The 59,278-nt window shown below is 30.7% G+C and overlaps 3 protein-coding genes, 1 long non-coding RNA gene and 1 other non-coding gene across 7 annotated transcripts; 2 read left to right on the top strand and 3 right to left on the bottom strand.

The window, feature by feature from the left end:
• Window positions 1–380: 380 nt before the first annotated feature.
• LOC130800970 (uncharacterized) lies at window positions 381–20,336 on the bottom strand. The gene is made up of 16 exons (XM_057664714.1): window positions 19,963–20,336; window positions 18,808–18,879; window positions 13,592–13,720; window positions 12,968–13,098; window positions 11,485–11,695; window positions 10,915–11,152; window positions 10,662–10,815; window positions 9,678–9,975; window positions 6,238–6,546; window positions 5,343–5,405; window positions 4,773–4,901; window positions 3,939–4,138; window positions 3,161–3,371; window positions 2,813–3,050; window positions 2,562–2,715; window positions 381–695 (listed from the first exon to the last, which is right to left on the bottom strand). The coding sequence occupies exons 1-16, from the start codon at window positions 20,270–20,272 to the stop codon at window positions 381–383; spliced, it is 3,162 nt and encodes a 1,053-aa protein (XP_057520697.1). The 5' UTR covers window positions 20,273–20,336.
• Window positions 20,337–23,047: 2,711 nt separating this feature from the next.
• LOC130801227 (uncharacterized) lies at window positions 23,048–46,295 on the top strand. Of its 3 annotated transcripts, XR_009039538.1 has the most exons (4): window positions 23,101–23,721; window positions 25,356–25,424; window positions 26,057–26,245; window positions 26,694–28,241. It is a non-coding gene; the product is annotated as an uncharacterized LOC130801227 (long non-coding RNA). The 3 variants fall into 3 exon arrangements; XR_009039537.1 differs by lacking the exons at window positions 25,356–25,424; window positions 26,057–26,245 and adding an exon at window positions 45,731–46,295 and having other exon boundaries at window positions 23,106–23,721; window positions 26,694–27,199; XR_009039536.1 differs by lacking the exons at window positions 25,356–25,424; window positions 26,057–26,245 and having other exon boundaries at window positions 23,048–23,721.
• On the bottom strand, window positions 28,326–30,482 carry LOC130801225 (organic cation/carnitine transporter 3-like). The gene has a single exon (XM_057665020.1). The coding sequence runs from the start codon at window positions 30,156–30,158 to the stop codon at window positions 28,575–28,577; it is 1,584 nt and encodes a 527-aa protein (XP_057521003.1). The 5' UTR covers window positions 30,159–30,482; the 3' UTR covers window positions 28,326–28,574.
• LOC130801977 (U5 spliceosomal RNA) lies at window positions 35,422–35,535 on the top strand. Its single transcript, XR_009039698.1, has one exon. It is a non-coding gene; the product is annotated as a U5 spliceosomal RNA (small nuclear RNA).
• Window positions 46,296–51,033: 4,738 nt separating the features above from the next.
• Window positions 51,034–52,012, bottom strand: LOC130801226 (21 kDa protein-like). The gene has a single exon (XM_057665021.1). It carries the CDS (start codon window positions 51,916–51,918, stop codon window positions 51,295–51,297), a length of 624 nt encoding a protein of 207 aa, XP_057521004.1. The 5' UTR covers window positions 51,919–52,012; the 3' UTR covers window positions 51,034–51,294.
• Window positions 52,013–59,278: the final 7,266 nt, after the last annotated feature.

Below are 59,278 nucleotides of genomic sequence, written 5' to 3'. Positions count from 1 at the left end.
AACAAAATTTTAAAAATCATGAAATATATGTTGTTGAATAATCAGTGATTTAAAAGAGTATAAACTTCTTGTTTATGTATTTTATTAATAAAATTTAGCCAATTAAACTTTACATAAATTTTTTTAAAAAATTATTTATTAATTATATATTTTTTTTCCAATAATTTATCTAAACACCACTTTGATTATCAATATTTTTAGTCAAATATAAGTAAAAATTACAATGAGTTGATATTATATAAATATATATTAAGATAAATTAAATAAAATCTCACATTCTCAGTTGTTTGTTTAAATTTTCCTTTAATTCATTGGGAAGTAAATAAACATTAAATATTACTTTAAGTAAATAAGATCGGAGAAAGTATATTAATATATAATTAGTTCCGAGACCATGGCAATGACTGCGAGTAGCTTTGTGTTGTTGTGGTGGTGGTGGTTGTGGTGGATTGATCAGAAGTGGTGGTGTTTATGAATGATGGGGGTTGAAGCCTTGAAAGAGGAATTGAAGTAGAAAAGCTATAGTTGAGTAATTGTACTAAGGTCGCCATTGTGGGCCTCTTATTAACATCCTCTTGAACACATGATAAGCCCATTTTTACGCATTTGATTACCTCTTGATCATTCCAACTTGAATCTTTCAATGTTGGATCTATTAGATCCAACGTTCTTCCTTCTTGCCAACATTTCCATGCCTAATTAAATGAAGTATATGGTGATGCATACATCAACTTAATGAAAGATCATAGGAATAATTTACAACTTGATAACTATATTTACTTCCTCCACTTTGAAAATACTTGCAACATTATGATTATTGACACTATTTATCGTTCAAGCTAATTTTATATATTGCGTCTAATGTGTAAGAAAAAATTTAGTTGAGTAAGATCTTTTTTAAATCGTCTAATCGCATACTTTCATATTATCGTTCAAGTTAAATGTAGCAAGTATAATGAAACAGAGGAAGTACTAATTAAGCTTAAACTAACTTTACTCCCTAGTCTCTACATCCCCTTAATTAGCATTATGTGTTTTTGGCTGAAAATTATTAGAAAGTTATATTGAGTTGGAGAATAAGACAAAAAAAAATTTATCGGTGAGTCAATATCAAAACAAGATATCCATATGCTAATAATTTGTATTATTGGATGTTTAACCCATGTTTGATGCACGTTTCACGGTTAGACTGTCTTAGACAAGAATTCGTGAAAAACCAACAATAGAAAATAGAAATGAATAGTTAAGATTTAGAAAGAAGTTTGTAGATAGAATTAAAAGATGAGTGAGACTATGACCAAAAAAAAGAGTGTGTAAAATCAACGGACAAACTAAAATAGTGTTATGCTAATGGAGAAGGATATAGAAACTATTTGATAAGCATTTTAATATGGAAAAATTATGGTGATGCAACCTATTTTTCATTACATGTTAATAATCTCACCTTTTGAAAATTTTTTAATAATTCGATATTTGCTTTTAGTTTGTTGCTAATAGACCCCTTAAAAATGACCTGCTATATCATGTTACTTCTCATTTTCTTCCTTCTTTATAATAATCTAATCTATTTCTCATTACCTACCAAGAATCCCACCTTTAAATTTTTTTTAATAATCCAACCTTTTTTTTCAATTTGTTGCCAATGGACCCCTCAAAAAGCTAAATGAAATTGCTATTACTTCACAAGCATATGAACATGATCATTGCATAAATAGTAATTGTCTTTACATACATATCCCAATGGACCCGCTTGACTCGACTCGCCAACCCGCTAACCCGCATCTTAAATGGCGGGTCAATTTTTTTTTAAAGTATACTACCCCGTTGGGTCATGGGCCACACAATACATATAAGTCGGGTACCTGCTTACCCGTTATGTATTATCTTTATTAAGTTGAAATTTACACGTTAAAATTTTATAATCAGTATAGTTATTAAAAATTAATAATAGTCATATGTTTTTCACTTCCCTTTAAAGTATACTATCCCTTTAATCAGTGGCAAAGAGAAATTGAGTATTTCAACAATTGTGGATTTTTTTGATGATAATTGAAGAGAAAATGTGTTAAAAAATTTAAAAGAAATTTAATATGTATGGATGAGATATATTGGATTATTATAAACTAGTGACAAAGAGAAATTGAGTATTTAGTTTCTTGAAGGATCCATTGGAAACACAATGAAAACAAAGGTTGGATTGTTAAAAAAAAATTAAAATGTGAAATTATTAGCAGGTAATGAAAAATAGGTTGGATTATTATAAAACAAGAGAAGATGAGAAGTAACCTGATATAGCAGGTCATTTTCTAAAGAATCTATTAACAACAAACTAAAAGTAAATGTTAAATTATTAAGAAATTTTCAAAATTTGGGATTATTAGCATGTAATAGAAAATAAATTAAATTATTCACAATAATTTCACTTTTGATAATGTGTTTGCATAAAGATATTATTCCAAATTTGATTCAAATAATTATATAGAAGTAGTAAAAGATATCATATTTCTAGTGTGTTTAGAAAACTGGAGAACAAAAAAGAAAGGAATATATATGATACTCACATTACTCAAAAGGTTTACGCTTGCACCTTCTTGATATACGAAGCCACCAACTTTTTGCCCACTTACAATCTCCAATACTAGCACACCAAAGCTATACACATCTGATTTTATTGAAAATTGTCCTTGTAATAAATATTCAGGAGCCATATAACCACTGCATTTTATAAATAAGCAAAATTGTATTTAAATTATAAATTTCAATCATCTGTATATATTGCTTTTGTTTTTCTAATAAGTTCAATTTTACTTACTAAGTACCAACAACTCGGCTTGTATCAACATGTGTTTGTTCAAGAGCACTTATTCTAGCCATGCCAAAATCCGCAATTTTTGCATTCATTTGTGCATCCAACAAGACATTAGCAGCTTTAAGATCACGGTGAATAATTCGAACATGCGAGTCTTCATGAAGATAAAGCATTCCTCGAGCAACACCTTTGATGATATTGTAACGCTTTGGCCAATCTAATTGTCCTTGTTTTTTGGAATCTGTATTATAAAAAATAAAAAAACTAAAAAAATAAGATATATCACTAATTAACCTAATTAAATTAATACAATAACTTTGTAATATGATTCAAATTAATTTGGTGGAATACCAAATAGGAAGTAGTCAAGGCTCTTGTTAGGCACAAATTCATAAACAAGTAACTCTTCATCATCAGCTAAGCAGAATCCTAATAGCCTAACCAGATTTCTATGTTGGAGCTTGGCTAAGAGTAACACTTCATTCTTGAATTCTTTAGCACCTTGTGAAGAACTATTGGATAGCCTTTTCACTGCAATTTCTCTGCCATCTTCTAGAATACCCTGATCCAATTTCGAAAAGATAAATAGCTAAAAATAACATTATTTAATTTTCAATTATGTCATCATAAGAAAAGCTGCAAATGAAATAAGCCTTTAGATTAGTGTTCCAATACGTGCATAGTTAGAAATAACTCAAAATTCATTAGGTACAAAGATATGGGCATATATGGTATATCATATATCTTAAAATTAGACCCAAGAAAAATTTATTGTCCTGAAAATTAATTGGGAACCCGACGAAAAATTGGGTTGAAATCCGAAAATTTTGACTCAAACCCGAAAAATGACCAAACATGAGAACCCGTTAAAAAGAGAACAGTACGGTCAGGGTCGGGTTAGACCCATCAAGTTGTGTAATCGTTAAAAAAAAGGTAAAACTAATTAATAAGATCGAAATGACCATGCATGGATAGTGAGCCTAAGAACTTTCCTTTTATTTTTAGTTACTAAATAGGATGAGGGAATAAAACGGTAGTTATTAGGTGAGAATCAAATTCAAATTTTATCTGGAAAAATTTCTATCTAATGCATATAATTATATAGATATTCATATGCATAGTTAATTACCTTGTAAACAATGCCAAATCCTCCTCTACCAATTTTATGGTCATTGGAGAAGTTGTTAGTAGCGTCTTTAAGTGTACTTAATTCATATTGTAAAGATTCAGCTGTCGCAAATTCATTCTTGACTGAGGCCGCAGGCGAGGTAGGAATAGCATGAATTGAGTTAGCAGCCTCAACATCACCTGGTACCGCATTCTCTGAAACTATTTTAAAATTGGTATTATAAGTTTTAAATAATTTTAAATAATTTTCTCATACTTGGCAATATTAATTTTGTTTTTTTTGTATAATCTCACACAATTTCTCTTGTACTCATTTACAAATTTATTAAGTGCTCTTGTCAAATGAGATTTTTTATTAGCTTTTAACTTTTAACTTTTAACTTGGTTAGTTAAATACTATAAATTGTAAGTACTTGGTAAATAAAATATACTCTATCTGTCCCACTCATTTTGCATTAATTATCATTTTAGTCCGACACACTTATTTTGCATTTTCGCTATTTTTGGATGATCATCTACTACTTTTGTTTATTCCTATCCATACATCTTAACTTTCTTTTAATTTCAACTACACAATTCGATTTCACTTTTCATTTATAACCAATTGTAATATATCCACTTTTTTCTTAAAAATCTCCTCATTTCTCTTTTATGCAAATCTATCCGGACAGAGGAGTACAAGGCAGCTAGTTAAAACATTGGCTTATAAACCAAAATAAAAAAGCTACGGTGATAACTTTTTTAATTATTTTTATCAACTTATGTTAACTAATAAGTTTACTACAAATTGGTCAAACATGTTAGCTCAATAGCCAAGTTAGTTGTACGTATATACCATTTGTATGGATCACTAGTGGCTTCTTTCCGTTTATTCTTCTGTATAGAAGAATGCCTATAACAATCAGCACCACAAGGACGATCATTGGAACAATAACCGCAACAGCACCAACACTTGTGTTTTTTCCTAAAGAACAAAGATCGAAACTTAATTTTCTCAGCGCAATACAAAGTTGATGATTATGATTGTATTCAATAAAAATATAATTAAACTTAATTTTACATATGTAGTTTAATGGATTATTTTTTTCCTACACAACAAAGATATAAGCTTTACGAAATTCAATACTTAATTCATCTTAAATTTACTGAATTTAACACTTATTTTTGTTATTTTGTATTTTTAATTAGTTTAATTAACTCCCTAAAAATTTAAGGTTTGGAAATTAGTTTGTAATCATCAACGTTGTATTCAGCTAAAAAAAATGGTAATAATTTCAGAATTTGAAGATTTAGTTAAGTATGTAGTTAATTAGTTAGTTTAACTAACTCTATAAGTAGTTTAATTAGTTTAATTAGTTTAAGCAACATAATAAAAAGTGTGGAAAAAAATAGTCAAGTTTCTTACGTGGGGATTTAGTGGGTGCTAAATCTGAACCCGGAGGTGCTGAATTTGTTGGAGTCAAGGAAACTGTTACAAAAAAAACTCAATTATATTGTTATATTAGTGTAATAAACCAATAGTATTAGCTCTGATATCAAGATAAATCATTATAGGCTTATATGTACTGATCCCATATATATTGATGGATACACGTGTGAGGGGGCGTTGAGAAATGTTCACACTTCACATGAAGTGAGTATTGACTAGTATTTAAGTTTGGTCGGGACTCTTTCTATGACAAAAAAAAACTTCATTAAATTTGTGTAGTGAACCCTCTTTTTACTTAGGCGTGTACACACGAGCGACAAGCCATGATAATTTGGCAAACAAGACAAGACATTTAACATCTATTCAAAATGATATATAATAAGTTTATTATTAATATAACGTTCATGCAGTGTGTATTACGGGTATGGGTATAGGTATGAGTATTGATATCAATGTGCGTGCACAATATTTATTAGTAGCATGTATGAGAATGAATTATAATAATGCGGTAAATCAGAGCCGATTTTTAGGTTATTTGGGATAGTCGATCACTCAAGGTTTTAGACTTAAGGGGCCTCAAATATTAAATAGTGTAATTCAAGTCAAAATTCTGAACAATACTTTTTAAGTGATTTTTGTAAACCTTTTTTATATTTAAAGTAATATAATATTACAACACATTTTATCTTGAATTGTTTTTTTTTGAATTGGAAAAACATTTATTTGTTAATATAATAAAGAATTTCATTTTAAAAGATATCACAAAAATAAATAGGACATTCAAAATCTCTGTTCAACCTTATAGTAAATAATACTTGTACATGATATTGTAATTGTAATTAAAAAGAAAAGACATTAATTATAGAAATACCTTGGCCGGCACACATAGTAAGAGGATTAACATTTATGTCGCAGTAAACAAAAAACTGAGACATAGAATTGAGAGAAGAAGCATAATAGTCACAAATACACTGCTTATGATTCTCAATTTCGTCTGACCAATCGTAGCAGCAATGCGTAGTTTGACTACTACCCATACTTTTTAAGTTGGTGATCTCAGAACATGTTCCTAATCTTGTTACACAACCTGGTACTTGTGCTGATGTTTTTGACACCATATTTATTATTGTTGTCACCGCCACCATCGCCACCACCGTCGACCGCCATTTTTCGATCGAGACTTTCATATTCATGCACATGAGAAGGATGGATAATAATGTGGAGCTTCTTCATAAGCTTTTTTTCTCTTGCCTTTTGTACTTTTTTGGAAGAGTTATTAATTATGATTGTTGTTTTCAATGATCATGTATTGATAATGATGGATTAAAGATAGGGCTAATCATAATATATCAAAGGTTCGAGTGGGAAATTCTACGTAATGATTCTGAGGTTTTGGGTTTTTTACGTGGTAACTAAATCTTTAAAAAATCCTGCGGTAACCTTGTGGTTTACATAATTGTTCTACCGTGACTTTTTTTGCATATAAAAACGTTAGCAAATGTTAATTTCGAAGCTTTAAGGTTGTTGTACGCTTATTTATGCGACTCACCTTTTAAATGCCATCAGTTTTAACCTTTTTCCCCCAAATACAAACCCCAACTCTACCATCTTTCATACAAATCATTTATTTTCTCCAAGTCTAAAGATGGTAGAGTTAGGGTTTATATTTTAGGGGAAAAGATTGAAATTGATGGCATTGAAATGGTGAGTCGCATACATAGGCGTACAATAGTCTTAAAGCTTCGAAATTAACGTTTGCTAACGTTTTGTTAACGTTTTAGGTGCAAAAAGGTCACGGTGGAACAATTTGGTAAACCTCAGGGTTACCGCGTGGATCTTTTAAAAGTTTTGGTTACCACATGTAAACTCCAAAACCTTAAGGTTAGTTAGTGGAATTTCCTAAAAATAAATTATGAGTAGTTAACTTTCATTTACTTAAAACATAGATTTATGTAATGTCAAAATGTTTGCATCAATACAAATATACAACATGATATAAACATAAATAAAATTTCTGTTTCGATGTAAAATATAAATTATATTGTATTTCAATAGAAGATTAATAGATATTTGTTCAATTAAGAATGAAGGGGGTGACTTGTTCAATTGTTATTCATGGAGTGTACTAAGATATTCTATCGCTGTTGTGTTTTTGTTTCTCAAATAAGATATATATACAAGTTAAACTTTAAAAAAGTTTATAGGCTATGTACCCATTTTTTGTGAGTCAGCCCTGTGCACGCATAGGCCTAATTGGATACCCTTCAAAAGCCGAACCTGACTAAGGAAGTCGATTATGGGTTGTTTGGTTTGACTTAATTTTATTTTTTTGAAATAGTTTTTCAAAAATATTTTTAACTAAAAATATAAATGATAATTAATTTTCGGAAAATTTGCAAAGAAACACCTTATAAAACCAGTTTTTTGTAAAAAAAAACCTTTTAAATTTTTTTTTGTAAAAAAATACATTTTAAGAGACTTTTTATTAAAAAAAACACCATAAATCAGTTTCCGGTGACTTTTGTCAACTTTCAGGCGTTGACTATGCCATTTGAGCTCAAAAGTCAACGCCTGAAAGTTGACAAATGGCATAGTCAACGCCTGAAAGTTGACAAGTCACCGGAAACTGATTTAAGGTGTTTTTTTTAATAAAAAGTCTCTTAAAAGGTGTTTTTTTACAAAAATAAATTTTAAAAGGTGTTTTTTTACAAAAAACTGGTTTTATAAGGTGTTTCTTTGCAATTTGCCCTTAATTTTCTTATGTTAGATTTGATAGAGTTTTCGAATGAAACATGTGTGGGATAGAAAAAGTGGAAGAAAATTAGTTTCCTTTTAATTTTGGAGGAAAATATTTGCTAAGTAATGATTTTTTACCTAATTTCTTATTGTCAACTTACATAACAAACCAAACGTCAAAAATCAAAAAAAAATAAAAAAATTATCACCAAACCAAACACCCCTAAATAGATAAACAATGTATATTGAATTACTTTCATATATGTATTCGCTAATTAAGTTAATACATACTCCATCTCATTGGCAAAGTTGCATATTGTTATAATGAAGTTGGATTAAGTCCTCAATTATTGAAAGGGATATGTAGTTATGTTTACCAAATATTTGAGGATTGAAAATTATTTACACCAACAATATGGCAAGTTGTTTACATAATTATTACAAGTAAACAAAGTGTATGTTTCAATAAAAACAATGAAACATGATCTTTCACCTACTTCTAAAAATTATAATTTGGGTGAAAGACGTTTTTAAATAATGACTTGCTCTTCATTTGAGATTTGACCTTTTTTCTATTGGTCTCCAAAACAACTACTAATTGTAGTCAATTCTGTGATTAACTCATCACTCAATCAATTAATTACTTAATTTATTTATAATATAAATTATTGTATCATGAAAAAGTCACATAGTATGGTGCACCTTAGCATGTTTTTCCTTAAATAGTTCAACTAATATATATTATAATAATAATAATAATAGAAATATAAACTCTATATTTTAATGTCGTCTCATTAAGAAATGATTTTTCATCAAATAGCTAATTTTATTATACCCACTAGTATCAAAACGTTGACTTACATTAAACATTATTAAATTATGGCTGAATTTTTTTTCCTTTGCGTGCTATCTTTTTTTTCTTACTATTGATCATTTTTAGTTCGAAATCAAATTTTAGATTTGAGCATTAATATTATAAAAGTATACAGTTATTTGCATTTTTGTATTAACATATCAATTTGAATTGATTAAAATTACTTGGAGAATAGTTATTTGCATTTTTATATTAACATATCAATTTTTATATTAACACTTTTTGCGTAATAGTTGTATTAATTAGAAATGATTAACAATTACTTAGAGACATAATTATAATTTATATTAGCATATCAACTTTTTTGAAAAAGCTTATGCAACTTTTAGTATTTTATATGCATTTTTAACCATGTCTTATTTAGTGTAATGAAGTAATGACTAAATTCTCTTAATACAAAAATGGATTTTTAGGATTGAATAATTATATAATAAGTAAAATACAATAAAATTTTAGATTTTTATATATACTCTAATCACACCATAGTTCCTTTGCATATTTAACTTATTAAATTTTGACATAATTACTGTTTCTTCTATATACTACAACATTTCATTATAAATATTCTTTCATCCCAATCCTATTAAGTAGCTTCCGACTAAGGTGAAGAGGGTATTAGAGATCGAATGTGCGTAGTATTTATAATTGACCTATAATAGCAAATATCATCCGCAACTTTACATAAATTTAACAATATAATTAGTCTCGAGGCCATAGCATTGATTGCGTAAGGCTTGTTGTTGCGGTTGTTGTTGATTGATCTGAAGTGCTGGTGTACAAAAATGCGGGAGGTTGAAGCCTTGAAAGAGAAGTGGAAGTGGTAAAGGTAGAGTTGAGTAATTGCACTATTGTCGCCATTGTTGGTCTCTTACTAACATCTTCTTGAACACATGATAGTCCCATTTTTACGCATTTTATTACTTCCTCATTTGAACATGTATCTCTCATTGTTGGATCCATTAGTTCCAATGTATCTCCTTCTAACCAACATTTCCATGCCTAAAAATTTATGGCGCATTCATTCATCAACTTATAATTAGAATTGTGCAACTGGCCAAAGCCCATTAGGGTTTCAACACTTAAATGTGTAAGCTTTAAGTGGTACGTTTGGTTCTTAAATGGGTCGGACTTTTACCATGACCTTTATTTACAAAAAAATGAAACGGGCTAAAACAGGTTTTATATGGACCTTAAATGGACTTTTATTATCATTTTTTGCTTGAATTATGATACATTATTTATAGATTTATAAAAGTCTATAGTCTAACTATAATTGAAAAAACAAGTAATCAAGTTATGGGACATTTTACTCAATCTAACATGCTTATTTTAATGAAAATATAGAAAACCAAATTCATAAAGTGAGTCGGATTGGGTCGGAACGACCAAGAGGGCCTCAACCCATTTGAGCCTAGCCCAAACCATTTTCATTTGGACCTAGCATGGTCTGACCTTTTTTCAGCCCATTACAAAAGTCTACATAGAAATCATGGGGTGTTATGAATGAATTAGGTAAAACCGTAAAAGTATTACTCCTTTTGTATCATCAAATTTGTCCCAAGTAAATATTAGGTGTAAATAAAAAAAAGTAGAAGTGGTAAAAAAATATATATATATTATACATGAAAAGAAATATATAATGACTATTAGTAAGGAGTGTATGATGAGCAAGAGATTATACTTACATAGCTCAAAAGGGTTTCAGTAACACCTGTTTGATATATGAAACCACTAACTTTTTTCCCACTTATAATCTCCAATACTAGCGCACCAAAGCTATAAACATCTGATTTTACAGAGAATTGTCCATGAAGTAAATACTCAGGAGCCATATAACCACTGCAATTTAAGAACAACAACATAAAAATAAATACTCATCCTAAAACATAAAATCTTCAAGTAATTCTATATCAACTTCATCTAGTACATTTAACTTACAAAGTACCAACAACTCGACTTGCATCAATATGTGACTGTTCACGAGCACTTATCCTGGCCATGCCAAAATCAGCAATCTTAGGGTTCATCTCTTTATCTAACAATACATTAGCAGCTTTAAGATCACGATGAATAATTCGAACAGGCGAGTCTTCATGAAGATAAAGCATCCCTCGAGCAACACCTTTAATGATATTGTAACGCTTTGGCCAATCCAATTGTCCTTGTTTTGTAGCATCTGTTGTAAAACATGATGAAATAACAGTAATAAAACTTGGACCAAATTAAAGTAACATAATTAAGCAATATTTCCTCCATCCTGAAATACCTGCTATATTACGGTTATTCATCGTTCATATTTATTAACTTTTCATAATGTGTAAAAAAAATATATTCAAGTGAGATTTTGTTTAAATCGTCTAATCTCATACTTTCATAATATTAACTTTTCATAATTTTTAGATGTGTATAATTCTATATGCAAATGATTAAAATATCACATGAGATTGCATAAAAAGTCAAATATAGCAATGAAACGGAAGAAGTACAATATAAGTTTGATTAGGATACCAAATAGGAAGTAGTCGAGGCTTTTGTTAGGGACAAATTCATAAACAAGCAATTGCTCGTCATCAGCTAAGCAAAATCCATGTAGTCTAACAAGATTACGATGCTGAAGTTTTGCTAAGAGTACTACTTCATTCTTGAATTCTTTATCGCCTTGACAAGAGCTGTTTGATAGCCTTTTGATTGCTATTTCTCTTTGATCTGTTAGAACACCCTGAGCCAAATTAAATAAGAATTTAACGGTATTTAATGGAAAAGTAAAAATAATGTGTGAATGAAAATTAAAGGAGTGTAGGCCATAATTAAAGTACAAATGAGGCAAATTTAATAAGATGGATTAAAAAGAAAGATTGAAACTCCAATCTCAATGTTGAGCAATGGCAGATCTTAAATTGGGCCTGTTGGGCTGGGGCCCTCTGAACAATTTTGGGTTATTTTGTAAAAGCAAATTATTATCCAAGCTATGCAATAAAAATAAAGAAATTCCATATGATAGCATCTAGTTTTCATGAAATGCTAGTAATAGCAATTTTGTAAGATTTTTCAACATGGTAGCATCCAGTTTATGCGCTATCTGACTGTCGTAGCATTTTTCGTTAAATTCTTGTTAATTTTTGTTTAATTCATCTTTTTGTAAGATTTTTCCACATGGTGGCATCCAATTTTTGCTCTCAAATGTTTAACTCATCATTTACACGTTTTATTCATCGATTAATTTATCAACGCCCTTAAATGTTGTAACAATTTTTTTTTCATTCAAATTATTGGTATTATAAAGTTCAAAGGTGCATTACAAACACTAATAAATAATTCAAAAGGTGCATTTTATAAGCTCAAAAAGTGCATTTCATAAGTTCAAAAGGTGCATTCGAAGCATTAATACATATCTACTTAATTGTTACAACATTTAAGGGCGTTGATAAATTAATCGGTAAATTAAACGTTAAAATGGTAAATTAAACATTTGAGAGTAAACATTGGATGCTACCATGTGGAAAAATCCTACAAAATGATAAAGTAAATGGAAATTAACAAGAATTTAACGGAAAATGTTACGGCAGTTAGATAGTGCATAAACTGGATGCTACCATGTGGAAAAATGTTACAAAAATGCTACCACTGGCGTTTCATAAAAACGAGATGCTACAATGTGAAATTTCCCATAAAAATATGTAGATTAGCTTTTTAAGAGTATAGTTTTCTTTGGAAATTTCACGTGGTAACAATAATTTTTTTGACTTTTCTATGCAGTAGAATTTTTTTTTTAATCTGCACAATGATCTAAGGTTTTAAATTTTCCATATGATAGACAAAATATTAAAGTTCTTTGATAAAATTACTCATTTTAACCAAAATTTTGAAAAAGTGCTCTTTAAAAGTGATCGGGCGTTTATTCTTTTTCTTATGAAAAAATATTGATATGATGGATAATAACAATTTGACTACAAAATAGATCTTAGAAAATTAGGATCAACATACGAATTACCTTGTAAACGATGCCGAATCCTCCTCTACCTATTTTGTGTTCATTAGAGAAGTTGTTTGTTGCAGCCTGAAGAGTACTCAACTCATATTGTAAGGATTCGGCTGTCATGAAATCGTTATCCTCTGCCATTACTATCAAACAAAAAAAAATATATTTACAATAAGACATCAGTTCAAAGAACCAACTCAACCAACAGATCGATGGTTGAGACTCTAAGATATCTATATACTCTTACGACTCCATTTGATAATTAGTACTAAATGGTGGTAATAATAATAGAATGTTAGTGTAATTTTAGTAAGAATATCTCTTGATAAAGTTAAAGATCATACTTATCTCCTCTAACAAGCTTATTTTTTTTACGAAATTTATTCCAATGCATTACCACTTGAACACATAGTATTAGGTGATAATAAAAAAATTGAGAATAAAATTTTTTTATGATTAAACTTATATTAACATGGTAATAACATGATACATATGACAATTTACATTACAAATTATTCACATTACCATTAATTAGTACCATTAACTAGACAAACTGTTAACATTTTGAACTGCATAACGAGACTCGAATCAACTTTTTTATTTTCAAAGAATATGCAAGTGTTGTCAATAACGTACCATTTGGTAAATTTAGCGACTTATTTGCTGTTTTCCTTTTGTATAGAATCATGGCTATAGCAATCAGCACTACAAGGACAACCACTGGAACAACTACCGCGGCAGCAGTCACATTTTTCTTTTTTCGCCCTACACAATAAAAATTAGACTTATTTTTACATGTAATTTCTAATTTCACAAATTGACTACTCTATTCTTATGATTTTAATTTTCCCAATAACAACAATGGAGTATACATTGTTAGAAATTTTATAATATATAATATATATTAGATTCTCAACTATCATCATGAAATTTTAATTAAGTTGATTTATTCGTATTAATATCAACAACAGGGGAACCAAGAAACATGTCTTGACTAGGCCATAGCCCGTAATTGAATGATAATATGGGCACTTAATTATGATTACTTAGATAATTGTACTCTAAATTAATTTTAAAAAAAATAATAATTAGACATTAGATACTATTAGTGATGGCCACGAAGCGGGTTATCCGGAACCGAACCGCTTGAAACCGTCCCGGAACCGAAACCGTTCGCGACAGGTGCCGAATCTGCCCGAACCGCGGAACCGTGAAACCGCCGGAAAAACTGCTTGAACCGGATCTAAGCTCGCGGGCCGGTTCACCCGGTCCGAACCGGACCAGGTGAATCGGCCCAACGGTTCTTTGGAACCGTCCAAAAAGTAGCCGTTGTGGATTTTACTATAAATAGACATCACTTGCAATCATCTTCACTCACAATTCATCTCTTCTCCTACTCTTTCTACTTAATTACTTAATTACGCAATTATTCTCTTAATTACATAATTACTCTTTTAATTATTTCTTAATTTAGTTAATTACATAATTAGTCTTTTAATTATTATTTATTTCTTAATTCGATTATTATTTCAATATTATTATGTCTTCATTTTTGAAAAAAGTCTCTAAAAAAGTTACTAAAGTGGCAAAATCATTGGGAAGTGCTAGCTCCAAAAGAAAGGCCACTTCAACTCCGTCGGTATCAACAACACCTTCGGTTAGTAATTATAATTATGAACCAAATTATCCAGAAGGGTACGACCAAGAATTACACGATTATGCAGAAGATGTGGAAAGAGAAATACAAATTGAAGAAGAACAAGAACAAGAACAAGAAGAGGAACCAACGACCCCTATTGAGATATATAGATCTCGACAGTCATCAACGAGATCACATAAAGAACAACAACAACAACAACAACAAAGACAAGCTCGTGGTAAACGAGTCAATTTCCAAACTATCGGTTAGTTTTATAATTTTATTCTTCAAAATGATTAAATTTTAAATTACTATTTATTTATATATTGTGGTATTTGAGTATGTCTTAATATTTAAATTTAGATGAAGATGAACCAGTAAGAGAACCTTTTCCGGCAATGCCACCTCCTAGTGGTAGAGCTGCATCACATGTGTGGTCGTATTTTACAAACGAACCAACTAATAATCTAAATGTTTTCTTATGCACTTGTCAAATTTATGAAAGTCAAGGAGTAAATCCCTTAGTTTCATACAATTTCACCAGAAGTAAATACTTTTTAAGTTTTTATACATACATTATATTCATATTTTATAATTCAAGAATGTATTAAAAATTCATTTATCGTGTTTTGTGAATACATGTTAGGTGGTGGTACGGGATCTTATAACAAACATTTGGCAAAGAAGCATGGAATCACAAAAGAAACTCATGCAGCAAGCGGCATCAGACCACAAGTGGAAGCCGACAGTGGAACATTCCCAGCGGAGGTATGCCTTTTAAATATAATCGTAATGATATGATTGATGAATTTTATAAATATGTAATTTGTGATGAATTGTCATTTAACCATGGTGAAAGTAGGGCATACGAGCATTACACTAGAAAAACTTTACAACCACAATATAGAGCAATCACTAGGAACACTTTTAAACGACACACAATTAAATTATATGAATCAATGCGCTATGAATTAGTAGAAATGTTTAAATCTTTTAATGGTAGGGTTAGCATAACAACTAATATTTGGTCTGCTCCCCCACATTTAGAAGCTTGTATGTGTGTAACAGCACATTGAATAGATCAAAATTGGATTATTCAAAAAAGAATAATTGCTTTTGAGGTAATGATCGAAAGACATACGGGTGGAAACATAAAATACAGATTAATAGAGATATGTAAAGAATGAAACTTGTTAGATAAGATATTTTGTTGTTCTACCAATAATGCAACCGCCAACATTAAATGCATCGAACTTTTGTATAACGAACTTGCCTTTAGTATTATCCTTGGGGGATATATTATTACACGCACGTTGTTGTGCTCATATAGTAAACTTATCTTGCCAAGCAGGTATTAAACAATTAAGTGATTTATCAGATTCCATTAGAGACATAGTGAAGCTTAGAGTTGGACAGGTAAAGAGAAGATATAAGCAATTATGTGACCATTATCAACTAAAAAAAGTATTGGTCATAAGATACTCCTACACGTCGGGGCTCAAACCATGATTTATTAAAAAAAAAAGCGATTACTTATTGTCCAATTATAACACAACTTTATAGTGAGTGTACAGATAGCTATATAAGTGATGACATATGGGAACTAGCTATAGGTGTACGGAAAATATTAGAAGCGTATGACCACGTAACTAAGATTTTTTCATATGTTTACGAACCAAATGTCCACTTAGTAATAAGTGAATGTATTACTATTTTTTATCATCTTCTTAAACATTCGAATGATGATACTAACACATATTTAAAGTCGATTCTTGCAGATATGATGGACAAGTGGAAGACATATTTTACTGATTTTCCTTTTATTTATGGAATTGCGACAACTTTAGACCCATGTTTTAAGTCAAAACTCTTTACTAAAGTAATTGGATTTTACTACCAATCATTAGATCGCCCGCCTAGTGATGTACATAATTATGTTGGAACTTGTAAAAAACTTTTAGCAGAACTTTATGATTACTATGCTAGTGTATATAACCCAAGTCGCGATACGTCTAGGCGTGCTAGCGTTTCAGCACGTCCCACTTATTATAATTCCATAATAGCTAACATAATAAGCCAAGATGATAGTTTTGTAGGATCATCTTCTTCTTCACCCTCCACTTCATATTTAGAATTATATAATTATTTTAAACATCACTTTAAAATTGACCAAAGTAGCTATAATATTTTAGAATGGTGGAAAAAATCCATAAAATTTTTCATATTCTGGAGAATTGCAAAGGATATCCTTGCAATTCCTGCTTCTAAGATTGCGTCAGAGTCTGCTTTTAGTGCAAGTAGAAGAGTTTTAGACGAAAAGAGATCTCGTCTTGCTCCACATAGTATTCAAATATGTGTTTGCAAAAAAGATTGGAATCAAGCGGAGCTTCAAACACAAGGACTCAAGAACGATGATGATCAAGGCGATGATGATCCATGGATGATGATGGATACATCTGCATCATCGTCAAGAGGAGAGTCAGCGGAAGCATCTAACCAACCAGATGATGATGACGAAGACGAATAGGATCAATCAGACGATCAATCAGCATTCAACAACTACAAATAAAAGGTATGACAAAGAACTACGTGGGCTTTGATTCCTTCGGGATACGTAGGCAGCTTAGTATTCCTTCGGGTACTAGGCTCAAGTCCATTTTCTCTTTCTTTTTTTATTAATCATCTTTATCGTTTCTTATTAATTTATTTTTTTTATTTTTTTTAGTAAATATATTAATAACGATGACAAGCAATGAATTTCGCTAATAATCAAAGGTACGTCCGCATTATTATAGTATTTATATATTATATTTAAAGAAAAAATAAAAATGGAACCGATGGTCCGACCCGCCCGACCCGCGAGTTGGAACCGCCGGAACCGCCTCATAAACCGCCAAGGAACTGTTTGGAACCGCGCGGAACCGGAACGTTCGAATCAGGTTCCAAATGGAACCGGAACGGAACCGGCCCAACCCGAACCGTGGCCATCACTAGATACTATTAAAAATGATTAAATAAATAATGAATCTGTAGATATTAAAGTATAAATGCAATTACATCATTAAATTTTATTGAGTGTATAAAGTTTATTATATAAAATAAAAGTAAATTACATTAGAAATTAGAATGTTAGTTAATTTATATAGATTAGAATGTAAGTGGATTAATAATATTTCATAGACAATATAATGTGATAGAGCTAGACCTGGGAAAATTTGATCCGACCCGAAAATGAACCCGGGATCCGACCCGACAAAATCCGAACCCGACCGACCCGAAAGCGACTTAATCCGAAACATAACCGACCCGATAATTACCCGACCGAAAATGACCCGACCGGAAACCGACCCGTTTTGACAGATTTAATATCAATTTTTAAAGTAATTTCAAATGTTAGAATTCATTTCAAATAAAATTTTAGTTTTCAAAGTATCTCAACATATTGAGTATATCACTTGAACCCTAAAACTCATCAATAGATCTCTAAAAACACGTATTTAACGTCTTTTTAGCCATCGTAATTATATTTCTTTAAAAACAGGACGTTATAATCATTTTAATTGAATACATGTATCTTGTTAAATCAGTCAAATGAGTTTTTAATTCTTCTACATTTCAGTAAGCAAATCAATATAATTTATACGAACGTTTCGCACGTTTGAATGAGCTTTTCAAAAAACGAATGTCGCTACCCTAAATTATAAAACGCGTATCTTATAAGACGAAATAAGTACTTAGTTAGTTGTATATCTTTCCAACATGAAAATTATGAAGATAATTTTAACGTCATTTTTATCTAACGTTACAATTATAATAAATAAAATAACTTTTATAAAGCGCGTATCTTACAAGTCTTTCAAAATAAGTATTAATTCCCCTATTTTTCTTGCACTTAAATGAACCTGACATACCAACTATTTTTTGAAAATCGTACATGTAATTTCTCTAACGATTTTTTTTAGACATTTTAATGATTTTTTTTTATGTTGAATTAGTCGATTGGATATTCTAATGTTTTATGGTAACCCGTTGGGTCAATCCGAACCTACCCGAAACCCAGAGTGTTCCGACCTGAAACTGACCTGATCCGAAACTGACCCGACCCGAAAATGACCCGACCGAAATTGATCCGACCCAAAACCCGACCGACCGACCGTTTTCCCAGGTCTAGATAGAGCTATCCAATATGAAATAGTCTAAGAAGTGATCTTACGTGATGCTCGAGTGGGTCTTGATTTTGATGCAGGAATTGGTTGAGCTGGTGAACTTGCTGGAGTTGAAACAACTGTATAATGCCAAGCTTTATTAGATAATTTTGTTATTTATGTAAAGAAAAAACTGATATTAATAATTTTATTGTTTATTTATTCGCTTAAAATAAGTTTACTGTCTATCTATTAATTATTTATAAATAATCTCATATATTATTGTATGTGTATGCTGAATAACACAAACAACTTAAATGAAAATCGTTTCTTTAATGGCTCAGAAGCTTGCTTTGGTTGAAAATTATAAAGATTTAATTTCTACAAAAATGATAAAACCTTAAGGTGTTTAATGATTGAAATGATGTTGATTACAAGATAATTAATTTAAGTTTAATATAATTTTAGTGGACACAAGCAATATCTGAAATTATTTATATAAGCATCATATGTCAAAAGGTATAAGTTTATTTTCCGGGTGAAAATTAAATTATGAAAAGGGTCTATATTGTGTATGCATACACATTTTACGTGAAACACCTATTTTCAGACATATATATGTTGCATTGATAAAAACTAAAACACAATATGAAAAGAAAAAGTTAACGTTAATTATTCAATCTTTAACCTTTTAATAATCTAATATTTGCCTTGAATTTGCTGTCAATATGCGAATAGGGTATACTGATAGAGCAAATTAAGGACAATTGGTGGATCATTAGAAAACAAAAGGGTATGTTCTTAGTCGTTGATTAGCAAGAGCAAAGCATTGCCTAGAGCCTCAAATTTTTAAGCTCTAAAAAAACTATTTTCAAGTAAAAGTTTGATATTAACTTAAATTAAATTTAGATATAATTTACATTTTTAATAAGTAATATGAGTTATTAGTAATTTTTTTATATAAAGTAATTAAAATATCAACAGTAAAAACAACAACAATATTATAGTATTTATTGCAACTAAAGTTTTTGAGGGTTTTTTTCGCTTCGATCCAGAGATCAAAAATAAACAAGACGACTCTATGTATGCCGACAACAAATAAAAAGTAAAAATCAAGTTATTAAAAAATAATTCAAAAATAAATTTATTAATAGCAGAAAAATAAAAAATTAAGTTATTAATATTAATTTTTCCCTATAAAAAAGAAATGAAAAGAATAATACCTTCACCGCACAAAATTAGAGGGTTAGGATTTATGCCGCACTTATCAAAAAAATCAGACAGCAAACTGAGAGACGAAGGAGTAAAATTGTCGCAAACACACCCCTTATGATTTTTGATTTCTCTTGACCACTTATAGCAGCATAACTGAGTTTCATTACTTGTTCTATTTGAGCTCATATTAGAACAATTTCCTATTCTTTTTACACATGTAGATTGTGCTAATGATTTTGACGACATCATACATAACATAATCCCCATCACCACCACCATCACCATCGTCTTCCATTGCAAATTTTCGACAACGAACATATTGTAATTTAATTTGAAAGGAGAAAAATGGGACAATATAAATGGGAATGTATTTTTACATAGCTTATTTCTTTAGAGTTTGACAATTAAACCTTAAATTTTTGTTGTTTTCTATTACCATGTAATGATAATGATGGGTTAAGGAAGGTAATTACGCTAACTATATATGTAATTTTCATAGTTGTAGATATATTTTTTTTATATCGATGGACCCGTAGTTACTAACTTTCAAATGCATTGGGCAAATCGTTGTTTCATAACCATAATCGGTAAAAAAAATCACAAACGATTAAATTAATTGAGAGCTGACTGACTCAGCCTACATACATGATCAGAAGGTGGCATTTTCGACCTCTAAATAAAAGATATACTTTTATATATGCTATATTAAGTTGTGGTAAATTTTTTGGTTAGAAAACTAGTAACGTTTTACACTAAGTTGACTAAGTCAATATCTCAAAAGTTATGCATATCTAATGTGGAAAAATTACCTCCAAAGAGACAAGTTGTTATATTATACATGTAAAATTAGTGTTTGGTACATGAAAGGACAACTTTTACCTAACATTCAAGTGATAAATTTTATTGGAGGGATTAAGTAAATGACTTGTTCTTCATTTGAAATTTGACAATTTTGTTTACTTGTATCCATTTTGTTCGTATTTGGTGCAATGATTCGATTATTCAAGTGTTTTGAATATTGTGATATTGATATATCAATAGAGCACATGCACTTTTGAATTTACTCGGAAACACCTTATAATTGTTAGAGTATACAACATATATTGGAGCCCGAACCTTTAGTTTAAATTTTTAATTGGGTTAATTCCTTGACAAAAATTCAAAATCAATGTGACAAAATATCACTGGTTCGAATCTTAACCATGATTAAATTGGTTCCTAAAATTTCTTATGTTTTCTTGATGTATATTGCAAGTTAGGTCAAGCACTAAATTAAACTTGTGAGTTAGTTTCAGCAAGAACAAAGTGCAAGATAAAACTATGCAAGGATGAATTTAGGGTTGAAAACATGAAATAGGATAGACGTAGTCGATCTCTAACAATCTCACTTTGTATGTGAGTAAAAGTGAAGGTAAAGGACACTTCAAGTATCCCGTACAAGGTAGAGTTCAGGTGAATTTTTTTTTCCTGAAAGATGTGGACAAACCATACCTTATTCCCCGTAAGGAGGGAGTAAAGAGGGTGCACATAATCAAGAAACCCCCCAGCTGATACCTGCGCCCAGTAGAATTCGAACCTAAAACCTTCTTTTCAACATGCAGATGCTCTATCCATTGAGTCACAAGCATTTTTCGTATTTGGGTATTTCAAAAAAATAGAGACATTTCATAACTTGAAAACCATAGTGCACCTTGAAAATTTCTAAAATATATACTTACATTTAATTTCTATATATGTTCCTGTCTGATTTTAAAGAACAATTAATTAAGATTTTAATCTCCTGATTAGTTGTTAATCAGATGATTTTTGCTGGTGGAGGTCTTAATTTAATTCCTTGCCAGTTATGCAGTAAGATCTTTGGATGGAGTGTTGATGATTCCTACAAAACACACCAAAGGGGTTAGAAAGGTCCGAAATTCTTTTCCGGGGGCCTACTCCGACACCCAAGTTAGTACAAATCAATATATGGATTGCCTAACAAGTCCTTCGAGGTGCACAGTGACAGCTAGGTGGAAAACTACTTAGGGCTTGTTTAGACGTGAGGTCTTTTGTAATAAATTATCACGACAAATGTCGATTAAATCTTTTATAAATCTTTGTTCCGTTGCTCTGAAAATCAAAGTGAAATTCTGATATTCAGTTAAGATCATTTGTATTTAATCACTTTGGATTCTTTTTTTTTTTCTTTCTCTCTAAGAAATTAGTTACCTCATATATGGTGCTTTGGTGAGTATTTATAGCTGATGATTGTGGAACAAACATTCCTTTTCCGACCCCTAAAGACATTCTCTGCATGCGCCACTCTCCTTTTTAGACGTGTCAATCCCTTAATCAAAATCGAATACTTTATTTGTCCTTTGTGGCGTTTCTAATTTCTCCTTTGAACACGTGTCCCATTTCATAAAAGTGATGCTTTAATGAAGGACATGTGTCCTCACATGCACGTGAGCTTCTCATGCACTAACCTTCTAAGCCTGTATACAGAATCCTTTAATAACCTTGCCAGATAATTATTCCCAGATAACTACTTGTTAACTCGAAATCTTCCCAGATTTAGGCAGGTTTGATTTTTTTTGACTGTCTTTTTATCATAATAACCTTCAAATTAATATTTTACACACACAATATAAAAAAAAACTCTTGGTGGTCAAATATTTAACCTCCACATAGGTATTTTAAAGCAGATAAGTTGTAGCATGTGCCGAAGAATGATACATGTAGAAGACTAGTTGAAGACTTATTAACCGCCCAAAAAATAGTGCAAAAACTAATGAAGAAGCCCGTGACTCCAAACCAGCGACTCTTCACTGTTTTTGAACTCATTTGCGTTTTTGGTGCCCAGAGCTAACGAATCTTCAATCTATCCCATGACTCTTCGATTTCATCAACAAGTAGTCGGTGCCTTTGTCTCCCTTTTACTAATCAAACCCAACTTCGTCCAAGTTAACCTACCATTAGTCGTTGTCTTTGACGACTAGTTGGTTGCACTATGTTTATTTGACTATACAACATATTTGATCCAACTTCATGTCTTATATTAAGTTACATTTGACATTCATATTATCGAAAATGGCTTGAGGATATAAACTAATACTTCGAATTTCTAACATTATTTATGTGCATATGAAAACATTAATTCATATTGACCGGATGTTCACCGACTAGGTGCAAAAATCGACAAGTTGGTTGAATTGCCAAAAACAAGAAAAAATACATGATTATAAGTCAGAGTTATAGAGATAGTTTCACCATTAAAGTGTATCATTTAAGTCTTGCAAAAATTTGATCTAAACTTTCTAAAGGCTCGAACCAAAAGACCAGTAAGTTTCTCAATTCTTTACCCAAACGTAAATTTGCCAAATCTTTACGCATCAGCCTCCACCGAATTAATCAACTGTTTGCCGCCTTTATTACTCCTTCCCCCGACGGCCGACGCCTTCAATCATGCAGTCTCCATTACCCCTGCTTCCGATTCTCTCTTTCGTTTAATGCTTAGCTTCTAAATAGCTAAACTTAGTCAGGCCCATTGAATTGGGAGAAAGAGGCTTCAAAATTGATAAATTATTCATAGGTAATCACCTATTACGCTGTGATTATAATTCCAATAAATAAACCCTAATTTAAGATGTTTCCATGGAACATCGCTAAGTCGGCGGAGACAATTCTGTATCGTTTCTCTATAAAACGACTTTGCAATTAGTTTCTGACGAAGAGTTCTACTGTATTGGCTCAACTCAATGATGTCGCTCTTAATGTTGATCACCTAGGTATGGTTTTTGATTATGGCCTTTATGGGAGTGTTGTACTGGATTGTGTTTAATTTTATTCTTGAGTTTATACTTGGCACTGATTGGTTACTGGTACAATAGTTTATCATATTTGTGTCGATTTTTTTTTATTTATTTTTTTTATTTATGAAAATGGAATTATTTTGAGTAATTTTTTCAAGCAATTTAGTAGTTTCATGATTGAACTTGTTTTTTGGACTTTGGTTTTGAACTGAATTAGATTTTACCATGTAATCTCTTTTTTTGGGGATTTTGTTTAGAGAATGCACAATAATTGGAGAAGCAACATTTGTTATTTTTCGGTGTGTTGAGTATGGGACTCAATAAACACCATAAGTTACCTTTTTTTCCACATAGGCTGCGGTTTATGAGTGTGAGTGTGTTGAGACTTGAGAGCCACATCAAAAATTAGGTTTTAGTGAGGGAAATTTTCTTTGGAATCCAGGTTTAGTGAGGGAAATTCTCTTTGAAATCCTTGTGAGTGTTCAAATTAGTGTTGGATTTCGACCTCATTATAATTATAATGAAACAACATTAATAATAAAGTCTTCTAATAATAAATTCTTCTAATTGTTGGGTGTGTTTTGAAGTTTGATAACATTTTATTTTGAGATATTCCTACCTGCCAAATCTTATGTTCTTTCTTTAATTCCTGGCAATTTCTCTTCTTCCTCTTAACTTAATGTTTGTCATTTGCTCTACCAAATTGGTATTAAAAGCTTAGTTTCTAGTCTTGTTGGAAAATTAGGATTCACCTTATAATTGGGGTTTTGAACCTTTTCGTTTAGTCATGGGGTTCTCAATGTTGATATTGGAAATTTGATTGGATGTTCATTTTGGTTTGTAAGAACGGAAGATGAGGGTATTATTCAAAATAGCTTGGAGAAGACAATGTTGTGGAACTTAAAAGCGGTTATCTATCTCAGAGGAAGAGTACATTGAGATGGACCTCAAAGCTCTTAATTCTATACAATTGAATCTTTCTAATGAGGTGCTTAGAGAGGTAGCAAAATGGAAACAAAAGCGTGAGTGCGCGACTATTGTTGAAACTTGAATCTCTTTGCATGATAAAATATGTCACAATAAAGCAAGCTTCATGACCTATAACTAAAGACTTGGAGAGGTAGCAAAATGGAAACAAAAGCGTGAGTGCGCGACTATTGTTGAAACTTGAATCTCTTTGCATGATAAAATATGTCACAATAAAGCAAGCTTCATGACCTATAACTAAAGACTTGGAGAGGTAGCAAAATGGAAACAAGTTAACATTTCGTTAGATACTTCAATGATAATCACTAGCTACATGTAACTCACAGCTTCAATTGGACATGTAAATACTTGTGGCTTCTTTATATTGATCATTTTCAATGAGCCTCCATGCTTATTCTTAATGCTTGAAGTGGCTGGAATTATAGACATTTAATGATGAGCTTTCCATTAAAACCGTCAACATAAATGCCTTAATGAGGACATGTTCACTTGAATGTTTCCATTGCAAGGTGTATTCAGCAATGAGCTTCTAACTGCCATTGTAATGCTGCACCATCAACTTGTAACCTCTAAAGTGGCGTTTTGTTCTCTTCTTTCATGTTTCTATAATGATGAACTTTTAGGCTTTGGAACACTCGTTGGCCCATGATCAAGAATCAAGATTGTAATCTCCTACTATAATGATTATCAAGGTAGGCGTGTAAACCCCTTTATTCAATGACCATAATAAGGATGTTCAAATGTGTATCAAGTCCTTGTTTCCTGCCTTATTAACCTTTTTTAACCATGAATAACTGGACAATCTTGGTCGTCTTGAACATTTGAGAATGAATCCTTAACATGGACGTTTTGGATTATCTCTTGCATCAACTTGAAGTTTATTCATACAAAGGCTGCTCATATATGATATTTTAGATGTTTTAGGCTAAGGACATCAATGACACAGATCAACAATGTAAAATGGACTTGGAGTGTTTGGCACCACATCAATAAAAGGTGTACCAAAATTTGTGAGGCCAGCTTAAGAGATACCTTATCAGTGGATATTTGGCGGTATGAGAGCCGCGTCACTTCTATTACCTCATCACCTTGAGTGTTATCATAATTGCGTTGTACTTTTTTCCTAGTATTGCCCTTCAAAATGAACTGTAAACTTTTCCAATTATGTATAACTGGATGTGGCCTTTGAGGGAAAGTGAAACTTGCTCCTTTTTGGTCTCACAATCACGAATATACATATTCCCTCTTTTCCCTTCTGAGCTAAATGCTTTTAAAGTTATCTCCCCCTTTGCTGAATAGAGATTGTCTTGCTTGGTAATTCCAGTGACTCTTGCACTCCTTAGGAGTATCTCAGTTGATGCTCTTGAACAAGGAGCGAATCTAGCGGCAGGAGCTCAGGAGATTCCGCTCAAAGTGAAATGCCTTGTCACACTCATCAACTCAACATCACCTTCCTATCAGAAGAAAACTTGAACCTGATCAGCCTGAAGATGCCCAACATGGACTTGGACAGGTCAACAATTGTATGCCATGGTCACATAAATGATATTTTTTTTTTGTAAAATAGATTTAGAGGAACAGAAATATGTGCCGGTTAATCTGTGTCATTCTTAAACTGTGACATTTGCTTTCAATATACTCCTAATGTGCCATGCGTGTTCGCTTGCGCTGTTTGTGTGTGCATGGTGTGTGTGCTGCATGTGTGTGCATGCGGTGCGTGTATTTTTATTATTGTTTGCACCACGTCGACTTTTTCCAATTTTCACCAAGTGTGACCTCAAATGGCACTAATGCATATGGAACAAAGAGATAGTGAGATATGTATATATGCATATAAACACTCATTTATCTTTGTCTCTCACTCTTTGCTACTCTAGTTGAATATTGTGTATGGAAGATGAATTAGCTAAAGTGCTAATTGATCAAAAAGGTAACCGAGTTTATGTTTGTGATTTTAATAGGCTTATGAGAGTCTTAGCGATGGCTTGCATAAGACTGCCTCAGCATTGATTCATATACCTATGAGAACATATCGGCATGGTGGTGGTGCAGGTTTTTACTATTGTGAGTACTGTCAGGGGAGCTCCTACTGGCTGCTGCAGTCTTAGCTCCAGCTTCTGCTGCTGTGCAAGCTCTGCACTGTGCTCTTATTGGTGTCAGAAACAGGTAGTTTTGATTTTAGTTTTCGAGACTTATCCGAGGTCATTGAACTTACTGGTTCAAACATCTTTTTCAGCAGAACTTGTAGCTTCCCTTGCTAGTTGTTCTTGGAAATCCTTTCTGTCAATTTTACAAACGGAATGAGTTATGACTTCTTTGGATCCTTGTTACTCTCTTTTTCTTTACACCAGGGCTTCTAGACATTTGTGTTTCAACAAGGCTCTTCTTCAAAACTTTGAGGAGACTTAAATCGGGACAAGTTTTCACAGGGAACAATAGCACCACGGAGGTACTTGTAAAAAGGAAGGTACTCCTTAAACGAATGGCTTGTTTGTTCTTATTGTTGAAGATATGAATAATAATCTTCTTCTGCTTATGTTGTTGAGTGTTTATATATGGCATCATAGATTGGGTCATATAAGTTTTGGTTATATGAAAAGGCTTAAATCAACAAACCTTTTTTCTTTTGAAGAAAATGATTTTGAAAATTCCCCCAATTGTGTTGTGGCCAAGTATACATACTTAACAAACCTTTTAAACAAGTGAGTAAGAGAGAAACCTCATCGCTTGAGTTAGTAAATTCAAATTTAGCGGACTTTAAGAATTATGCTAGTAGGAGCAGAATGAACAACTACATTATGTTTGTGGATGATTGCTCTCGTTTTACTCGGGTTTACCTTAAGATTAAAGATGAGTATTCTAAAAGTATAAAGCCGAGGTTGAGACTTGAGAATCAATTGGACTTAATAAAAGATATTTAGGTAGGATTGTGAGTGAGTATGCGAAAACTACTATGGCAAACTATTGTGGTCAAGAGGAAATCATCCATGAGTGTAGTGCACCCTATACTACACAACAAATGGTGTTGCAGAGAAAACAAATCGGACCTTGAAAGAGATGATGAACACAATGCTTATTATTTCAAAATTGTGTGATAGTATGTGCGGGAAACTATTTTGACAGCGCTCTATGCGCTTAATTGGGTACCCCTTCCGACAATTAATTAGCTCTTTAAGATATGTAAAGCTTACAAACCGAACATGAGTTTCTTGAGATCTTGGGGTTGTTTAGCTTACCACTTTCTGATTTTAATAGTACTACTATAAGACCAAGGACCTTTGATTGTGTCTTCATTGAGTATGCTCAAGAGAGTGGTGGTTTATAGGTTAATGTCTCTTAAGGATAGGACTATATGTGAGTCAATGGATGAGTTTTTTGAGGATATGTACCTCTTGAAGGAAAAATTGAATGAAAAAAACTGGGTCATTAAGTTATTTATCATTCATTTCTTTCCAATTGATTTGTGTATATTGTTTGTCATACAATAAAATGCCTTCATTCAAGTTTAATTTTCACTCGCTCATATATATAATCATTAAGTTTTTATGGGAAAAAAATTCCTTTATACCACTTATTATAAAGATTCTTCATTCCTTAGTTTGTGTGCTTTTTCTATAATGGACAAACAAATAAGAAGGAAAAGAATAATAATTTTCCATACATAAAGATATTTTATATAATATATGAACCAAACATATATAATTTTGCAAACATTAATCAAATTTTAATCTATATTAAGTGTTTGTATATTATTGTAACATTCTAATATATTTATCTATTGTTTTATATTGTACTCATTATATAATAGCATGGACCGCATAAAACCAGGAGTTAGTTTTCGGTTAGTGAGTAGCCCAAAAACTACCTAGCCTTTGTGCCTGGAACTCTTCCTCCTCCAGTGTATCCGTCAGTGTAGTTCCCCTAGTTTCCGGCAAGAAAATCGCAAATGAACCACAAACTCCTATCACTACCCCGAATACACCGTATGCGATAAACGGAATATTCCGTCCTGCAGCCACTAATGGTGGGGCAAATGCCCCACCAAACACTAGTGCTTGGCGAGCCATAGACAAAGCTGAGTTCCGAACACAAGTAGGGAACAACTCACAAGTGAAGATCAGCATAAGGTTCAATGCCGAAACTCCACATAAGAATGAAAGCATCTCAAACCCAATTTGTAGGAACATTATATACTCGTTATTTTTCGCAAAATGTCCTGCTCCTACTACAAAAATACTTGAGATTCCACTCACTAAAGTAAACCCTATTATAGCAGATCGCCTGCTTAATCTATCAACCAAAACAAACGTCAAAAATAACCCTGGTAATTCAGACAATGCATTAAGGGAAACACTTAAATAAAGGTTCATAGGTAAATTCCCTAGGGCTAAGGGCATGCCATAGTAAATCATTCCAATTCCAATAGATATGAATGAGACGGTTATCAATCGTCTTAGGGCCCATGCCCTTGACACCATATTTTTCATTGCGGAGAAGACATTAATGTCATTTCCGCATGAGGTTTCTTCCTCCCCGAAGAAACTTAAAGTAAGACTACTTTGATGTAATGTTGCGAAATTTTTAAGTGCATCCATGGCTTCTTCTCTCCGTCCTCGTATAAGTAGCCACCGAGGTGATTCCTTAACAAATATAAATACTAGTACACTATAGATAAGTGCTGGGGCTGAAGTCCATATGTACATATTTCTCCATGAATGACCTTGATTTAAATAAGCAATCCCTGGTAGTGAGAGAAACCCAAATGAGAAAAAAAAGAACCCAATTACCCCAATTTGACCTCGCCATTGTTTTCCAACAACTTCAGTAGCCAACACCAATGAACATGTCCCAATTGCTGCTCTACCAAAGCCCGAAACGAATCTTAAAAATGCGTAAATCCATATATTACTTGAAAATAGTGCTGTGAAAATGCCTGATAATGACATGGCTAGGGTACATAGTATTAAAAGATTTTTGCGTCCGAGCCATGTGTCTGCCAAGGTAGCCAACACAAGACCACCTATGACACAACCAATAAAAAAAGACGAGGCAGGTAAACCTGTTATTAACGAGCTCACACATTGTAACCCCCATTCCGAAATAATTGATGTTTCTAAGGGCGCATCCCAAGCCCAAGTCTGGCCCTTGAGGCTACATATATCATCACCACATGAGCCTGTCGTGCAATGCCACGAGGGCTCGGTATCAGTAAAAATAGAGATAAACGCTTGTTGGGCGTCAAATGCCCAAGCGAGAGAAACCAAAAGACATTGCACTATTTGCGCCCATCCTAAGTTTTCAATGCATTGCTCGATTTTGTCGTTGACTGATGTGTTTTTGTTTCGGGGTGAGTGACAAAAATTGTAGGGATTAGTATTCTCTTCATCATTATGGTTTGTGAGTAGTGGAGATGATGAATTGGCCATACTTTTGAGCTTGGTTTTATGAGACTTAATGATGATATAAAAACAAAGAAATTCCTTTTGGGTTGTTGAGATATGTGAAGGAGATTTAAGAGGTATTTAAGAGGAAGGATGGGTGTTATTATTCTAGCTAGGACACAATTTAACTGGGATGTCGATTAGCATGGGAAGCAAAAGCACTAGTCATGATAACTAGACTGTAATAGGTCAGGATTTATTAAAACTTATTTCGATCTTTTCTTGAAAAGTGGAATTTAAATTAAGCATTAAATAAGGAAAATTGTAGAGATATATAATCATACTTCCTCTTTTCCTGTTTGATGTTGAAGAAAGAAACTTGTATATAATTTTGGGTAATGATATTTATAGCTCTTAGGGCTATACATAAGAGTTTGTAAATTATATTTATTATCAATAATTTTAAGTTTTCAAAAGAATTTAGTATAGAAAGGAAAAATTAATATTTTTTTATAGTTATTTTAAATTTCCAAGAAAGAATTAATGATAAAATAATAAAATAAAATAAAATCTTATGTTTTCAAAGCAAAAGCAATAATGAATTACATAAAAAAATATACAAGATTCTTTCTTATATATAGCCCTTAGGGCTGGTATATAATTTTCCTTTTTCATGGATATTTACAAGTTAAAATATGTATTTAAAGTCTTGTTAAATTCGTTTTAATTTTATTATACAGTTTTATGAATTTCTCGTGTTTTCTTAGTTAGTTGTAATATAAATATTTTCGGTTTTCACGTGCAATGTGATTCACAAATAATTGTACAAGCTTTTTATTACCTAGAGTAGATGATGTGATGGGGCATTCCTTCATCTACCTACTAGGTAAATAACTCTTTAATCGTAAACATTACCAATAAACATTAATACATAGTAGAATTCAATAACCAATAACAAACATTTTTATTTTTTATTATTATTCACTAGATCGAATTTGTATTATGTATTGCAAAAGCGATTTTAGGCCATATTTGTGAACTAGTGCTACGTCGTATAAGTTTTACCATTCTTAAGAAGAAAAAGATGAAGAATATAGGATCTGGATATCCAAGGTTGCTATAAGTAATCTAGATCCTCTTCTCTTCATTGTTTAAATAATATTTAGTAAAAAAATTATAATTATGATAGTTAATTATAATAATGGTGCAAAATAATAAGAAATTGGAACAAAATAAGTTTTGGCAACAATAGTAAAATTAAGCTGAATTTGTTTGATAAAAACATATTCATATATAAGTTTGATAAAGTTGAATTTATTGAAACAAAGGATAAAGAAAATTGTACATTAATATTATATTTGGATGGAAGAAAATAAATGGAAAGAAAGGGGAGGAAAATGAAAAAATATTAGTTTTCTCATTTAGATATCAAAAGGAGAGGGGAGAGATATGACAAAAAGAAAAATGAATTGAAGGGAAGAAGTTTCTTGCATCTTGTATTAAACAAATCCTTCCAATATTAGAAAGATTTGGAAGAAAACTCAATAATCTCCATTTTCTTATCATTTTTCTGCTCTCCTTTCTTTTCCTTAACACTTTGGATAAAGAAAAACAGAGAGAAAGGAAGGGGATGGAAAAAAAAAAAAAGAAATTTAGAGGGAAAATATAAACAATTTTTATTAAAAGTATTATATCTCCTATAGTATAAAGATTTAAACAGAAAACACTCAATTTTCGTTCTTTTTCCTATTCTTCACTTCTACACAAACAAAGTGTATTTTCCCTCCTTAGCCTTTATTTTCTTATTTTCCTTCTTTTTTTTTCTATTCTAAATTGCTATTCAAACATATTGTAAATATTAGCCAAACCAAGTATAAAGACAAATTAGTTAGGATCAAGGCTCTAACTTGATTGAGTGTTTAATATCAAGCAAAATATAGAGATAGAGAGATTGAATTATATCCAACCACAACGAGACAAAGAACTTAGTTGTTTTCAAAGGAAGAATCTGGTAGATTTTTTGACGAGGATGAGAATTGATTTTGTTACTTTATTTGATGAGTAAATGCTAATTAAATATTTGAAACTTAAGTGGTGGTTGTATTCGTTTGATTAGTTGGGGTGTTCATCTCAAACAATCACACTAACACGTATATCCTTCCTCTTCAAAATTTGCTACAATTTTTATGATTGTCCATTCTGCTTAATTTGTTACATTATTTTTAAGAAAATGATTTATATCACTTTTTAAATTTGTATAACATTTATTCTCTCCTTTCTTATCGTTCACATAGTTTTAATCTTATTCTAATCTTGTTCTTCAACAAGTAAACTACTCTTTAATACTTGTGTCTAATTCTTTGATGGGCAAACTCTAGGGTAGAGGGGTAGTATTTTAGAATACAAATTTACATTACTTTTTTAGAAGTATTTTCTAATTAATTGAGTAAGGTGGTAGGTGCATGAAGAATTAGATAACATTTGAAAAGTACCTTCTTTATGAGAAATCAACCCATTTTAATGATTGGTAGGACTAGAGAGTACAAATACCTCATACATTTGCCAATGAGTATACTCTAGAAGACTAGTATGGGGTAATGGGGTTAGTAGCAATTAACACTTGATGTTTGTAATTGATATTGCATGGCCCATAAATCACTTAGAATTAGACTAGGAATTGTGTTTTGAGATCGCGAATCGTACGATGATACGATTTGAATTGTGATTTTAATAACAATGATATTAAGTATATTATTTATGTTGAATTCTTGATATTTTTTATATTTGTCTGACTATATATTTCAGTTTAAATCAAAAAAGAGGCAAAATTTTCACAAAAAATTAAACTAATCAACACGTAAACAAGTACATGATTTTAACATAGCGAGATAGTACATGATTAGATAATTATAGAAGTTAATATGTAATCCATGAAATTGATATCTTTAAATGAATGTCAAGCATATGCCAAGATTTAGCGTAGCCTGCATGCTCGAAGTTGGTCGTGCCTAACCAAATCAAGTAATTTGCCTCTTTTAGGTATGGTTTTGCTAAAATAATTTCTTGGGCGTGATTTAAATTTGGTTATATTTCCTACTTTTTATACTCCTTTCGCTCTTTTTTTTTTTTTTTTTCATTTTAAGTTTTTTCACTTTAGGACAGAGAAAAATAAATTTGATTTTTGAAGTATATATTGAAGATAAAATAGATTCATATGAGATTTGTTAGATTCGTCTTGATGTGAAGTTTTTTAATATATAATTTTTATAATTTTATATGAAACGTACTTAGAGATATTAAGACTTAAAATTTGCTTTGAAAAACGTGCGAAAAGTAAAGTGGACAAACAAAAAGAAATAGAGGGAGTATTGAATTTGTTTGAATCTATTGGACACTCAAAATGGAGGCATTTTGTTAGAAAATTGTGGAAATTCTAATTATTTATGATGTGAAACTGTTGTAGCCCAAGTTAGTTACCAAGTTTATGCAAACTTACTATTAAAATTAAACTTAACTTTAATCTTTGGTCCTATTTAGCCCCCGAAAGAGGAATATTAGCATCTACTGCCAATATGTTGCGACTTTATTTGACTTTTATTACTAAATTCAATTTTAAGAATGACAAATGGGTAAAATTATACGGGTTTTATACTATATTCAGTCCTATTGGGACGAAAGTAAATATGAATTTGATTTTTAGTGAGTGGATAATGATATAAGAAGTATAACCTACCATGGCTAGTGGGTATGAAAACTTTTTATCGGTATGGGTACTAGAGAGTATACTACATTTATCCGCTCATTTTGTCGTCTTTACTCAATAGGATGACTTTGTGGAGCGCGTGCTACGCGGTCACAAAACTAGTTATGTTAGAAATGTGTACATACTGTACATATAGTACAATATGCTAATATGTTTACACAAATTCTTTTGAAAGACGGTCTCTTTGAGAGATCATTTCTAATTAGGATGGTCCAAAAGAAAAATATAGAGTAAGTTTTTCGGTAGGCATTAGGAATATTGTAAATAGACGTTTAGAACATTGTAAGTATTTAAGTACTTACTCGATGGACATTAAGTACATTGTAAGTAGACATTAAAGATATTGTAAATAAGCATTAAGGATATGGAAAGTAGGTTAGTAGGCTAAGTTTCTCGGTAGACATTAAGAATATTGTAAGTAGGCATTTTAAGTACTTTTACGGTGGGCATTAAGTATATTGTAAGTAGACTTTAAGGATAACAGTCCCTTTCTTGAGAGACCGTCTATAGTATAGACGCCTCTCAAAAGAGCCTAGCCCACATTACTATATTTAGAAATTTTCTTTATTTAAAAAAAAACTGTTGTTTTAAAAAAAAACTAAATGTGTGTCATTCCCAAGAGAAAAAAACTGTTGTGTTTATGAAAGGTGAAAAGTTTTCTGATTTTTTCATCTCCCCTTTTCAACCATCGAACATACACACCTTCTATAACTTGAACATATTGTCTAACAATGGAAGAAATGATGCTTGAATTCGATTGTGGGTTTTTTTTAAATAAAGCTTCATCAATGGTGGAAAACAGTGATGTTGAAAAAGACAATAATATATACTATTTGGGGAAGGTAATAAAAGCTATTGTGGTTCTTCTGACTTTTTTAAAAAAATTAAGGTTCATCAATGGTGGAAAACAGTGATGTTGAAGAAGACAACTACGGCTAATTTTTGGAAAATTATAATAAAAGTATTTGTGGTTATATATTCATATATTTGGAGATATAACCAAAATATAATTGGTATTATAACTATGAACATTTGACATAGGTCGATGTAGTTGGAAGTAAACATTGTGTAGTAACAATATATTTGGGGTTATAACATAATATATTTGTCGTTGTAACATAATATATTTGGGGTTCTAACGTAGTATATTCGGGTTTATAATAACTTATATTTAGGATTATAACATAATATAATTGGTATTATAAATGTGAAGATTTGACATAGGTTGATGTGGTTGAGAGTATAACATTGTGTAGTGTGGCTATATCATTTTTAGTTGGTTTATAACATAATGTAGTTGGGAGTATAACATTTTGTAAATTCAGTTTTATTACTACTCATCCTAACTTACTCTAATGTAAAGATCAGTTAACAAGGGATTTCTTATTTCTAATTCTCAAAATACTACATTTTTGGAGTACTTTCCAAAAAAAAACATTGTTGTAGAGATTAGTGAAAACACAATATCCCACATCGGTCAAGAAAAAAGAGCAAGGTAATGCTATGCATATAAATAACAAAACCTGCTTCTCTTTATTCTCATGCTACCACGCAGTGAGCACAAAGCGAACTATTCTTTGCCTTTTACTAAAGAATACCATGTGCTCGCTGCATTAAGTGGCATATGTTTATTTCTGGAGGAAGCCTTTATAGCCTATTAATAATTTATAGGCTATTAATAATCGGTCGTAATTCAAAGTTTATTTATTGTAATTTGATCTATTATAGTAAATGAAACTAGTACCCCATCTTTTTTGTTACTTTGAATTAAATAGCCTAAATTATGCAATTTGATCAAATTCAATAATAAAAATATTTAATATTTGATATAAATTATTTATATACTCAAATAAATTATTTTAGATAACTAATTGTCCAATTTGATGAATATATTACTCAATTGATACATTACTTATTCTAAGTCGTTGATCTTTGTATATAGACGTGTGAGATCTTACTAATTGTCCAATTTTTGTAATGTGCTTATTGGTTTATAATTGATTTTAATATCATGGGGAATCTTATTTATTTATATATAATCTTGTTTACAATGTTTCAATATTAGAAATTAGTTTTCAAATATTCAAAAAATCATAATTAGAAAATTGAAATTGGACCTAATTTGCTGAAATTAGGTGAAAAATTGATTCGGATTTATAACAGTTCGATTAACAATCGGTTCGGGTTTGTATTAGTTCGGATTAAAAACAGTTCGATTAATAATCGATTCGGGTTTGTATCAGTTCGATCTTAATCGGTTTTAGTCAGGTTGCATTCGGTTACGTGCATAGTTCGGGTCGGATTTGACTCGGGTCAATCACTGTTGAGTTCGGGTAACATCGGTTAACGTTTATATGTCGGTTATAAAATTCGGTTGCAGTTCGAGTTCGATTTTACCCTTTTCGGTTATCAAACGGTTCGAGTGCAGTATCTGTTCGGATACTTCCTTATCTGGTAGAAGTGCCGTAATAACTGATCCATCAGAATGTGGATGAACTCCATAAACACGATCAGGACACGAACAACGAGGATACATTGCAAATCTTGTTGCTATGGCTCCTTCATCCATCTCATTCAACAAACTATCTTCATCTATTTTTATAGACCTTGACATGGCTTTAAGGAGGACTCCCAGCATCATTTTTAACCTCAAATTGTATTCCTTGACCAATTCTCTGCATCATAATTGATTATCAGTTTTTCATTTGTAGATAACAATAACACATTTAAGTAATACTCAACTTTACTTAATTATTTTACCCGATCTGTCTAAACTAAATCCAATTCAATTTCTTCACAATCTTCTTCCTCTACTTTTTAATCAAAATCAAAATTAAATTGAAAAAAAATTGAAGATGAGAAAGAAGAGTTTTCGATTTTGACCAGTTAACCGTAGAAAACGTATTAAAAGTATGAGAGAAAAAATAATTATAAATAAAAGAAAAGGGGTACATTAAAAGAAAAGGGGCTTTTAAGGGGTAAAAGTGGGATAAAAACTTTCTAAAAATAGAAAGTATTCTAAAGTGGAAGAACTTTTGAAACTACCCGTTATAGTAATGTGGAAGATCAAAAAAGAACGGAGGGAGTATTAATTTATCATTTTATGGATGAATTATAAACACCAAATGAATGGTCAATAACACTATCAATAATAATATTAAAACATTGTACAATACAAGTACTTTTATTCAATGCAACATAATGGCTCTAATGATGGACAATTCTAAGATGAAGCCCTGAATCACAACTCATGGTGTTCATGCTATTCAGCCAGGCTTAGTGGGGTTAATTTCCAAAAAAGAAAATAATTTAAAATAAGTAGAACAAAATAAATTGAAAATTGATACAAATTTTTGCTACTCTATATGTCCTCATGATTTTGGAACATACGCTATTGTAGTGTGTGGATAAGCCAAATATTAACAGACTGTTTGGTTAATAGTACTAAATGGTGGTAATGAGAATGATTTATAGTGTAAAAATTCAATCAAAAGTTCCATAGCATTTCCATGGTAGTGAAACTTTGATCACAAAAAAGTTTTTTATTTACAAATTTCCATTACCACCTAATATCACATTTCCCAATGATAATGCATTGAAATGAATTTTATAATGAAAATAAGATGATAAAAGTTGGACAAGTATGACCTTTAAGGTAGCCAAAAGATTTTTCAACTAAAATTATATTAATTTTTCATTTTCATTACCACCCTTTATTATCATCTATCAAATGGACCGTAAATAAAATAAGAGAATATAAATATTTGTGAGGAGTCAAAATAAAAATTAAATGCAAATTAAATAGAAATGAGAATATATGGCAGTTGAATTAAGTCTCGGTAAAGTTAGATGTGTTATGAGTACATGAGTAGCTTTTAATCTGAGTTGGCAGTCACGTGCCTTTATGAATAACTAAAAGATTGCAAACAAATGATGATGGTATGATGAATAAGAATACAACATGATACGCATTTGCATCATTGGAATAAATGAAATAAATGAAGAAATGAGGGTGTTTATTTGCATTATTGGATCAATTTGAATTATTTTAAAATCGGTTCTTGTATTCACATTGATTTTTACATTATTTTAAATTCACTTTAAAGTCGAGTTAAGTTGGATTCAGTTTTAAACGTGTCTAGAAAGAATTGAGATTTATATGCTTGCTCGGCAACCCTGAGCGACTTGATTGCTCACTCAAGCTTATGATGTTGTTTACATTCTGCCTTGCTCACTCCATATATCACAACTTCTCATGTTTTGATACTCCAAAATATGAAATATGAAGTATTTCAAGAATTTAATTTTATGGGGAAGGGAAAAATAACGAAAAAATTTTAGTGAAATGATAGATAAAATATAATATCACATTGAAGACCATAAGAATTAACACAAAAACTCGAGAAAATTTTAAAACCATCAATTTAGACCACCACAATTCATGTTATCCTACCCCACCTTAAACCCCTACCCTATCCTACCCTACCCTAAACCCCTGCCCTATCCTACCCTAAACTCCTATATTATCCTACCCTACCCTATCCTACCCTAAACCCCTACCCTATCCTACCCTAAACCCCTATTCTATCCTACCCTAGCCTAAACCCCTACCCTATCCTACCCCACCCTAAACAACCCCTACCCTATCCTACCCTAAACCCCTATTCTATCCTACCCTAGCCTAAACCCCTACCCTATCCTACCCTAAACCCCTACCCTATCCTACCCTAAACCCCTATTCTATCCTACCATACCCTAAACCCCTATCCTATCCTATCCTAAACCCCTATTCTATCCTACTCTAGCCTAAACCCCTATTCTATCCTACCCCACCCCACCCTAAACCCCTACCCTATCCCAAGCCCCTATCCTATCATACCCTACCTTAAGCCCCTATCCTATCCTACCCTAACCCTCCCCTAGGCACTATCCTAATCTAAACATATACCTTCTATTCTAAGCCCCTACCCTAACCTATCCTACCCTATGTTAGTCCCCCTCCCTTATGGCTCTAAAGCCTTCTATCCTAATCCTAACCCCTCACCCGACCCTAGAAACCCAAACCTCCCTACGCACTATTCTATACTATGCCCATATAGCCCAACCTTCTAAAATAAGAAGATAGCCAATGGGAACACTTAAGCAAAACCATTGGAATTCACATGAGACTATTTATAAGAAAGTAGGAGCTTCCCATCTTTCATTTTAGGATGTGGGATCGAATGTGTTGCAATTCACTCATGAATTGAAATGTTTCATACATGCTATCCCACATCGCCTTTTAATATACATAACCTGCAACAAGAAGTAGTCCATCATTCCATGTCAAAGACTTGTTATCCCCAGCAATAAGAGAGTAATTTGCATATCCATTGAAGTAGTTTTCAATTTCTTTTGTTGATGATGGGCAACATTTTAGTCTTTCTTCAGAGGAAGTGCAAAAAATTGCTTCGAAGCATTCAACAACTCTTCCAACAATGAGCTCGCCATCCCATGATTTATAACCTCATCAATTAGAAAAAAAATAAATAACATCAACAAATCAATAAAATAAATCTTCATCGATTTATTGATTGTCTTGAAATTATTCTAAGATTATTTTATTTTAGGTATCCATTATATTATTTTTATTATTATTAGGAAAATTTGCAAAGAAACACCTTTTAAAACCCCTTTTTTGTAAAGAAACACCTTTTATAATTTTTTTTGTAAAAAAACACATTTTAAGAGACTTTTTTTTAAAAAAAACACCTTAAATCAGTTTCCGGTGACTTTTGTCAACTTTCCGGCGTTGACTATGCCATTTGTCAACTTTCCGGCGTTGACTTTTGTTTTTATTTTTATTTTTATTTTTATTTTTATTTTTATTTTTATTATTAATATTAGTTTTTTAAAATTTTAATTATTATTATTATTTACAAAAAATAAAATAATAATAATAATAATAATAGTAATAATAATAATAAAAATAATACTAAAAATAAAAATAAAAACAAAAATAAAAAATAATAATTTTTTTAAAATTTTTTTAAAATTATTTTATTATTATTTTTTTATTTTTCCTTTTGTTTTTATTTTTATTTTATTTTTAATTTTTATTATTATTTTATTTTATTTTTGTTTTTATTTTTATTATTATTATTATTATTATTATTATTATTACTATTATTATTATTAATTATTTAAAAATTTTTTTTTAAATAATAATAAAAATTAAAATTTAAAAAAAAATTAATATTAATAATAAAAAAAAATAAAAATAAAAACAAAAGTAAAAAAAATTTTAAAAAAATTAATAATAATAATAAAAATATAAAATATAAAATAACAATAATAATAATAATAAAATAAATAATAATAATAATAATAATAATAATAATAATAATAATAAAATTAAAAAAAATAATAATATAATTAAAAATAAAATAAAAATAAAAAAAAGGAAAAATAAAAAAATAATAATAAAAATAATAATAAAAAAATTAAAAAATTTTAAAAAAAATTATTATTATTTTTATTTTTGTTTTTATTATTATTATTATTATTATTATTATTATTATTATTATTATTATTATTATTATTTATCTTTTTTTTTAAATTTTTTTTAAATAATAATAAAAATAAAAATTTTTTAAAAAAATAAAAATAAAAATAAAAATAAAAGTCAACGCCGGAAAGTTGATAAAAGTCACCGGAAATTGATTTAAGGTGTTTTTTTTAAAAAAAAAGTCTCTTAAAAAGTGTTTTTTACAAAAAAAGTTATAAAAGGTGTTTCTTTACAAAAAAGGGATTTTAAAAGGTGTTTTTTACTTATTATTATTATTATTATTATTATTATTATTATTATTATTATTATTATTATTATTATTATTATTATTTCCATGTATCTTTTAAAATAAATAGGATGTAATTTATGTGTTCAATTAATTAACAATTATTTTAAAGACTTCTTTTAAACTCAATATAAACTACAATTAAGGTTGAAGATTAAAATTTGAAGGTAAAAATAAAGTTTCTTGTTTATTTGAGGGAACAAGAATTGGTAATGTTTGCAATAAGAATTGGTAAGGTTGACAAGAATTGGTAATACTTTAAAATATTTAATTTTATTTCGCTACTTAAACAATAAATTTGCAATTCCGTGTGTTATTTGATCATTTACAATTATTTCTTAAAAGGACCAAGGCACAAATTTGTCCTTTCCTCTATCTAATACATTAATTAATATATATTAAATTATTTATAATTATTTTTTATTTATACTTACTACATTTGACTTTTTATGCAATTCAATGTGTTATTTGATTATTTATTATTGAATTATGTATATATTATAAAAGTTAATTATAAAAAAATGCGATAAATTAGATAATTTAAAAAGATCCAATATTACTATATATTTTACATATGAGACACTAATTTGTATTAATTTGTATTTTATAACAAAAGGTTGTATTCATAAACATTCAAAAGTCATTTGAGTGACTTAAACCTTCAACTCTTAAATAATCTTGACAATGAACTATAATTAATGGCAAATGATAATGGTATAATTAACTTAAAATGCTAGGCGAATATGGAAATAACTACTATAGGCCCTATATATAATAAATATATACCCCCTCATTTTAAGGTGTTTATTATTATCACATTTTGTAATAGCAGTATTTTATGTGAATATATAAATTAATCTCATTTGCTTTCCTACTTTGTTTTAGTTGATAGGACATCTAAACACAAATAAACTTGTGTAGTTATGTTCCCCATTTATTAAGTAAAACTAGTTTTTGAAACACTTATTAAATGTCAAAATGATTAAAATACACTCACAAATTAAGGTCAAAAGATGAATAGAGATAAAAGATACAAATAAAAGTTAGTTTAACTTTTAAGTATGTTTTTTATTTTCTTGCTGTAAAATGATACATATTAATTAGACTTATAAATACTTATATATGTAGCTAGACTTTTTGAGAATTTGCTATATTTATTTTGTTTAATGTGAAAAACAATATCTACTTCATTTTGCCAGTTTTTTTTTGTTAAATATGTTTATTTGTGACATTGCAATTGTCGACTCAACTCTGTAATGTTACAAATAAATATAAATTAAGAAAAATTGAAATTTTAGATAATAGATATTTTTTTTTTAATGAGATGATAGATATATTATTTTATAATAAATTTTATGAACTTTTAAAAAATATTAAAATAAAATTAGTGACAAAAACATGACAATTATTAAAACATATTTTAATAAAGTTAGGTAAAACACATGGAAATCATAACCAAATTTAAAATATTAAAATAAAATTAGAGGAAAATATATAAAAACCATAAGCATAATTAAAATATAATATATAATATAAATAAAAAAATTCCTTATAAAAACAACAATAAAGCAACCCAAAATAATAAATGAGAAATCTAAAAAAACGAGTATAAATATATAGGGCTGGCAAAAGCTGACCCGACCTGCTAACCCGATCTGAAACCGACTCGAAATCAGCGGGTTTGGGTTTAGATTTTTGACCCAATTAATTAAATGGGTCAACCCGACCTGATCTGTTTATTAAATAGCTACCTTGGTCTATTTCAAAGTGGTGTTTAAGATAACTATCTAATTCTAAATATGAAGTGGAGGAAGAAGAAGATGATCCTACAAAACTATCATCTTGACTCATTATATTAGCTATTACCGAATTATAATAAGAGGGACGTGCCGAAACGCTAGCACGCCTAGACGTATCGCGTTTTGGGTTATATACACTAGCGTAATAATTATAGAGTTCTGCTAAATTTTTTTTACATGTTCCTACATAATTATGTACATCAGTAGGCGGGCGATCTAACGATTGGTAATAAAATCCTATTACTTTAGTAAGGACCTCCGTTTTAAAACATGGGTCTAAAATGGTTGCAATTCCATAAATATAAGGAAAATCGGTAAAATATGCCTTCCATTTTTCCATCATATCTGCAAGAATCGGCTTCAAATATGGGTTAGTATCATCATGCGTATATTTAAGGAGATGATAAAAAATAGTAATACACTCACTTATTACTAAGTGAACGTTCGGTTCATAAACATATGAAAAAATCTTAGTCGCGTGGTCATACGCTTCTAATATTTTATAGCTAATTCCCAAGTGTCATCAGCTATATAACTATCTGTACACTTACTATACAGTTGTGTTATAACTGGACGATAAGAAAATATCTGGATTCTCGGTTGGTTCTTTTGTGAAATACGACCACACATGTGAAACAACTCTACCACTAGGAGGTGGCATTGCCGGAAAAGGTTGTCTTACTGGTAATTGGTAATTGGTATTATCTTAGTTTTACGAAGTATTTGGCAAATGTTGATTCGTCTTAAATTTAATAAATGGGTTAAACAGGTTTTTTTCGGGTTTAAATATTCAACCTGAACCTAACCCGCTAATTTCGAGTCGGTTTCAGATCAGGTTAGCAGGTCGGGTCAGCTTTTGCCAGCCCTAGGTTATAATATAGTTTAATTGTGATTATAATATTATTTAGTTGGAGGGGGTACAACATTATTTAGTTAAGATTATAACATTACTTTATAAATCCAAAATATTATAAACTACACACAATTATAAACACAAATATATCTATTATAAACCCATATATACAATATTATAAATTCAGATACACGCTATTATACTTCCAACATAATCCCAAATATGAATATATAACAATACGACAAATACTACTATTGTAAATCCAAATACACAAAATTATAAATTCAAATACACAACCAGCTACTATAAACCCTTTGTTTGGGTACTTAATCATCCACCTTTGATTGTTGAGGGTTGTTATTTTGATCCTTAGAAGGAATCTTTATGATCTTCTTTGTGAATACGGAAGTCAAGACAGTACCATCACTTGTCTTTTCCAATTTTTAAACCCTAAAATCAAGAACAACTACAATTAGAAAACAAACAAATTTAAAATTTTAAAATATTAAATTACAAACTTTAATTAGGTTAAAACACCAACTTACTTTTCTTCTTCAACATCACTATTTTCACCATTATTGTCTTCTTCAACATCATTATTTCCACCATTAATTAAGCTTAAGTTTTTTTAAAAAAAGTAAGAGGATTGTTATTCCAATTAATATATAACACAATTAACCCAAAAAAATGAAAATAAAAGCTTTGAAAACGAAAATGGTGAAGATGAAGCATAAATACATACCTTTAATGGTCTTGCAAATGTTGAAGAAGATACATACCTTTGATGAGAACCAAGCAAATGTTGAAGATGGAAAGCTTTTTGGTCGAAAATGGCGATTGAAGACTGAAATTTAAAGAGTTATTATTTTTGGGTAGTTTGAGGGGTTTTGTCGAGAAAAGAAATAGAAGTTGAAAAAGTTTCTGATGGAGTGTGATTACTTTACACGCATTTCAGTTTATTTTTATTTTTATATTTTTTTAAATTGAAAAGTGGGCCGGCCCAATATAGGACGTCTTTACTATAGTGTAACAACCGTTTTTTTAAATAATAATAATTATTATTATTATAATAATATATAAATAAATAAATTTCAAAAATTATAAAAAAAATATATATATATATAACTCCCCATTAACAAATAACTTCCCACTTCTCCTTCTAAATCTTATAACTAATCTCACTTACCTATTATAAATTAAACCAATTACCCTTAATTCATTCACATTATTACTCTTACTTCCTTTTTCTCCTACAAACTACTTCCTCCATCTCCCATTTGCTTAAAATTCAGTCAAGGAAATGCAAGATTTCGATATTAAAGACAGCGAATTCGTAGACAAAGATTATTTGGAGCGTACGTTGTCTAGGATCGCGTGACAAAGTAATTCTCAATGTCCATCTAATTAGAATTATCCCGTTAGTATTATGTGCTAAGTGATAATTAATGTGTTTAAATGGGTGCATGATTTGATATGACATTATTTTGTATGATATTATGTTTTATATATTCTCAAATTATATTTTATCAAACTTGAATTTATAATTACTATTTTGATAAAATTTATATTATTATTTTGATAACGAAATTAGATACGGTTTAATTTGAAAGGGAATACTTATAATATTATTATTTTGATGAAAGTTATATTATTATTTTAATAATGATTTTAAATGCGATTGAATTTGGGAGAAAAATATTATGATATTAATATTGCAATTGAATATTCTTGAGATATATTTTTCTTGGGAAAACCTGTGATCATAAAATAAAATGTATAATGTATGTTTGATTATATGTTTGTGTGCTCGCGACTAATTATTAAAATATATTAAATCACGTAAAGTGTAACACGAGGGAAATGACGCTCTTATATTTGTTGTGATCCAAGTATAAGGGTGATGAACAGGTTGTCCTGTTCGGTTAGTATAGCTGCCGACAGGTATTATTATTTCTGATACTTGATACGTTGTTTGGTCTTCCTTCTATTTATTGTGATCCAAGTAGACTCTGCTGGCCTTAAATTATTTAGGGTGACGAATTCTTGATGAAGTAGGTATAGGGGTAAAGCCTCGGCCTACTGGCGTTCTCGTTCCCTCAAATTAAAAATTGATTATGTATTTGTCATTATTAAATATCACATTAATAAATTGGTTAATGTGATATTATATATTGTTTTTTTCTCAAATTGTTTTTCTTTTAAACTCAGCTATATATATATTTTTTTTTAAATTATTTTCCATTTTGATTATATTTTATTTTCTTAAATCCTTTTTATGCTTAATCGTTTTACGGGATGGAGTTGAAATTACTCGATTTCCTGATTTTGAGAGTTTTTCCCTTGTTTTCCCTTGCATTCTTATGTTGCAGGTTATTGATTGCGTGGGAATCGTGGAGTGAGGATCACTTAGAAATATAGCTTTTATTAGAGTCGTATTTCAATTTAAATTTTACCTTAAGTTGTTTAAATTTTATATGGACATAGATTACTTTTCAGTCTTTTCTTATGTTGTAAGACCCTTTGTTGGACTTAAAATTATTAAGTTACTTCTTAGTCGTTAAGCCTTACATTTGTTTTATTAGAAATAGATGTGGCGGTAACACTCTCATGAGTAGGTTTTGGTTCATGTTTTTCATTAAAGGTGTTTTCAAAAGTTCGGCCTATTCTGAGGGTGTTACATATAGACGGTCTCAACTAAAAATTTGTATAAGGATAATGCAATGCATTAAGAGTACAATAAGTGGACATTAAAATTTAATAAACTGGACCTGAGAGACGTCTCTTAGGAGACCGGCTGGGTGGAAAATCAATTTTTCCTCGGGATCTCTTCTTACCCATAAGGAATTAACCTTTGCGAGTTTGTGGTTATTTTGTCAAAAAAACAAAAGATGCAGTATGCTTCTCATTTGGGCTGGCGATTATCCCATTAAACAAATAATCTTCTTTGGAGTCCAACACCGCGTGAATAAATTAGTGACAAGTCCAATTGCTAATCAGTTTACCAAAGCCAGTCTGAGTATGTCAACGTCTAGCATTGGAAATAAGCGATTAAATCCCAAATTTAACCTCAGCCCATTCTTTAGTCACAAACCGCCATTGCTCGTGTCGAAAGCTTAAAACCATTAGTGAGCTCATATATACAAGCCTAAGACCATTTGTGAGCTCGTATGTACAAGTTCACATAACAGAAAAGTTGACTAATCCACTAAGTTTATATGTTAATCAATAGCTAGCTGAATCACTGTTATGAAATGACACATAGACACTCCTTAACATTAGTGGTTTAGTACTCATATAACCCACGGGCCATGAGCAAGGTCACATTCACCAACGTCGACCCCAAACTTGGATACTAGCTAGCAACTCTTTTATTTTTCTTTTTCACCAAATCTAGCCATTCTTGTTAGTTGTTGGTTACCCTAGTTAATGTAAAGTTCTATTGTTTTTGCAGTAAAAAGTTATGTGAGAAAAAAATGTAAGAGATGAGAGACATAAAAAAAAAAGTGGTACACGCCTCCATATTAAAAAAGATAAAAAGGACGTATGAGGAGCCTCTTAGATCCAATCACACGACATATTGTACTTATAATCTGACCTATTTCTAATTTACTTCCTCTGTTCTGTTTTTGTTGTTATATTTGTATGGGCACAATAATTAAAAAAAGGTATGTACAATATATAAAAGACTATTATACCCTCCATTTTAATTTTAAATTGAACATGTAACAAAAGGAAAACAACTTTTGTACTAAAAATAGGGGTAAAGTAAATATTTATATAGTACATATTAAAGTTAATGAAGTATAGAGTAGGATAAAAGTAAGGGTAAAGTAGATATTTTTATGGTTGTTTTATTACTAAAAAATAGAAATGTAGCAAGTAACATGAAATTGCCAAAAATGAGAAATGTAGCAAGTATTATGGAACAGAGGAAGTATAATATTTTATATTTTCTCTGTTGCATTGTACTTTATTGGAATAATATATTTTGTGGGTATAATATATTTCGGGAATAATATATTGTGTGGGAATATTTTTGGTTGTTATCTTTTATATTTTATTTCCTAAATTCTAGTTGCCTAAGTTAAGGTAATTCTAGGGTTAGCTTTGTATATATATATTGGAGTTAATTGATTAATAAAGGTAAAAAACCATAACTTTATACTAATTCTACATGGTATCAAAACCTTGTTATTTTTTTTTTACACCATGATCGGTGATGAGAGATCACCTCCACCACCACCAAAAATAGGTAACGCTACAATTTTCGATAATCGTTTGAATGGTAAGTTTGATGATACCGCTTGGATTATTGACACGAGAGCTACTCATCACGTAACCGGAGAAAAATCTTGGCTTTTTGACACCAAAAACTTTGAGTGTCCGGTTAGGTTGCCTAATGGTGAAACAGTGTCGGCTTCTCTTGTCGGCTCTGTTTGTTTGTCAGATAAAATCATCCTCACCAGGGTGCTCTATGTTCCTAATTTGCATTGTAATTTACTTTCAGTTTCACAACTTATTGATGACCTTCATTATATTGTCCAATTTAATGCTTATATGTGTGCTATATAGGACAAAACGAAGGAGTTAATTGGAACGGGAGCTAGGAGGGACAGATTGTATTATTTCAGCAAGTCGGATTCGGTGCATCATGTGAGTGCTATTGCTGCAAAGTCTGACTTGGAGTTGTGGCATTGTCGTATGGGTCTTCCTTCCGAGAAAGTAGTTAAGTTGCTTCCCACCGTAACTAGCAAATATTAGTTAGATAAAGGATGTGAAGTGTGCATGCGTGCTAAGCATCTTAGAAATAGGTTTCCTTTGAGTGACAATAAAACATCTAGAATTTTTGAAAAAATTCATTGTGATTTGTGGGGCTCGTATAGACATATTTCATCGTGCGGAGCTCGTTATTTTTTGACGATAGTTGATGACTATTTTAGAGCTGTTTGGATTTATTTGTTGAATTATAAAACGGAGGTCTTTCGTATGTTTTGATGTTTGTCGCTATGGTAGAAAGACAATTCTCTTAAACCATAAAAATTGTGCAAATTGATAATGGTACGAAGTTTAATTGTTTACGTGATTTTTTTTCATACTACTGGTATTATTTTCCAAACCTCATGCGTGGGTACTCCGCAACAAAACGGGAGGGTTGAGAGAAAGTATAAACATGTTTTGTCAGTTGGGCGAGCTTTGAGATTCCAAGCCAAATTACCAATTTATTTTTGGGGTAAGTGTGTTCTTGTTGCGGCTCACCTATTAATCAAAGTCCTACTCCATTGCTACAAAATAAAACTCCATTTGAAATCCTCTTTAATAAACCTACTTTGTTTGGTGCCATTCGTACTTTTGGGTGTTTATGTTTTGCACATAATTAGATTACTCATGGAGATAGGTTTGCGAGTCGGAGTCGAAAATGTGTCTTTGTGGGCTATCCGTTTGGAAAGAAAGGGTGGAGATTATATGACCTTGAATCCAAAGTTTTCTTTGTGTTTCGGGATGTCAAATTTATTGAGGATGTGTTCCCTTTTGCGACACCGGAAGATGTTTATATTGAGTCTCATGGTTTTGAGTTGCCTTATGATACACATGATGATTTTGTGGAGTATGAGGAGTACATTGACAATGTGGTGCATGATGTGTACAATGGTGACAGTGAGGATACGAGTGGTGTTGGTGACCCTGCTACTGCCTCCCCGCCGGATGAGACTGCCTCTGCCTAACAGCATCAGCCCGAAGCTGGCACAATGCACCGGGACCAGTCCACTGACACCGGCAGAGAGGCAGCAAGTCACCCTTTGGGGCGTGGGTTTCGGGAAAAATTTCCCTCGGTTCTTCTTCGTGATTATGTGACTCACTCAGTGTTTGCTAAAAATCCGTCCCCCTCCACTCCATCTTCCAATACTTCTTCACGTACGCCTTATCCTTTAGCACATTATATAAATTGTGACAAGTTTTCTGTGAATTATTGTAAGTTTCTGGCAGCTGTTGTTAGTGGTCATGATCTGAAATCCTTTAAATAAGCAATGAAACATGAAGGTTGACAACAATCTATGCAGGAAGAAATTAAAGCTTTGGAGGATAATGGGACTTGGACCTTAGAGCACCTTGCTCCTGGTAAACGTGCTCTAGGGACTTAATGGGTGTACAAGACAAAATATTTGTCTAATGGTGATATTGAACGTCTTACGTCTTGTTTGGTCGTTTTTGGTAATCATCAGCAAGAAGGCATAAATTATGGTGAAACGTTTGCTCTATCGCAAAGATGACTATTGCTAGGACATTTCTTGCTATTGCAACTTCAAAAAACTGGGAACTTCATCAAATGGATGTTCATAACGCCTTTTTGCATGGTGATCTTGATGAGAAGTTGTACATGAAATTACCTCCCGGGTTTGAGAGTTCAGATCCGTCATTGGTGTGTCGTCTGAGAAAGTACTTGTATGGGTTGAAACAAGCCCCAAGATATTGGTTTTCCAAGCTCGTAGCAGCCTTGAAAGGGTACGGCTTCTTGCAATCTTACTCTGATTGTTCTCTCTTTACGTATACTAAAGGCATTGTTCAGATTAATGTTTTAGTATATAATGATTTATGGGAATCGTTCCGCTGCACTTGTTGGTTTCAAGGCTTATCTTGGAGATTGTTTCAAAATGAAGGATCTTGGTCCTTTAAAATATTTTTTAGGTATAGAAGTTGCTCGTAGTGCTTCAGGCCTTTTTTTTTGTGCCAACGGAAGTATACTTTGGATATTATTTCTAAAGCAGGTTTATTAGGGGCAAAGCCGAGTGGTTTTCCAATGGAGCAAAATCACAAGCTTGGTCGTGCCACATGCAATCATCTTGCGGATCTAGAGGTGTATCTTCGGCTTGTTGGCCATTTGATTTACCTTGCAGTCACTAGACCCGATTTACCATACTCCGTTCATATCTTGTCTCGGTTTATGCAAGAACCTCGCAGTGAACATTGGGAAGCAGCTCTGCGTAGCTTCATTATTTGAAAGGTACACCGGGTCAGGGTATCTTATTGAGTGCTGATAGTGATCTCACCTTGCAAGGTTGGTGTGATTTGGATTGGGCGGCTTGCTGTTGAGTTTGGGCGTCCACTACCCAAAGCCAATCAAATTGTTTTGTGATGGTCAATCTACTTTGCACATTGCAAAGAATCCGATTTTTCATGAACGAACCAAACACATTGAAGTTGATTGTCATTTTGTTCGAGATGCGATTGTTGAAGGCTTGATTTCTCCATCGTATGTCCCTATTACTTTTCAATTGGCTGACATCTTCACAAAGGCTCCCAAGTCACAGTTTGACTATGTTCTCTCCAAATTGGGCATTTTCGACACTCATGCTCCAACTTGAGAGGGGTATTGGAATAATATATTTTGTGGGTATAATATATTTTGGGAATTAATATATTGTGTGGGAACATTTTTCGTTGTAATTTTTTATATTTTGTTTCCTTAAATTTTAGTTGCCTAAGGTAAGGTAATTCTAAGGTTAGCTTTGTATATATATTGGAGTTGATTGATTAATAAAGATAAAAAGCCATAAACTTATATTAATTCTACATACTTACAACTGATAATGATATTTTTCTACATAATATGCTATACTCAATTGCAAATATTTTAAAGCATAAATAATATACAGACTTTATAAGTATTGATCCTTGTGATATAAAATTTTGAAACTTGAAATATAAACTTAAAACCTCATTTTCATGATTGGAAAATGAAAGATTTCAATTAATCATCACTCCAAATTCCCTAACAACACTACTACAAGATTACTTAAAATATAAACATACTTCATAAATAAAAGTAATCAAGCATTTACATCTTATCTCATTTTTATGATCTATATCTTTCCTTTAAACTTACATTCATGAAAAAAAACAAAAAGATAACACAAACATCAAAAACAATAAAAACTTAAGGATGATTACCCTTATCCTTATGATTATGATTGGCATTCCTAGCAGCAGAAACATAATACTGTTTAACAAGTGCCAAAGCATTACTAGTTAATTGAGACAACTTCCCAATCTTGCCTTCCACAATTTTCTTCACATTCCCATTAACACCACTTTCTTCAAAACCTTCCTTACATGTACCTGCATATGTCAACGCTGTACTAGTCCACGTTTGGACATCGCTAGCCGCCATCTGTGAGTAGGCCCGGATCTGGCCCATCTCCTGAATGGACCTTTCTAGTTGGGCTGCAGACCCCTCAACTGCCATGGTACAGTCTGATAAGGCCGCCTTCACCTTGGGCCTAAGCCCACGGGCTCTTGAAAGCCGGACCATGGTTTTGGATGCTGATTGGGCTTCTATGAGTGCTATAATAAGGGATTTGGTTGCTAGTTTTTTTGGGTTGTTTTGGATTTGGGTTGCGTAAGGTGATAGCGTGGTGTAGCAGAGAGTAGGGTATGTGGCGGTGGTGCAACATTGTTTTATGAAGGTTGTTGGGTTGGGGTGAGGTTTGTTGGTTGCTAAACAAGGGTTGAAAGAAAGACATATTAGAGAAAGGATGATGAAAATGAGTGCGAATTTCATGTTTGATGTTTGCTAATTTTGTTACTATTGTGATATTTTGAAAAATATTTTTGGTGTAGCTACTTAAGTGGTTAAGTGTTTGTTTTCTTTCACAAGTGAGAAACACTTGAGGTAAGCCTAAGAGGCTTAGTTTACTTATTTATAGGCCACTTCTATCACTCCACCTAGCTAATATGTAACGCTCGAATTTCTTCCCATCCTTTACGGTTTTTGTTTCATACAAGGGGTTGGAAATTGGAAATACAGAGGTGTTACATAATAGCTTGCATGAAATAGTTTATTGAACAATTTTAACTTATATTGACTTAATAATTAGATAGATGGCTGGTAAAATAACTTAATACTAATATTTTGTAAATTAGCTGATTTGAATAATTTGTTATTATGATTTGGATGGTTTTGAATTAGCTAATCGCCTAATCCTACCAACGTGTTTAATATTAGCTAGTCAAAATAACTAATAAAATTAGCTAGTCAGATCAGTCACCCCTATATTAGCTATTAGTTATTTGTCAAACACTCCATTTATTATTGTTTATAGTCCTACTCCTTTTCCTTTAAAGTGATTCACAAGCTTATTATTTGTTTATTCATCTTAACATCTCATTTCTACCAATTACATGTATATGTTGTCTTATTCTCCGACTAGTTAAACCAATTTTTTTTTTTTTTGAAGTTAAACCTACTTTTACTAAAAAATTATTATTTAAAAGGGAAGTAAATAACATGACCTTAATAGCAGCGACTAATATTAAACATTTCACTCTCAATATATAGAAAAACTACACATAAAGCCAAAATCCTAAAAATGAAGTTGTAAAAATATTTAATGATTTTTAAAATTTGACTTATTTTATTTATAGTAATTAAACTAAAATAAAAGTTACAAAAACTAATATTTAGGATGATCACATTCTAATGGGAGCTCTATTCGAACGAACGTTTTACAAATGTCCAAAATCACCTCTAATTATTATTTCTAAAGATTCTCACAATTTGAACAATTTATTAGTATTAATAATTCACTAATGTCATGTTTGGGAACAATGATTTTATTTGGAAGTTGGAAATTGGCATGAATTTATTGTTTGGCAAATTAAAATTTTTCAAATTTGGATTTGGATCAAATTAGGGGTGAAAGTTCGGTCTACGGTTTGGACTTTCATCTAAACCAAATCGAACCATATTTTATTTGGTCTCCATATTTTCAGACCAACACCAAACCAAATTAGTTTCTAGACCGAACTGAACCGAACCGCATTTTATATGTGTAGACCGAACCGAACCGCCAGACCGAATTTTTTTTAACCGAATAACTATTATATGATAATTTGCTTTCAGGAATTTGCTTTGCTGTGCCTGTGTTAGTATTATATGATAATTGTTGGTATTTGGTAATAATCATATATTATTACACAACCTGTGTTGGTAACTTGGTATTTGGTAATAAGGGTTTTTGTTTTAGGTTTTAAAATTACGGTCTTACCCTTAATATTTCGGTGTTCGGTCTAGTAATGCGATTTTCGGTTTTTAAAAATTCCAAACCTAATTATTTCGGTTTTAAAATTTACAAACCTAATCCAAACCAAATTTAAAAAATCACCAAACCATATTTGTTATTCGGTTTGGTCTGGTTTGGATTGTGGTTTTAATCCGAATAAGTTTCACCCCTAGATCAAATTCTACCGTTGTTTTTAAAATAGTTAAGGTTGAGAATTTGAAAATGACGACCCAAACCTTGTTATCCTTAAATTCTTCATTTATGATTTTATAATTAAAATCTATAATCTGAAATGAAATACTTGTTCTCAAACACTACATAACAATATTTTATATAATTAAGAATTAAGATATTAATAAATCCATTAAGGATCTTTTTTTACTATAAATAAGCTACAAGTAGCCAGCTAACTTAATGCAGGTGCGCTGTTTAAGAAGTAATGTAAGAAGTTTCAATATACTATGATCGGAGTGCTTATAAAATAAACCAAGACGAACAAGTATTATTAAGACATGATTAATGATTTTAAGATTCGTTTGTTGGATTTGACAATTGAGCAAACAATCAAATCTCTTCTTTATGCATGGTTGTTAGTCTATGTTGTTTGTCGACTAGGATATTGCATGGATTTAATTTCTTTTTTATTCGATTATTCCATTTTGGAATATTTTGAGAATTATTCTATCATAATATTGCATTAGGAGTGTTGATTTTCTCAGATTGATTATGGTAAGAGCATGTAATATATATATATATATATATATATATATATATATATATATATATATATATATATATATATATATATATATATATATATATATATATATATATATATATATATATATTAAGGGTCTAACCAAAACATCAATTTAAACTTTTAGTTGAGTTGCTTATGATATTAAAGTCAAGAATTATTTAAAAATCGAACTAAGAATACTTTTTAAAAGCAATATCTTACTTTTTAACTGAAATAAAATCTGATCATACTATAAAATTAATACTCGAGATTATAAAATTCTAATGTGTAAAACATATAATCTGGAAACTTCCACATATATTCACGATGACCCAGCTCATTATCGCTCACAACGTACGTTTCATAAATCATAATGCCAGCAGCCAGCTGGGTTCATTGTAGTTATAAGTGTAATGTGCTTAATTAATTAATCAAGCCTCTTAATTAGCTTCATTAGTTGAGCACTTATCATGACCAAACACAAAATTTGCGCTTAAACCAAGCTACTTCTATTAGTCAAAACTTATAGTTACAGCTGAGTTTAATATTGCATAGGCATTCAATGTTGACTGCCAATACCACCAATTATAACCCTTATTTGGAATAAACTTAGTTAATTCGATTAATAAATAAATTAATAAATTTTTTTTTTTGTAGTTGATTTGAATTTTACTATTTATTGATATATACTTCCTCCGTTTCAAATCACTTGCAACGTTTGATTTTTTACATTGTTTAATGCACTAATTTAATCTTTAATGTTTCTAATTATGCATAATAATAAATTATAAAATTTTTATATCAATAATCTTTGCATTTGAGATAAATCAAACAAGATCTCACTTGACTGTGTTTTAACTTATAAAATATAGACTAATAATTAATTATAAATTAAGAATAATAAGTAAATAATGTAAATATTGCTAATATTGCAACTGAATTGAAACGAAAATATAATTAAATTAATTATTTATACTTTTTGTTTTTAGTGTTTGACTTTAAAAAAATTAAAAGATATAGAAGAATCTAGGTGATATACATTGGAAAAACTAATAAAAACAATTAAACAAAAGACAAAACTGTAAGAATAGGTTTTGTCCTGTAACAGTCAATTAGCAGACATTAAGAAAGTTCCTATGTGTACAAAAAATGTAAAAATAAATTCTCTAATTAATGTAGATATACAGCTACAATTACCAATACATATAAATACAAGAAATAAATAAATGAATTATGAAATGGTGTGCACGGGTAGGATGCTAATCTCAACCTCCTCACTTATTCATGCTTATCTCCAAAATATTGTAACTCAATTAATCCATCCTTCACGGCACAACCTAACCAAGCCTACTCATTTTTGGTAACTATTGGAGGTTTGTACGAGAACGATGAATTGAAAATTAAGTTAATAGAGTTACTTATATTTTGAAATATCTCCTTGATTTAAAAAGTTCGTATTTTCTATTATATACTGAATTTATAGTAAGTTTAACACAATTTAATGGTAACATATTACCGTTAAAAAGTTATCTTAAATACTCAATAATCGAATTAATTTAATTGAAACATTCATTTTGGATATAAAAATATATTTTTATTATTTAAGTGGATTTGTCTTACAATAAAACAATTTGATAAAAAAATTTCTCATTTAATATTGGACGTTGAATTTATTTAGATGGTATGATGAGTACTATCACTTGATGTAAGATTTGTTAATATTTTTTTATGTACTTTTATTTTGAAAAAAAAAAATTTAGAAAAACGCTATCAAAAATTGGTATTATTGTGAAAATATTAGCCAATGCTTGAAATATTTACATTAATTTTTCCTTATCTTAAAATTAGGAGATAAAAGTCAAACATGAGATTATGACAGTTTAAGTCAAAATGACTATTTTAACCACAAATTGAAAATTTACAATAAATATTAAGAATGTAACAATTTAAAATCTTAAAAAACTATTTCTACTACAAGTATAAGGGTTCTAACAGCTATATTTATAATTGTGTCAAATTTGCTGATATTCATTGTCAGGCCCGTCCAGGCCTCAGGGCCTCCAAATTCCTGAACCTCTGATTTATGATTTATAGTTCATTATTTACAAAAAAGAAAATTTGACATTAATAAGTGGAAAAATAAAAAAAAAATGAACAAAATAATCTAAGTTTCAAAAGTATTCCAAAAGTAAGCGTGAAAATCCCAAATCTGTAGTTTAGAGTTGTTTGCAGTTATAACTGCGAACAAATCTACTGCACAAAAACACGCATTAGTTTCTTTTTTTCCCATTTTTGCCCATTTTCCAAAATCCTACCTTCACACTCGACATTCTTCCTCTAAACCACTGATTCAATACATCAATTTTTGCATTCCTCTTTCAATTTGGCACTTCAAAATTAGTGTGGGATACTCTAGCTTGCTCAAAGGTAAACTTGTTTGTGTCTTTTTGGTGTATATGTAGTTTTTTAGGGTTATAATCAAATTTGCTTATTTTTTCAAATGTAGGTTACTAGTTGTTAAATCAAGACTATTCTTAATCATCCATAAGTATTGAAGGTAATTTTTAATTGTTTTTATAGCTTTATGTTGTTTTTGGAAGCAATGTTGTTGAATTAGTTGAATTCAATGTTGATAATATTATTAGAAATGAAGTAATATTATTAGTAGTAATTTTTAGACCAAAAAAGATTATAATCAAATGAATATAATGTACTTGTATGGGCATGAAGTTGATGATGATGTTGATTTTCTTTGTATTAATGTAGAAAATGACATCATTTTGCGTGACTATAGTATGTTTTTGGAATGGTTGTATTCGAGAAAGTAGTGGCAAAGTTCATTATGTTGGGGGAAGACGTAAGTTGTTTGCTTGCAATTCGAACATGGATTTGAACCACTTTAAACGTTTTATATGTTCTAAGATTGGATTGGACCATACTAAAAGTACCCTAAATATAAGCTTTAAATATGACATGAGTGGAGAATTGTTTGCCTTTCCTGTTGAGGATGATGAGGCTATAGATGCTATGCGGGAGCATTCAAAGTCCACCCAAATTCCCTCTTTGGAGTTATACGTAGAAGAAGTACCATTAGGGAATATAGTTGCTTCTAATCCTACTCCTACCCCTATGCCTATATTAACTCAGGAAACTATAAATCCCGTCGTTTCTTCCGCATCTTGTACTTTTTCTCAACCCCTTACGAATCTGATAGACACGCTGGTATTTTAGCAACCATGGAAGAGCCAAAGTGGCAACCACCTAATGCTTATCATAGATTTTGCTTACGCCATTTGCGTAGCAACTTCAATCGTTCAATGGGTAATGTTCAGTTGAAGAAGTTGTTTGGTAAACAGCTGAGCAAAGACAACAAGTTAAGGTAATGAATGGTTTAATGGCAATTGCGACTGCAAAACGAGAGGCAATTTTCTGGATTGATGACGTGAGTGATATGTCTAAGTGGTCATTGTATCATGATGGAGGTCATAGGTATGGCGTTAATAACACGAACTTAGCTGTAGTTTTCAACTACGTGATGAAAGGTGTACGTTTCTTACCTTTGACAACACTTGTTAAATTCACCTTCTATCGGGTAAATGACTACTTTGTTCAAAGACGTGAACGTGATAGCGCATGGTTACTTGGAGGACACATGTACACAGCGCATGCCACTAGGATGACACCACGTGCCATCTTCGCAGCAGCACATTACGCACCTGCTGCGCCTACGATGACCCAATTTGTAAGTCTTCATTTGCATTTATATGAATAAGTTGTCGATAAAATAATATAATGTTATATTAACTAAATATTAATTGCAGGCACAAGGTGCGGCAACAGTGATGCGGTACAGCCATGAGAAGCCGGTGAGGGAGATTGCGCATGGCATGCTCGTCGGCTCGCAGTTCCAGCACTTCATACCGGAAGTCGCTGCAGAGTCCATCCTCACCGACTACCGCCCATACGCACGTCTCATGTCCTGCTTATGACTATCATTTGGAGGAGATGTACCATTTATACCCCGTTGACATTGCAGGGACCTCGCAGGCTGGGCCATCACAACCATCACAGTACCAATCCCCTCCACTGCCAGAGCGGCACCCGAAAGCCTCTTACTATCGTAGGAGGCGTAGGAGACCAACTCAGTTGGATATGGTAGATGAGGGTCGTGAGCGTTAACGTTTAACTTTTGTGTATTTGGATCGACTATATATATATATATATATATATATATATATATATATATATATATATATATATATATATATATATATATATATATATATATATATATATATATATATATATATGTATATGTATATATATATATATATATATATATATATATATATATATATATATATATATATATATATATATATATATATATATATATATATATATATATATATATATATATGTATATGTATATATATATATATATATATATATATATATATATATATATATATATGTATATATATATATATATATATATATATATATATATATATATGTATATATATATATATATATATATATATATATATATATATATATATATATATATAGATATATATATATATATATAGATATAGATATATATATATATATATATATATATATATATATATATATATATATATATATATATATATATATATATATATATATATATATATATATCTATATATATATATATATATATATATATATATATATATATATATATATATATATATATATATATATATATATATATATATATATATTTATTGAGTTGTATATTTCAAACATTTGTATATATTTTGTTGTATATATATGTTTAATTACTTTATCATAGCCTCCAAGCTTTCACTTACGAATGATCAGAGTTTTGGCGATGTATCATGCCGCCTGAAACATACATTGATTTGTAATTACTTATTCTAATGTCTCTAATGCAAATACAACAAATAGCAACTCAAAAATTAAGGAAAAAAAATATATTAAATATATGTTTGCAGTTAGTAATTGCGAACAGCTCCAAACCTCAGGTTTGGGATTTTCATGCTTACTTTTGAAATATTTTTAAAACTTAGATTATTTGGTTCATATTTTTTAATTTTTTGCTTAATGGT

The sequence above is a fragment of the Amaranthus tricolor genome, chromosome 15 (assembly GCF_026212465.1).
Source record: "Amaranthus tricolor cultivar Red isolate AtriRed21 chromosome 15, ASM2621246v1, whole genome shotgun sequence".
Lineage (NCBI taxonomy): Eukaryota > Viridiplantae > Streptophyta > Magnoliopsida > Caryophyllales > Amaranthaceae > Amaranthus > Amaranthus tricolor.
This window is presented reverse-complemented; position numbering and strand designations above follow the sequence as displayed.

Coding starts and splice junctions, on each gene's coding strand:
- LOC130800970 (XM_057664714.1), bottom strand. CDS start 20,272: ATGTTCGTTGTCGAAAATTTGCAATGGAAGACGATGGTGATGGTGGTG. Junction 6,547..9,677: donor AATGCTATGGCCTCGAGACT/AATTATATTGTT, acceptor TGAATATGAAAG/TCTCGATCGAAAAATGGCGG. Junction 3,372..3,938: donor GATTTGGCATTGTTTACAAG/GTAATTAACTAT, acceptor AAATTGGATCAG/GGTATTCTAGAAGATGGCAG.
- LOC130801225 (XM_057665020.1), bottom strand. CDS start 30,158: ATGGCCAATTCATCATCTCCACTACTCACAAACCATAATGATGAAGAG.
- LOC130801226 (XM_057665021.1), bottom strand. CDS start 51,918: ATGAAATTCGCACTCATTTTCATCATCCTTTCTCTAATATGTCTTTCT.